Source organism: Monodon monoceros, unplaced genomic scaffold, assembly GCF_005190385.1.
Source record: "Monodon monoceros isolate NGI ecotype Baffin Bay Population unplaced genomic scaffold, NGI_Narwhal_1 Super_Scaffold_3, whole genome shotgun sequence".
Classification (NCBI taxonomy): domain Eukaryota; kingdom Metazoa; phylum Chordata; class Mammalia; order Artiodactyla; family Monodontidae; genus Monodon; species Monodon monoceros.
Genome location: NW_021703780.1, coordinates 48153451 through 48225539, shown reverse-complemented (window position 1 = coordinate 48225539; position 72089 = coordinate 48153451).

The window sequence follows — 72089 nt, the reverse complement described above, 5'->3', positions numbered from 1 at the left end:
TGGGTAAGGGAATTAATCTTCACTTTCCAAACTGAAGAGTTTATACAGAATGCTAAAAATTAAAAAAAGGAACAGCAATATAAGTGTGTCACTGAGTGAAGTTGAGGTAAAAACAAAGAACCCACTGAAGGAGTTGAGAGTTGTTGCCTCCAAGGAATAGGAAGTATGCATGACTGTTCAAGAAAGGATTCTTCTGTCCCTACTGCCACTTCTCGTTTTCAATTTTAGGGATTATCTACAGACTTTTAGCCCTTTTTTCTCTTTAAACTTACGTGCATATATATTTTTGACAAAAGTGATAATCATAGAGATGGTACCGGGATATGTCAAGACTCATAAATGCAGAACCTGCAGGACTGAAATGGGGAAGCACGAATAGCCTACAAAACAATCAGTTAGACTCGGGCTATAAGAGAGGAGCCATCTGCAGTGTTGTTGGCGCCTACTACATGGCTCCATAGGGGTGGTGGCATGTGAGATGAAGGGTATATGCCATCATGACAGGTGGAGATGGGTTTAGGCCTTTCCTTTTAGAGAAAATGGCAATCACAAAACAAAAACAGAAAAAATGTGGGAGGGGAGAGAAACAAAATAGAAGAGAGTCACAGATATGGAGAAAAGAGGGAAGGAAAGGGAAGACTGGAGCAGACGTGGGGTCTGTTTTGTAGGGGTTGAATATGGGTTGCCCAGAGGACTTCCAGATAGAGACATTCAGCAGAGTCAGGAGAACTGTGAAGAGAAGTCAGATCTGGTGACAAAAACTGAGAGTTATTCATGTAGGATATTACTCTACCCTACTTCCTTCCCTTCCTCCCTCCTTCTCTTCCTTTTTTTCCAACAAATATTTATTGAACACCTAGATAGAATAAGACAAATAAGATCTCTGCACTTGTCAAGCTTTCATTCTTCCAGGAGGTTGCTAATGAAATGCATGAGATCAAGAAGAGAACGTGTCAAGTAAAAGAGGAATGTGATTTTGATGGCAAGGGTGCCAGCACTTCCATGTGCCCGACTTGGTTTTAAGCCCTTTTCCTCCTTATTCCTCATATATGTAGTAAGACCAGCTGCACCCATGTCACCTGGAAACGTGTCAGAAATACAGACTCTCAGGCCCCACCCCTGAACTACTGAATCAGAATCTTCCTTTTATCAAGATTCTTCTTTGAGCTGTATGCAGGTTATAGTTTGAGCAAATCTGTTTTACACACTTGTACTCAGTAAATCTTCATATATCCAATGAGGTCAATACTATTATTAGCCCCATTTGAAAGGTGAAGAAACTGAGGCATATAGGGGTTAAGGGACCTGCCCAAGGTCATACAGCTAGTAAGTGGCTGAGCTGGGATTTGAATCCATGCCATCCAGCTCAAGTACCTATGCTTGGAATCACTAGGCAACCCTAACCCTAACCCTACTGAGAGACAATAGTCTCTCAATGGCATTGCACTGTGGCAAAAACTCTTTTATTAAAAGAATGGGAACAGTAGAGAAAGTCTTCTGAATTACAAAGTGAGGAAAGAAAGATTTAGTAAGAAAACAAGAAACAGAAGCACTTAGGAATCAAAGATTTGAGTTTGTAAAGGAAAATGTCACACGCCACATGGCCATCAAAAAAAGATGAATCCAGACCATTGGAGCTACCAGTTGGGAAGTTATTAGGGATGTTTGAAAGAGGAGTGCTGGCTGCAAAGCTGGGGTGGTGCCCCAGTGGAAGGGATGAGAACAGACCCCCTCATTCAAAGGCAGCACCAAAGAGAGCAGATGTCAATTGCAGTAGAAGCGACAGGGGAAGCGTGCAGAATCAGACCCACAGAAGGTGGACATTTCCTGCACTTGGAGGATTAACACTCTCCCCGTCTGGTACACTGCTCTCTCCAAGACAACTTCAGAGCTCAATTTTCTCTCCCTAGTTTGCATAGACAAATGTCAAGCTGGACATCTGAGTTAAAGGGATTTTGATTGGTGTTGAAGCATTGCATGGATTAAATGAAAGAGGGAAATAGAATCTGCTTCCATCACAAATCCACCTTAGTAAATGTGTGGGGAAATATGTTTTCAGCAATTTTCTGATCCATTTAAACTTCAAAATACTTTAGATTATACCTGCTCTCCACATTTATGCCTTTTTCCTGCCTCCAAATTTTAACAAGGTTTCCATTTAAGTGAAAACTCAGATGAAAATGTTGTGCTCTCCTCATCGACTGACTTACCAGGTATGGATGCAACATCACTACTCTGGTTCTCTAAGTTAAGTTTGGAGATTTTACCTTTCTTCTCCTTTACATGTAAACTTGCTAATTCTGAAAATTATTTCTGTTATCAGGGCGATATAAACCAGAAAATCCCTCTTTAAATTCTGCTTTCATGTTATGAAGAGCAAAGTCACAAAAAGGCCTGCTGGAAATTCATTCATTGGTGCAAGGAAATAGTAAAACAAAGTTGTTAATGGATAGCATGATGTGTTGTCAAACCTACATTTTCCCAATTAACGTATCTTTACCATCTATGGATGATGAGAAACTGAAAGTTCAAGCATTGAGTTAATCACATGAATGATTATGAAAGACAAATGCAACCCTCAGGATCCTCCATGTGAACCAGGGTGAACAAACTATGGTCTGCTGGCCAAACCCAGCCTGTCATTTATCCTTGTAAGTCAAGTTTCATTGGAATATAGCCATGCCTATTTCTTCATGTATTGCTGTGGTGGCTTCTGCCCTATAACAGCAGATTTGAGCAGTTGCAACAGAGCCCATAGTGCCAACAGAGCCTGAAACACTTGCTTTTGACCCTTTATAGAGAGTGTTTACCAATCCCTGATAGGCAATGTAGAGGGAAACATGGGGTAGAGGGCAGAGAGGGTAACTAGTTATGAGGTTTTGTTTGTTTTTCCTTTTTCTAAAACATGGACTAAACTTTGTAACAAAATAGATAACTCAATACTTCCATTTAACTCCAATTCCTTCCAAAGTTCCAATAAAATAATAAAGATATGTAAAATGTATCCACAATAACATAAAAACGGAAGAATGAAATCAGCAAACAAGAAATTTTGACAAATCTCTGTAAGATAATAGTTAGATGGGTCTTACTGATGCATAGGTCAGATCAGAGGAAATAGAAGAGGTTGCAATGGAGGTGGGCGTAGTGCTTCCTGTGGAGCCCCCCAAAGGCCCAGCAGGTACAGGAGTACAAGTAAACTGGGGGTGGGAATTAGGATAATTAGTTAAAGGGCATGCTGTGCACAGGTGGGGCTGGGCAGCCCCTTCAATTTCATATTCTGTTCAGTTGGCTACAGCAATGAATCCCATCTTGAGCCTCAGGTAGGGATCTCTAATAAGAAAGATTTATTTGTAAAGAGTCTGTTAGTGTGTATTTTAGGACAAGAGAAAGATATTAAACAAGTACAATGCCATGGGATCAGTGGGGTGAAAAAGGAAAGGCTATTGGACCAGGAGATAGAAATAAACTCAAGTGTGTTTCCCCACATGGAGGATCTAGGACATTTAAGACTGCTTTCTGAGTACTCACTCTGCTTTTGATGATCCACCACATTGTGAATACTGTTTCCTGAGGTATACTTTTTAAAGCCCTTATTTCCTACCCTCTGTTGCAACCAGAATGTAGACATATGACTAGCTCCCCCAGTCAGCTGTATCTATACAAGAGTTTGATTTGGCTACATGAAGTAGCCAGCAGACAGGGCATCTGTCCAGCTGCTGAAGTGGCAGCACAGGGACAGTGCTCTATGGCCCAGTAGCTCCCTAATAAGGCCAGTTCTTCAATGAGTTTCTGGAAAACGTTTTTTTGTTCATTTATTTTTTTTCCAACAGCAGTTTCTTCTAGAAACTGATTCTCCAACTCTCTCAACAACTGAATGAATTATTTAATGTTTCAATAAATCCCTCCTTGATTAAACTAACTGGAGTAGATTCTTTGTTCTGTACCTAAGAATTCTAACCAATAAAATCTCAAAATAAAATGTTCTTTAGCTTAGTAACAGTGGTAGCGCTAGGCCTGCCTATATACGTCCTGTCCACATATCCTAAAGGGAAATGTGTACAAGGACAGGGCCTTTATCCTTGTATACAATCAGCCTTCCCTTTCAAAGCATAAGACTTTTGGGACAACAGCTCCACAACTGTAAAAGAAATGCAGGCCACCTATCTACACAAATCAATGCAGTTCTTCATTGGTAAAGATGAATAGCTAATCAAAGTTCACTTGGTGTTTGAAGAAAATTCACAACTTCAAAGAGAAAGATCAAAATAGAGAATAAAAACACTGACCCAGAGGACACAGAAACAATGTACCTTCTAATTTTTAAAAAAACATTGTTTATTGTCCTCTGAGAAATTTGAGGAAAAAGTCATCCATAACAAGACAAGCAACTATAAAAAAAAAAAAGGATCAATTAAATAGCAAGAAAGGGATCTTGGAAATCAATAAAATGATTACAAAATAGAATGTTGACTAGAGAGACTAAATAACAGAATGGACACACATACAGGACATGTTAATAATATATAAAATAAATTCAAAGAAAACCCCAAGAACATAGTCCAAAAAGATAGAGATGGGAAATATTAAAAGAACATTAAGTGATATGGAAGATAGATTCAACAATGTCCAAACCGAATCTAAAAATTGTACAAAGATAAGAGAATAAAGACAATGGAGGGAGAATTTTTAAAAAAAATTGAAGAAAATTTATCTCCAGTCTTTGGAACCAATGAAAAAAGTTTCAAGTATACACATTTTGATGAGATTTCCACATTCCACTGGGAGTATACCCTAAATCTTCCCCAAAAGAAAAGCATGTCGTCTACAAAGGAATAAGGATCAAAATGGCATCAAAATCCTTTCTCATCATTAACATTTCAAGTAGAGGATTAAAAAGTATTGATTAAGGATGACATGGAAGAATTCTGGAAATTACTTTCCACCTCTTCTTTAAACAAAACAAAGCAAAAAACAAAACTAAAAAGCTTGAAAATCTATTCCAGCAAACTGAGAGAGGAATCCAAGAAAAAAAAATCATGGTAGCTCAGAAACAATAGATGACTTTGGGAGTGAAATAAAAAACAACAGTAAATAATCAAAGAACAGCAGTCAGTATGTGCAAAGAATGCCTTCGAGAAGAACACAGACTCCATTCCATGTACGTGGTAATAAGATGAAGGCATATGTTCTCTATCAACTACAATTCCACGACTATTAGAAACTAGACAAAAAGCTTGAAAGACAAGTCAAATTTTAAACAAAGATTAAGTTTTACTTTGAGTAACTGATGGAATGTAAGAATAAAGAATACATATTTGACACATTCTCTTAGAATCAGACATTCTATTTTCCACTTTGATTCTGAAGTAAATAATATTAATCAAAATGTTATAAACTATATTGATAAAATTTTCAAAGTATAATATCAACTTATGGGCAAAGCATTGAAGAATTTAATTATAATCATAGAACAAAAGGTAAAATACACAAGTCGTGAAATGTTAAGCCTGGAGGTAGGAGAAGGAAGAAGAGGAGAGAAACAATGTCAGGGAGGCATAATACAGGGCTATAAGTTTATAAAACAACATCCTTATATTACCTAGCAGGACTGTCCAAAGTTTAGGATCAAGAAATACAGAGCTAAGTATGTTAATTTAAATTGTTAAAACAATAATATCATTAACAAAATCAACCTCAAGAAGCAGAGAGAATATATCAGAATTGTAACTGTAAAGTTTCAAATATTTCATATCAGGAAATCAGCAGAAACTTTATAGTTTAGCTCAAGTCACTATAACAAAATATCATACACTGGGTGGTTTAAATACCACAAAATTCTTTCTCACAGTTATAGAGGCTGAGTTAAATATCAAGGTAGCAGCAGACTCAGTTCTTGGTGAGTGCCTTATTTCTGATTTTCAGATGGCCACCTTCTCAATGTACCCTCACTTGACAGAGAGAGGGAAGAAGCTGTGTCTCTTTCTCTTCTTATAAGGGCACTAATCCCATCATGGGGACTCCATCCTCATGACATCATCTAAACCTGATAACATTCCAAAGGCCCCACCTCCAAATACCATCACATTACAGATTAGAGCCTCAACATATAAATTTTGGGAGGAAACAAACATTCAGTCCATAACACTACAGAAAGATAAGTTTTTAAAAAATTACAAATTAGTACATTATTTTAAATGATTGACTTAACCACCAAGGAGTCCCTGGAAAGATTTAAAGACAATTGTCTCTAAGGAGTGCATTAAAAGTGGAAAAGTCAAGACAGGAAGACTTTTTGGCTTTTATTTTTATAACCTTCTGTTTTGTTGGAACTTTTTTATACTATATGCATACTTTATTTTATAATTTAAATAAAGCATTGAAGTAAGATAAAGGCCAAATTTATGAGGATAACCAGAACAAGACTTAGATGCTTCAAATTTTAAGAATTATCCAAAATAATATGATTAGAATGTGTATTACAAATCAAAAAAATTTTATTTTTCTTATGTTTGGGCCATAGACAAATACTTATTAATGTATATGATAACAAATTTCAAAATAATGTTTTATCCTCCAGGCTCAAGCTGTACTAACATGCACTGGAGTGTTTATTTGGATAACAACTATGTCCATTTCCTTCACAATAAGAGCTAAGATTCTTTTAGAAAAGATGGTAGCTTCCTATTTTCTAGACCATCTGCTCTAGCAACTCTACCTCATCAATATCCTTGATCCACTGGTACCACTTCCTTCTTCTTAACTATCAGGTCACTCGCCACTGTGTTTTACCTCCTTACTAAGCTTAGAGTACATTCATCATTTTTATATTCACTGTCTTGTAAATACTCCTGGTCCCCCTCTGCCTTTCTACCATCTGCATGGTTTCTCCCCTTCATTCGTCAAAGATCTGGGTTCTGAGTTCTCTTTCTTTCTTTATTCCTCGAAATCTGCCATTGATGGAAACCTCATAGTCCATGTGAATGACCCATCTCATGTGGTTTCCTTGATCCTTGGTTCCCTTGTCTCCAGTGACTTTTCCGCATGTCACTTCAGCTACCCCGCTTCCAGAGTCAGATTCTAGGTCTTCAGCACTGGAAACTGCTGTCTCTAAAGGCATCTGTTCAATCATCCACTCTCTGACAACAAACTTAAATGGGGAATGGATACTCTTTCTGTTCCTTTTCCCTTTCTGCTTGGAATGGAACACACTTTTGGACCATGAAATGGAAGTCACATGATGGAGAAAAACAGAGCACCAAACAGAGGGGTCCAGGCCCCTCTGTACCAGACTGGACATAATAACAAGTAATCTGAGAGATAAACTTTATGTAGGCTACTAACATTTTGTGTCTAGGTCCACTGAAATCTGATTCAAATTTGCTGACATCACTATAATTTCTTGGTTACCTGTTCAAACAGCCACTCGGCACTGCTTGGCATTCTTCACAGTATTTCTCTAATGAGATCTCTGTCCACCACCCTCACTACCTTCAGATACTTGGACTTTCTCCTCCCCACTTCCCACCCTATTTCTCTCAGCTCCACACCAATTTCTTGCTTCATAATTCTTAAAGAATATAATTAATATTGCTATAAAATCTATTAACTAAGTTAAATCTTTACTTTTCCCTTTTTCCTCCAGTAACCTTGGAGGAAGGGAGGCTTTCACTAGCAAAAGCCGGTCCCTCTATGGGTGCCCAGAGTCTTACCTTCCTGCTGCCTCGGTTATCCCCCAACTTGCATTTTTAGCCCTCTTGCCCTCCTGTGCTCTCTCTCATTCTCAGTTCTCTAAAATCAGCATTTTAACTTGCTCCAATTGGTGTCAACTTAAAAAAAAAAAAAAAGAGTTCCCTCCATGCCATCTCCTCTCTGGCTACTGTCCTCTCTTTGCAAGCTGCTCATGAGTGTTATCTTTGCACTCTGACCACTTTCTCACCTTCATAAATTAGACACTTCTTTACCCTAAACCTGAGGACATTGCTCTTGATAAGAAAACATGCACTTGAAATTAAAAAAAAAAAACATTTAAAACAACCCTTGTGCTAATGCTGATATCAAAAAATGAAAGGTCACCAACAGCCTCCAATCAGTGGACTTTTTTAAATCTTAAACTTACTTGACCTTATGTGATCATGCTTTCTTTTGACTTTAGGACAACAAAGTCTCCTGGCTTTCCTCCTATCTCTCAGGCCATTCATCTTCCCTTTCCATTACCAATTCAGCTCCTTTATATTAGAAAGATCCACACTCTTAGCCTTGTCAGTAACTTTGTTTTGTTGATCCCCTTCCCTGAAATACCCTCTCCTCTCCTGTCCTCTTCGCAAGGCAAACTCTTACTCATCCTTCAGGTGCCATTTAAATATTATTATCTCAGATAGGACTTCTATAAATCCCCAATCTAAAATTGTGTGCCACATTGTCTTTTTTAATTTATTTTTTATTAGAGTATAGTTGTTTTACAATGTTGTATTAGTTTCAGGTGTACGGCAAAGTGATTCAGTTATACAAGCATCAATATATATATCTATTCTTTTTCAAATTCTTTTCCCATATATGTTATTACAGATTATTGAGTAGTGTTCCATGTGCTATATGCTACATTGTCTTTTAAAGTCTCTGTCTTTTGTAATTTTATACTCATTTTTGATATTATTTGCATCAGGGCTTACATTCTACCATAACCTCTGTAAGGGCAGGGACCATGTCTGTCTATTCATTGCCATTTGAGCATCCTAACACATGAAGGAGGCTCTATAATTAATTGTTGGATAAATGAATGAATAACCTAGGACTAGGATAATTTTCGGTTAACGCTATTGTAACATGACTGCAGAGAAAGAGGGGGCATGCATTAGGTATACTCATATTTGATCCATTTTCTATTTTCTGCAACAAAGATCAACAAACGTGTGGGACAGTTGTATATTATATTGTAGCTCTCTGTACTTTCTGCTCAATTTTTCCTGAAACTTAAAACTGCTCTAAAAATAGGTTTATTAATTAAGAAAAAACTAGGAAGGACCACAGCTTGGTAGTGAAAAGCATGGGCTACAAGTCAGACTGGTAGTTTGAGTCCCAATTCTCTTACTTAAGAGCTGTGTGACTTCAGGCAATTTTCCTAAACTCTCCCCAAGGGTCGGATGGTTTTTGTTTGCTTTATTTTGTTTTGTTTTAATGTTTTGGTCACTGCTGTATCCATAGCCCCTAGAACAATGCCTGGCATGTAGTATGGACTCAATAAATAACTACTGAATAAATGAATACACTTTTTAAAAAGCCAACAAACAAGTCTCAAACTTTACAACACAATTTTGTGGCCAGATTGAGAGTTCTCTGTTTATAAAACCCACATCATTTCTTCATTTGCCAAATGAACAGCACAGCATAGCAGATCATAGCATTAGTACCAAATGCTTATACACTAAGATGTTCTCCAATTCATTTTTCTTGGTATTTCAAGTCTGTTTCTCCCTCTGGGGAAAGATGCAAGTTTCTCATCCACCTAGAATTTTCATCAAGAAAGCACTTCTTGTGAATAAAAATGGAAAGACATTCTTACGTCTTCATGGACAAATAAGCACTTCACTCTACTTGTTTGCTGCTATTGGGTGAAATGACAAACTTTTAAAAAACTCCAGCTGACAGTGGTCCACTTAGACCCAGTCTCCAGCTTGCAGAAGCACTTGGTACTAACCCAACTTAACATGTCTCAGGGAGACAATCTACTGATGTTGTCCAGTAATAATATCATGTGTATGACTCCCAGAAGTGCAGAGGAAAATAATTAATGTCTCTCTCTAGAAATAAGAAATAGAATAGCTAATACACAGGAGAGTGCCAAGACCAAAAGCATGTTCCACAAAACTTGGCAGAGGAATAAAAGTTGGCAAAGGAATCAAAACATTCTTACAATGCAGGTTGGGATCATGTTGAATTCATGTCAATAAATCATAGTTCTCAAAGGACTAGCTCAGCAAATTTATGTTGTTTAAGAAAGAAAAGCAATGTGCTCTGGACGGTACAGTTACGTTAAATGCCTTCAGCTCCATGCATTACATGAGGAACATTTGTCCTGGTATTTTGAAGTTGAACAGAGGTTTTTTTTCAAGATTATACTTCTAAAATGTACTGCCAGAGGGAGATACAATCCATCCTATTGAAAATGTTAACCCTTGTTGAAAGGAAAAGAAAAATCACTCAGTGCCATCATAGTTAGATCATGAACTGTGAGCCTTGTCTGTCTGTCATCAACCTCATCATCAACAAATATATATTGAGTATATACAATGTGCTGGACATTGTACTAATCTAAGAAGACAAGTTTTCTTATCTACACTCAAAGATGACAAAATATGGTTGAAAGAAAGCAAGTCAGTACTTGTCTGTTTATTTGTTCATTCATTCATTCCATAGTCCCTATTATTTGCCAAACACTGTGCCCAGTGTTTGGCATCTAGAAGTGAACAGAATAGATATGGTCTCAGCCTTCATGGAGCCAGATATTCTACTAGGTATTTTACAAATATTACCTCCCTTAATTTAAACCTCAAAGTTACAATTACCAAGAAACCAGTTTCCTCTGTGGCAAAGAAAATGTGCTGCTCAACAAATATCCACATTTTCCTGCATTTTCCAGCCCCCCTTGGAGGTGTGTTGGGCTGTGTGAAAATTTTAAATAATAGATGGAGATAAGAAGTAACAAGTGTCCCTTCCAGACCAAAACAATTAAAGCTGGTGTGCCTCTTCCATCTCTGATCACTTATTTACCTGTGCCCATGAGGGCCACGTGCTCAGATAGTTCTGCCACAAGATGGAAGCTGCCTGGAGCCCTGAGTCACTGACTGGAAGAGAGCATCCTTGGGGAAATCAATGGAACTGCATAGAAATTTGTATGAGCAAGAAAAAACATGCATTATGTTAAGTTGCTGAGATTTATGTTTGTTACCACAGAAAAGCCTGAATGATACACCTTCCCCCTTCTTAATCATGATTCCTAAGATTCTGAGTCATTGTAAATTAAGACAGAGGCTCTTTGGTTCATGAATCCTCTAGGATCACTGGTGCCAACTGAAGGTTGGCACTTGCCATCTGGCTCTACAGGAATTAAATCACAAGCTGCTGTAACCACTGACCTTCAACATCCCCAGAAAGGAGTTCAGTGTGGAGATCAGGAATGAGGCACTCTGTGCTCTGGAAAGAAACTGGCAGAACAGGAATTCAGATAGTTATATATTTTCAGGAGGAGATTTTATGAGCCCAATTCTTGCATCTCCTCATATTTAGGAAAGCACTAAAAACTTTCATGGTGACAACTACTCCTTGTGACTAGCAGTAACCTTCATGAGACTAGCAGTAACCTTGTGCACAAATGCGTGCTTCACTGCATGTGCTCCCCCTTCACCAAAATCACATATATACTGACCTTCCTCCCTGCCTCTTTGGAGCAGTTTCTGAGAGCTATGTGAAATGCTGTCTCCCGGCCTATATTCCTCATTTTGCTCCCAATAAAACTTAACTCCCAACTCTCACATTGTGCATATTTTTTTCAGTCAACACTAGTGATCTGTCATCTCTAATGTCAAAGAAGTCCAGTAATATCAGCTCGCCAACGTCTGGGCAGGGTTGAAAGAAAGTTTGTCAGGAGAAATGGCTGCTTATCTGAGGGGTTTCTGATTCTATCATGTCCCATAACTTTATCTCAAAATTTAGCATTCCAAATTGTCCATAACATAACTCTTGTCTCTTCATGCTGCATGTCAGACTGCTAAATTTACATACCAAATGGGGTAAAACAACCATTTTTCACTATTTCCATCTCTAAACTATTTTTGCAGAAAGTTAAAATAAGTTCAGGATCTAACGTCAAATTTGTTTATCAGGGATATTTTGACTCTAACTAGAAAGACACGAAATGAAAGCCAGTCTGTACCTGTTTGATCATCCAAAGCCATATTTCCTTATGTATCAAAATATTGGCAAGTAGAAAATTTACCTAAATCTCAGACATTATAAAGAATATCACTTCTCTACACAATTATTCATATTATAATTCAATATTCAAAATACATTTTTGAGGTATGAAGTAATGTTTCACATTTTACAGATAAGGAAACTGAGGCTTGGTTAGTATTACCTAACTGGTGAATAGATATGAATCCAGCTTTATCTGGTTCCTTTTCTAGGGTTTCACGTAATACTGAGAAGTTAAAACAGTGTGAGGAGAAAGGAAATATATCTGACACTGTTTGCTAGCTAATACAGCAGCCATTCCCAAGCCCATTTCTCTGCATCCACCGAAGGAGCTGAAGAGCCAAGTACTCACTTCCCAGCTTCCCTGGCAGCTCTCAGTAGCCACATGTCCCATTCCTGTAGCAGAAGTCTGGTAGGGATGTTGGAGAAGTTCTGCTTTCCTAAGGAGTAGAACTGGAGCAATTGGTGAAGCCATTTTCTCTTTTTCCTGCCCTGGGCACAGATGTGAGGCCTGAGGGTAGGGCGGCCCTCTTGCCATGGAAAGAAGCCAAGATGCTAAAGATACAAATATGCTTGATGACATCATCAGTCCAGCCCTTGACTGTGTGCCCCCAAATATACTGTCATACAAGATGTAAAACAGGAAAGAAAAAAAGAAAGGAAGGAAGGAAGAAGGAAGGGATGGGGGGAGTTAGCTTCTTAAAAATCCATGAGAATTCACTATATCAGTAATCTATTTTTGTGCAATAAATCATCCCCCAAACTAGTGGTTTCAGAGAGGTACCATCTATTGATGCAGGACCAGCAGTTTGGGCTGGGCGCAGCTGGTGGTCGTTCTGCTGGTCTTGCCTTGGTTCATGTGGCTGTCCTCAGCTGGCAGATCGACTGGGGCTAGGTGATATGAAGTGATCTTACCTACTTGTCTGGAGGTGGCTCAGCTCATGTGAGGGTGCAAGTGCCAATCAGAACAGCAAAGTCTTGGAATTTAGAGGGTTTTTCAAAAAGTAAGTTTGTTGATATGCGATTTTTTTTTGGCTTATTCACTAGCTTTAGGATTAGGATGTAATTCCAATATGAAAATGAGCTCTGAAAGGTAGTTACCACCAAGTGTACTAAAACTCCATTTGACTTCAGAATAAAAACTTTATTTTTCCTAAATATTCCACCTGATATGCTCTGAAGGGAGGGGCTAGCAGCCCAGATAGTGTTAGTGCTACTGCTTCCACTAATTTCACTGTGCAAACCAAAATATTTTATTTGGGGGAAGAAGTAGAAATGGAGATGTAAAGATGAACATAGAGAAAGTATGTTGCTGCTAAGTTTCTTCTCAGAGTTAGACTAAAACACTGAACATGCAGGGAAGGACTACATGCAAATGTTTCATCATATAAAAAAGTATCATCCAGTATTTGTCTGACACAAATGCTAATTTTTAGTCCCTGAAGCAGGTCTGTGATTGGCTCTATAAGTTTCCACAATCAGAGACAGAGCAAGATTCTTACAGTTTCACGTCTTCCATCCAGTTCATCTTCCTCCCAGTTGCTAGCTTTGCATCTTCTGAATTCTCTGATGTAGCCAAGGAGCAAGAATAAAAGGTTTCCCAAATGCTCGTTCCTTCTTTTTCTCTCTGAAATCAATGTCACTGTCAGCTTTCCAGACATTGTAGGGCAAGGAGGGACATTAAATTTGTTCTGAGACTATTTAAATTGGCTGAAAAGACATGTTTGAATGTGTGGCAGCTTTCAGATTGACTTTCTAAAGAACGTCCTTTCATAATTTGACAAGAGATACTAATGGTTGCCTCTCAGCCTTAAACTTCCAAGCTAATACTTTTGATGTGTAGGAATTTGTATGGAATCATAATAAACTCAACCAAAAATACCTAAGAAGCCAAACAACAGAAAATGTTTTTCAAAATGGCTGTAATTTTCATCAATAGGGTGTGACAATGGGATCAGATGAAAAATCACTTCCCAATACAAGATATTGGCAAATATTATTTTTTCAAAACAATCTGTTCTTCCAGAATAGTATACCAAAAAGCTATTGAAATTCAGACAGCTGCTTACTAAACATTATGGAAAAACCATCTTTTGTTTAATATTATTTGTAAACATGATATAGTTTCAACAATAAGAGATAAAGCAAAAGTCTCAAAAAATCTCTATCACAGGGATGACCTACTTCACCATTCTCAATTCATTTTACAAAGTATTTTAGGGGGCAAGTGGAAATGGCTGGAACTACTGCATTCTTTTTTTAGAAAAATATTAAAATAATGTAATATGGCTGTTCTCAAGGCAAGAAAATGATCCTCCAACGAGGAAAGAGAAAATAGTATTTTTATTTTACCTGATAGACCTTGGTTGAATTAACTCAAAACTTCAGACTGAGAGTTTAAATGCTCCTGCCTGAAAACTGAGTAGTTGGTAAATAAATCTAATGAAGAATACAGAGATGCTGTGCCTGAAATAAGATGCTCAGTTCACCTAGGACTTCACAGAAATACATTCTGTAAATGCTCAGCAAACTGAAACGACCTGAAGAGAGGGACAGCTTTCTGCTCCTACTCTTTGGAGGAAACACAAAAGCAAAGGAGGAAGAACCATCTACTCCCATGCAGTTTCAGACTCTGGGAATATAAGGACTTTCCTCTTAACCCATCTTTGAATTTCTCATAGAGTGATGAAAAGAGCAAAATGTTGCCTAGGTTTCGTGTGACAGTGAAATCACTGTGAAACATTCCCTGTGTTTAAATCCCATAAAAAAAGGTTATATAGCTCCTGACCATAAACCTGGGCAGGAACTGGCAGGGTCATTTTTTTTCATGGAGACAGAAAATGTTCCTTTACCTTTGCAAGAAAGACCATTTTAAAGAGCACTTCATAGCTACAAATGATAAATGTGGATAATGGAGAAAATAATCCACAGTCATTATTTCCTACAATTTACTCGTTGAATGTATTATAGGTTATGAAAATTCTATACCCAGTTATTTTTGTTTGCCTGTCTATAACCAACGAATATTTCTCTCTCCCTCAAATGCATATTAATAGATAAATACACACATGAACAAATATATATACACATACAAACATAAAAGAGACTTTTTTCTTCTTAGAACCTTGGAAGAATGTAAGCCTTCTTCTTGCCCAATTTCACTTGATTCCCCTATTGTAAGAATGCAAAATACGTGGTTGGCACAAAAGACCAACAGGTTTCATCTTGCCTGCCAACACTCGTCCACTGCTAGTGTCTGTCTGGAGCAAGGAGTTGAGAAGGATTCTGAGGCCAAATCTAAGTTCAGCCAAAAAGGGTATTATAATCAACTTCCCAGATGGCCTCTCTGGGAAGGGGCAGGGAGCTACATATTTGCTCTTCATTTTAGATCTCTCTCTAAGCGTTCTTTGCTTTAAGAGGCATGGCAATACAGACCTCAGAAGACAAACCAGCAGCTACCAAACCGACAGGTGTTGGGTCTGTGGGTATGTTGAGTGTACAAGGGTAGAAAGTAGAGGGATATGGAAAAGCAGGTACATCCTGCTGAGACAGTCAATCTGCAGCTGCATCATTCAGTTACATGTTTATTAGCTCAATTCATCACAAGTAAACCTTTTGGACAGGGCACAAGTACTTAGCACTGGCAAATTCATTGTGAGCACGGGACGCAAGTACACGTTAGAGGGTGAATACTTGGGAACAAGCTACACTTCCTTTTTCCACAGATGATGAATACAGGAACAATCTCTGAGCCTGACAGGCCTTTTAACATCCAAAAGGAGCAAGTCTGACGAGGGGTCAGGCATGGTTAGCAGGACTATTTACATTTCCTAAGGAACCTACACTCTCATTAAAAAGCACGATTTCAAGGTGGCAGCCTTTCACTATCTGGATGATTGTGTCCCACAGAAAGGAAGGAAAGGGCCCCTTAGTTGCCTTGTCTCTTTCCTCTAATGCTCCATAGGGTCCACCATGTAGAAGGGTGCCAACCTTTTATGGCTTCCTCTGGAGGCCACCCACGTCCAGAAACTCTTAAAGAAGTTTAGCTGTTTACACTAACCCTAACCCTATGCTGTTTCCTAACCCTACTCTGTTCCCTGCGAGGGAATGAATGACAGCTGAGGGGGAAGGTACATAAAATTTCAAATTTTGTAGCTTGATAACACCATACTTTAAAATCATCAGCTGTTAACAAGTTGCAAATTTGGTTATTAACATTCAGGAAAATCACAGACACGTAATAATTTTATTTTGAATCCTAAAACTATTGACTATTACCAAATCAAAAAACTAAGTATTTGATAAGAGCAGGGAGGGAATTCTTCAGGTACAACTCCAATCCTCATAATAAAGATCACCTGGACAGAGTAAAGGGCATTTGGTGTTTGAACTCTGTCATTCCTTACATTTTCTGCAGGATGGTTTCTGCAGTGGTGGCATGGCTCACTGTAATGAGATTTAAAACCAATAAAATATCATATGTTTTGAGAGGACATTGGTTATAAAGCAACCAACTTCAGCATTTGGCCTAGAGTAGGTATTAAGTAAATAGTAAGTCACTCTCATTTTATGAACTGTTGTGCAAGGGCAGAAGTTAAGCGGGTCTTTATAGAGCTGCCCGAGAGCTGCCTGAGACCTGCCCAATGAGCATCTATGTCTTTAACCAGATTTTGATTCATACAAATTCATGCAGAAATTAAGTCCAGTTCCTTTGTCATAATCTAATGTTGTGGTTTAATTATTTTTTTAAGATGGTATCATTCTTCTTCTTACCTCTGTGCCTAGAATAACTGTTCTTTCACTTGGTGAACTTCTACTTGTCCACCATTCAGGACTCAGCCTAGACCTTACTTCTTCCAGGAAGGCTTTCCCTTGCCATCCTCTTCCCATCACTCTGGACAGGTATCACTTTTTTCTCATAGCATCGTGGCCATACCACTATCACAATACCCATCACAGTTGTGTTATCATCCTTTGTTTTACTGTTTCTCTATATTCTGGGTTCCTTAAAGGCAGGGACATTTCATTTATATCCAAAGTACCAGACACGTTTAATAAATGTATACCAAGTAAGTGTCAATTCTGTTTTAAACAATATAACCATATTTCTATTTAAGGTGAAACTTCCCTGAACACTTGCTTAACATCTTTATCAAAATAAAGAATAAAAGGTGAAATCTACTGAGCATTTAATACCTGCCAAGCACTATGCTAAGGAATTTATTTGTGGAATCTCATTAAATCCTCTCAAAAACCCTATAGAAGAGGTTCTATCACGATCACTATTTTAAAGAAGGAGAAATTGGGCCTTGGAGAGAAAAGTAACTTGCCTAAGGAGACAAAATTAGTAAATGGGAAAGTCATAATTTACATGAATGTGTTATGACACCCAAATCCTACATTTAACCACTAAGTCATGCTGCATTCCATAGTATTTCCCAGTTTGCAATTAATATCCTGTTTAAGGTCAACTATAGTGTGCATTAAAGTACACACCCACACACACACAGGCACATGTAGGCAAATAAAATGCTAGAAAATAAATCAATACATAATGATAATACTACCAATTCCAGCATAAAAGGCAACCATGACTAGTTTCAGGACTTGTGAATTCTGCAGGCATCACAAAATCTGAAGTCAGGTGGCAGAACCTGGGAAGGTTTCTCATGATGCTAACTTGCCTTAGTATGATGGGAGGGGGAAACCCATACACAGATGACGTAAAGGAATGCCAGGTGGACTCCAATATTTGGGGTGAGGAGGCAGATTGATGGCAGGTGAAAATTAACTCCAGAAAGGGAGAAATAACACACATCAGATCAACTTTCAGTGCCACATCCTGGATTTCTTTTAACCTTAGTATAAAAAGTCAGCTCACAGATTTCCCTGTCACAGGAGCATAGCCTGTAAATGCAAAAGAGTAAGTATCACAGGATAACTTTTCCCGTGTAACTTGCATCGGTCAACAGCTGGGCTCTAAAGTGACCAAAGATTCTACAGTGAAGATAGTTTGGAGTTATTTTGGAGTTACTCTGATGATGTTCTTCACCGTGAAAAACAAATTTTCAGAAAGCAAACACGATGCTTGGCAGAATGTTAAAGGGAGAGTCCCTGACACACTGCCTGGGCCTTAGAACCGGAGGTAAGACTGCCCCAGAAAGCAAAGAGATCAACTCATTCAAATATAAAGAGCAATATTTGGACCAGAACCCAAGGGCCTTCAAAGCAGTGCAATGAGAGATGCAGCCACACATTTAGATTTTATGAAGTAACAAATATAATTAATATTTTCATTTTTGCTGATGGAAGACCCTGAGAAGTACTGTTTTAATACTACGATGAGTTGGGGAGAGGAAGGTCTGTTTTCTGTGCGATTGTCTTCTGCTTCCTTATGCAATTTTACAAAGCAAAAACTAGGGTCACAGGGAGGTGATGGCAAGTAAACAAAATATATGAAAGGAGATCTTTCTTCTGCACAGGACATAACTAGCTGTGGCATTCAAGGTCGCTGAAGCTCAGAGTGTCAAATGCTGTGGGTGGAGTTAAAAGAAGCTGGAAATTTTAAGATCCACAGTAATAATGACAATGGGGTAGCTGAAAGAGGTGTGATCAAACCCCAGGCCCAGATATGAACAAATAACCTTAGAAGTACTAAAAGGTTTGGATTAGCCTTGCACCAACCTTGAACCCAAAACCTGACTGGGCTGTGGGCATCAGAGGCCAAGCTCTGCTTTCCCTGCCTTTAGGAACAGCTTTGGAGGCAGAGAGCATCACCTTCAGCATCTGAGAAATGACAGAGCAGGGACATTCCCACCTTCCTACTGATCCAAGGATGTTCTTTGCTTATTGTTGACAGACTTCTACAAACAGTGGTCTTTCTTACTAGTAAAAATTTAATACTAGCTAACACCATTTAAAACATGAATTGTTCAGGAGTAACTTAGAACTCAAAGGAACTTCTTTAAGGAAATATATGGGGCTTTTCACTGTCTATCTATCTATCTATCTATCTGTCTATCATTTATCTACTTTTCAGTGTATATGATCAGATAAAATTTATCTTTCCTCTTTTAGAAACATAATTTTGATATACACATCCTATTTTTAGTACCCATGAAAGAGTACTATTTGCTGCATATTTGGGTTTTAATATTACAAGAAAACATCTAGAAAGGTGGATAGAATCATGCCCCATCCCCCCAAAAGGTGCCCATGTCCTAATTCTCAAAATTTGTGAGTATATTATTATCTCAAATAGCAAAGGGGACTTTGCAGATAGGATTAAGGGCATTGAGAGGGGAAGATTATCCTAGACGATCTAGGTGAGCCTGTGTAACCACAGGGGTCCTTATAAGAGGGAGGCAGGAGTGTCAGAGTCAGAGAAGGCAATGTGACAGAAGCAGAGGCAAGAGGGAGAGAGAGGATGAGATTTGGCGATGCTGAGTTCCTGGCCTTGAAGATAGAGGAAGGGGCCACGTGTCCGGGAAGGTACATAGCCTCTCTAGGCAAAGGCAAGGGAATGAATTCTCCCCTAGGGGCTCCAGGAGGAATACTGCCAACATTGTTGATTTTCTGTCCTCCAGAAATGTAAGATAATTTGTTGTTTTAAACCCCTAAATTTGTGGTAAGTAAGTTGTTACAGTGGCAATAGGAAACACACACAGACTTGGGCAATGGAAGTGGGCTGCTGCTATTAAAAACAACTGAAAAATGTGGAAGTGGCTTTGGAATTGGGCATGGGCAGAAGCTGGAAAACTGCTGATGACCAGGACAGGAAGAGCCTACATTGCCTTAAAAAGACTGTAGGTAAAAATGTGGATATTGATGACTCTGGTAGGGAGGACTTAGATAAAAATGAGGAGCACAGTGGAGAAAACTTACATTTTCTTATTTAAGAAGACTGCTGGTGGAAAAGTGGACTTTAAAGGCATTGTTAGCAAGGGCTCAGGACACGAGGAATATGTGGAAACTGGAGGAAAGGGGTCTCTTGTTTTGTACATAATGGCATAAAGCTTGGCTGACACGTGTCCCACAAATTTGTGGAAAGCGGCCCTTCTGGGCCATAACTTAGGGTAGTGAGCTGTGGAGATTTCCAAGCAAAGTGTTGAAAGTACATCCTGGTTTCCTTTTGCTGTCTGTAATAAAATGTAATAGGAAAGAGAAATTTTGAGGAAAGAAGTCTTAAACAGAACAAAACAAAAACCCAGCACCTGATTATCTTAGAAATCCTCAGCCAATCCAGATTTTTTAAAACCTGTGATTTTAAGATTCTCAACTCTAGAACTGTAAGATAATAAATATACATTGTGTTAAGCCACTAAGTCTGCAGCATTTTGTTACATCAGCAAAAAGAAACTAATATGGTAGCCAAAATGAGAAGCCCCGGGTAAATAAAGAACATGTTCATTTGTGGGGAGAGCTTCTGAGACGTGGAACTCAGCTGGTGACTCTCCTTGACACTGACGCTCACTGTTGCCCCCTTTCCCTCACTTCTGTGGGGCCCATAACGACTGCAGCATCAACTAACCACCCCAAAACTTGGTGACCTACACACCGCAATGTGTTATCTGTCATGAGTCTAAGGATCACTGGCGGGCTCACTCCTGGTCTGCAGTCAGCTTAGGAAGTCTGCTGGGTTCTGGCTGGTCTCGCATTGCCTCAGCTGGGATGACGTGGCTCATCTCCCCACCATGTCTCCCCCTCCAGCAGGCTGGCCAGGCTTGTTCTCACAGCGGCGGCAGGGCTCCAGAAGAGAACACAGAAGCATGCAAGGCCTCTTGAGGCCATGGCTCTGAACCAACATACCAACACTTTCTGCTGCCCAAAGCAAGCCTCACAGCCAGCCCAGAGTAAAGGGTGAAGAAACAGACTGACTCTACCTCTTAAATGGAGGCGCTGCAAAGCCCCACTGATACAGGTTACAGGGGCGGGTGAAAAAATGGCAATATTTGTGCATCAGTGCACCGCTATGTTTATGATAGAAACACTGATAATGACTCTCCAAATGGAAGTTTAGGCCCAGGAACCTAGATGTACCTGCAAAATATCTGTTTTTGAAATCATTCAACTAACAGCATGGCCCAGAGCCTGGACAGGGAGGGAAGGAGGCAGAAAGAGATCCAAGAACCAAAGATTGAGAAACCAAGAAAGAGATCCAAGAACCAAAGATTGATTCAATGGTATATTCTTTGATAGCAGAGCCAGAAAAGAGACTACAAAGTTTGGCCATCCCCGCTCCAGTGGGAATGAACCAATTATACATTGTTTACTGCTGGGATGGCTTTTCCTGTGATGTCACAAATACAGAATTGTCCTGATCATCAATAGACCTGAGATTTGCAGAAAACACCTTTCTAACATATTGATTATCATTCTTAGGTTTACTTTGAATCTATTAAAGAATTTTTCTTTTAAAAAAATAACCTACATAATCAACTCTTAAACAGAAAAAAATATGCAATTAGCCTGAAAGTCAGCTGAAATTGGACACAGATTTTAAATAAGGCCCATCACATCACACTTTTAATTCCCTAGAAACAATATTGCCCAGTAACCTTGAACAATAAACACCCAAGTGGTACTACAAAATGCTTAACAGGGAAATGTATGAAAGACTAGAAATATTTTTACCCAAAGGAAAAATTTGATAATTCATATCCACCCACTCCCACCATGATTTATAAAGAATAATTCAAGATGTGTTGGCTAGATCAACAGAAATAGACAATATTGTAAAGATGCTTAGGTCTATCATAGTTTGATAGCTGAGTTCTACCTAAATTGATTCCAATATTTTTTAGAATTGTCTAGTTGGAAAAAAAAGGTTTTTTTGGAAGCTGAATCTAAGCTATTTTAGCCTAATAATAAACATTTTCATTTGCCTGCATTGGACAAGCATGTCGTATATGTAAAGCATTTTCATAGAAGTTATCTAATTTAATCTTCATTAAAACCCATGAGGTGGGCACTACTGTCCCATTCCAAAGTGATTAAAGAATTTATGTATGGTTATACCACAACCAAGTTATAGGGTTGGGATTCTATCTGAAATCAAAGGAAGTAATCTCTTTGCTTCCCTTTCTGCCTCCTATGTAAAAGTGAAAGTGACAGGCTGAAAAGTAAACCTGGGATGTTAAAAGCAAAGAACAACAAAGACTTCCTTTGTCTTTGGACCACGGTCAGTAATGTTGAACGTCTGGGCGCCCCATCAGCCTGGGGTCCCAAGGACTCCAGAAGAGCAGTGAGAGAGCCCCGTTGCCCGTGACAGGCAGGCCCTGGGAGCCAGGAGTCAGTCTTTGCTGATCGAAGCCTCTGACATGTGGGGTTTGTTGGTTACAGCAGTATAATCTAGCACATCCTCACTGATACACATGAGGTTCTTCCCTCCCCAAGAGAAGATGCTTTGTGGGTTGCACCAAATCCATACACTAATCCACCTGGGAGGAGTAACCAACTAACCTTAACATCACAACAAAACACAAGGCGGCTCAACCAGATACGGCAGATATGAGCAGAACTGACCTACATATGAATGAAATAAGAAGGCATTTCCAGGTAATAATAAAAAAGTAAACATGATGTTGTTTCTCATATTATGAATGATGAAGTTTCAGTTATTATTTTTTTAAATCTCTAATTTGTCACAGACCAACATATGATCTCACCATGTGAGTTCATGTGATCCACTATTTTATAGCTAGTAACCCCCTTTGACTTGCCAAGTGAATTCGCAAATTGTTTGTTGAGATGTGCACTATTAAATTGCTCTAAAAGTTTCTAAAAGCTTACTTTCAGTTTCTCTAAGTCATTGCAGACCAGTAATCAAAAGGAAGACTTTTTTTTTTTTTTTTTTTTTTTTTTTGCTGTACGCGGGCCTCTCACTGTTGTGGCCTCTCCCGTTGCGGAGCACAGGCTCCAGATGCGCAGGCTCAGCCACTTTGAGGCATGTGGGATCTTCCCGGACCGGGGCACGAACCCGTGTCCCCTGGATCGGCAGGCAGACTCTCAACCACTGTGCCACCAGGGAAGCCCCCAGACCAGTAATCAAATGTCTGTGGTCCTTCAGCAGTTCAGGTAACCACACTATGCGTAGCACTGCTTAACATAACAAAGTTTCCTTGATTTGTCTTTAAAGTGAGCTTTGCATTTGCACAACCAGAAACTCATAATTTTCCATAATTGGTTAAAAAACTCAACATAAGGAAATTGGGCTGAAGAGTACTGGATAGAAACAAGATGGACAGTGTGGAGAGCATTAGCGGAACTCTGTTGATGAAATGAGCAATCTGGATTCTGCAGATCAGAAATATTCCTGTAGCCATACTTACTAAGCATTTTACCAATTCCTAACAGAAAAGAATTGTTAATATCAAAACATTTTGTATATTATTTATAGTTCATCGCACGGAAATCATTCTTAGAGACAGAGTAAACTATACATAGTTTCCACTCCCTAGGGTAGGTCTGGTGTTCTCAGGTAATCTTTTGTAGTTAAAAAAAAAAAAACAATCGCAGTTTGTTGTTTATAGGAGTGCTTAAACAACTTGTATAGATAAATCTGACCCAAGATTGACAACTATTATGAGAATTCTAGTTCCCAGTCTGAGCAGATGGAGCAAAACCAACTTAGATGAAAAGGTGCCTTCACATAGTTTACTCCTATCTGAGAATGCTATGCATTAGGATTTTTGTTAAAAATTGGTGTGTATGTATACACATATACAGCACACACATATTACATCTCTGTATATACAACATGGTTTCTCAACCTTGGTATTTCATTACCTAATGATTTGGGCCAGTAATCCTTGTTGTGGGAGCTGTTCTGTGCACTATAGGATGTCTAGAAGCATTTCTGGACTCTACCCCGCTGGATGCTAGGAACACGGCCCCAGTCATGACAATCAAAAATATCTTCAGATATTGCCAAGTGCCTCATGGGGGAAAATTGTCCCTGGTTGAGAACTAGTGATATGTACTGTGTACAATATATATCTATCCTAGGCCATTCAGGCTGCTATAACAAAATATCACAGATGGAATAGCTTATAAACAACAGAAATTTATTTGTCATAGTTCTGGAGGCCAGAAATCCAAGATCAAGGTGCCAGCAAGGTCACATTTTCCGTGAGGGCCCTGGTTCATGGCTAGGACCTTCTCACTGTGTCCTCACGTGGGGGCGGGGCAGAGGGAATTGCTCTGCAGCATCCTTTATAAGGGCACTAATCCCACTCAGGACTCCACCCTCATGAGCTAATCACCTCCCAAAGGACCACCTCCTAACACCATCACCTTTGGGGGTTAGGATCTGAATACACAAATTGGGGATGGGGGTTGGGCACAAACATTCAGTTCATAGCAATATCTTTCAACAAATATTTTTCTTAATTTCTTGGGAAAACTCACATGAATCCTTTGAAACACATTAAAAAGCAAACAAATGTATTGCTTTTCAAAAAAGCAGTATGGGACAAAATATTAAAAGCATCACTTGGTCAACTTTTTATGCAAGTGATTTAAAGGTACTTAAATAGTGTCCTGATTGCATTTTCAACACACTGTATCAGGCACTGGTCTCTGTAAAGCCAAAGGTCCAAATATCATCTCAGAGTAAATGTTAGACATAAAATACTTCAATTATTTCAAGTGGATGGGAATGAAAAAGTAATGTCAAGATGTGTGTTCTGCATCTCATTCCAGTATATGGGAAGACCGGTCAGAAGACATTCGTGCACTTTTCTCCCAGGACTGGAGGAGCCAGCTGGAGTAACCTGCATTGCCCTCAAGGGATGCGGAGGTTTCTGTCTAGTCAGGCCTTTGGCAGGACCCTGGCAGCTTTGTTTGTGGGCAGGCGACCCCCTCACAATTCTGTTACTTTATCCTTAAGAAAGTTGCCATGGAGACAGGCAAGAAGATGGCGGTCAGCCAGGCGCAGAGAGAGAGAGTTTTAGGTTGAAAGAAGCACACACACTCACACACACTCATGCTCTCAAAATACAACCTTGTGTGTACATAATCAACTTAAAAAGAACACACTTAGGAGTCATCGTGTATTTGGGTAAATGGTTAAACCATTGTTTCTAACTTGCCCAAAGAAACACCACCAGCTAAAGAGCAGTTAATGAAGTAGGAAAACAGCACCTATTAAAAGTAATCCATCACAGCTCGTGAACACCCAGCTAGTGGGCATCTGATGGCAAAATCTGTTTGCTTGGGAAAAACAGTCATAAGAAAGAAAAGTGAAATGATACAGTAAATGAAGACTGTATTCTTCGTTTGGTGAAAACAAATGATTTGGTCACATTAAATATTATGAAAAAGTCCAACATTTTAGTTTATTTGCACACAAAAAAAGTAAAAAGAACATAAGGCTTTGCAGATTTAGTTTTTAAGTTTGGAAGAACAGCTGAATGGGGATTATCATTAGCATTCTGCACGGCCTCAGATTTTATCCAGTATTTGGTGTCTGGAGCACTTTGCACTACAACCTTCGATTTCAAATTATCTTGTCAAAAGTGATGAGAAAATCCTGAAGGACATCTGAGTTGGTGAGTAGTACATGCAGGAAAGTCATAAATCCTTCAGAATACTCTAAAACAGCATTAGAGACTTGTATACTGTGGATGCGTAAATCACTTAGTGTTTTTTTGGAAAGTAAATCTCTTTATGCAGCATGCACACAACGAAATCAGAGTTTCTATATGTTTTTATTCCCAGCATTGGGATATGCATATAAACAATATGCAGGAAAGCATCTCTGTAATTCAGGTTATTGGGGTGAGGACAGTGCGAACAAGCCGTCAAACAGGAAGAAAAATAAATGAGACGGCTTCTCTGGTGGTTCAGTGGTTAAGAATCTGCCTGCCAATTCAGCGGACATGGGTTCGAGCCCTGGTCCGGGAAGATCCCACATGCCGCAGAGCAACTAAGCCCGTGAGCCACAATTACTCAGCCTACGTGCCACAACTACTGAAGCCCACGCACCTAGAGCCTGTGCTCCACAACAAGAGAAGCCATCGCAATAAGAAGCCAGCAAACCACAACGAAGAATAGCCCCTGCTCGCCACAACTAGAGAGAGCCCGCACACAGCAACAAAGGCCCAATGCGACCAAAAATAAAAATAATAAATAAAAATAGATAAATTTTAAAAATCATATAAAGAAAAATTCCGCAAGATGAAACTTTCCTTTCTGCTTCTTATGAAAGTGGTGTGGACTCTCCAAAGACTGGTGACTTCTATGCATGACCAACTAACTCAATCAGATAACAACAACTGTGAAGTCTTTTCCTCTATCCCCTAAGGACATATTCTCTTGGACATATTCCTATGTGGGCTTCTGTGTGGCCCCAATAAGCTGACCCAAAGGCACTTCACCTAAGGTTTAAGTTGAAGCTTTGTTTTCCAAGTTTGGGGAACACTGCACAGTCTCACTCCAGAATCACTGCATAGGTATCAGAACTTAGTGTTTTGTAGTCCTCCCGATGATCAAGTATGTCTGGATTTTACATGGTCCTTTTGTCACTAGATAAACAAGACCTGCTGAAATTGCAAAGGAACTATACAATTATTAGAGTTGGATGGGCACCACGCTGCCATCAGGCTGATACTATTTAAATCAGCTTGTGGTCCACAGGTCAGCAACATCAGAATCCCTCATCTCCACTCGATTCCCTGCTCTCCTTGCCCAGTGAGCAACACAGCAAAAGTCAGAAGTCTGACTAGACAGACGTAATTTATCCAAACTGTCTCCTTCTGTAACCCACAGAAAGAGATACCTGCAATTCCCCTGACCATGGAAACTGACAGTAATTAACATGAAATTTCACCATCACATTAATGGCGACCCAAATGACTGAAAGAAAATCACTTAAAACCATTTTTATTTTAAGGCAAAGGGCATGCTTTGCAATAAGGGAGAGTTGGTTTTTTATTAGAGAATAAAAAGGTGAGTCCTCATTCTGTGATGCAATTCTGATTGTATTCAATTATAACATATTTACAGTACATCAATCTTAGTGTAATTTTTACAAAGAAATTTCAAACACATCTTGGTAAACTTGTTTAAAAGTTGAATCAAAACCTCCCCCACCCTCTCCCACCCCCTATACACACTCCTGCAACGCTTTGGTATTATTTTCAGCAGAAATGAAGGTAAGAATGTTCGTTGAGAGCTATGACTTTTTTAAAATATTTATTTATTTACTTAGCTGTGCCGGGTCTTAGTTGCAGCACGCAGGATCTTCATTGCCTTGTGGGATCTTTAGTTGTGGCATGTGGGATCTAGTTCCCTGACCAGGGATCGAACCCAGGTTCCCTGCACTGGAACCGTGGAATCTTAGCCACTGGACCACCAGGGAAGTTTCAAGAGCTATGACTTTTAACTTTTCACAATGAGAGGAGCAGTGTGCTTTCCAGTTTCCACTGACACATCAGGCTTCCACATTCCTTCAATTAAAAGATTTGAAAGTATTTGCAAATACAGCACAGGGAACTCTACTCAGTGCTCTGTGGTGACCTAAATGGGAAGGAAATCCAAAAAAGAGGAGATATATGTATATGTATAGCTGATTCACTTTGCTGTACAGTAGAAAGGTATGCTGGGGAAAATAAAAAAGGTAAAAATAGTGATTTTCTTTCAGAGCTGCAATTGCATAGAGGATAACTTTCCTCCATTGAGAGAAGGCAAAAAGCAAACAGGTAGATACTTTACCACAAATTATTTTGTTTATATAAATAAAAGCAATTTCTCCCCTAAGCGCTATTAAGTCTGGAGTCATTTCCAACACGTATGATTCTGTTGATAACCTTGGAGGTGACTGAGATCAGGATTCTGGTTTTGTGTTTATTCATTCTACTCACCCTCCCATCTGCACCATTTTCAAACATTTCTCCAGATTCTTGGGACCTCCCTCCTTCTGCCATTTCCATCCCATCTCTTGAAACCAGATGGAAGTCTTCTCTCACCAGGCAGTATCCTACCATCTTTCTTTGTCTATGAAAACTTGCCTGTCCTGCGTTCCATTCCTCCATTAGTTGGGTGTCTCCTTGTGTGACAACCTGATCTAAATGCATCCTAACTGATGCATTTAGTGATGGGTGACTTGCTGCTGGGGCCCATATCCTCACCAGGCACAGTAGATACAGTGCCCAGGGCCCGCAGTGCTTTCAGAGATCTGTGAAAATGCTTTTTTTTTTTAATTAGAAGAAAAAAAGTATGAACTTTGAAGTCACAAAAATGTTTTATTATATAATATTAGTATATTTGTCTTTTCACCAACAGATTCCTAAAATATAATTTTAAATATGTTTTTATAGAGGAAGGGGCCATGAAAGTCCTAATGCGGATATGTTGCAGTCCAGTGACTTATGCTCTGGGTGGATTAGCAATTCCCATTTATTAATTCCTCTATTTTCTGCTACCCATTTCTAATTCTTTTTGGATAACTTTTATGTGATGTGAACTTCTTTCAAAAAGGAAAAAAAACATGAAGCAAAGATCTATGAGCTTCTTTCTAATAACAATCTGAGAATAATCAAACTAAAAAATTTAATCCTCATAGAAACTGAGGGATGATTACAGGTCTAAGATAGGACCCTTATTCGTGATGACAATGATGATATGATGAGTCACATTTGTAGTACAAAGTATTTTCATAACCTTTATTTCATGTATAATGAGAAAATGTATCCTTTTAAAGTATCTCCCCAGATAAGAGTGGTGTAGCTCTTGCACCCTTATGATCAGTTTCCTGTACTTACCCTTATAAACTCTAGGATTATTATAATATTTTAGTACTATTTTTGGATGGAGAGTAATGAGGCTGCATGAGAATGATCTCATGTTTAAAGATTTTTGTAAACCGTGTTATGTAAAAATGCTAAAGGAACTTAGAAATTCAGCTTGTCAATCTTTCCTCTTATGTGACAAACCATACACAGTCCTGAAATACAAAGAAAAATAATAATTAAAAGGCAAAAGGGAAATTGGGGACATGGTCAAATATGAATGTATACTTTCATCCATAAGCATAACTCATATGAGTCATTGTAAGCAGCAAAACCCAACCTGTACTACAGAAAGGACAGGAGAATTATTGGCTCATGGACTCCAAGGGGGGCACAATAACCAAACCCCATATAAATGACTTTGAGAACCATCAAAATCAAGGACATGAATGCCTCCAGGGTTTATTATTTGTTTATTTTCTCTACTTCTCTATGTGTAAGAGGAGCTCAAATTTACAAAGAAAGTAAATGGTGGACCAGGGATTTTAAAGTTCTTTTAATCATTCTGCTATACAGGATATTTCTTACAGTGGAAATGGTGAGTGAAATCAGGGAATCACATTAAAAAAAAAAAAAAAAAACGGGCATTCCAGAAAATACATATCCCACTAGTTTTCTGGTCCCAAAGTGAAATACGTAATTGAAAACAGTCAACGGAGCATCAGGTGTTACGAATTCTGAGACAAAGGCACATGTCCCCTCTTTGCAATGTAGCTTCTTGGAGCTGTGATTACATGGTCAACACTCAGTGTTTGCCACCAGTGAGGACCTGTCATCAAAGGATGGGAGCTCAGATAAGAAAGTTATCGGGAAACCTATGTTTACATGAATAGGAAATTAAAGGTACAAAGATCAAGAGTGTTACATCCCCGAAGTCATCACTTTGGCATGCGTGTTTTCTAGAATTGGCCCTTCCCTGAGCTCCTGGATTTAGGTCTATATTTGTTGATAACACAGAGCGGTTAGTAATGAATTGGTTAATCAAATAAATATCATTATTTGGGACTAAAATAGCATTTATTATTAATTTAATTTTTCTTGGCATTTTTGGTAACAATAAGGATATGTCAACTAAATGCATGGGTTTCAGTTTAAAGAAATTTTTGAAGTTGTGTTTATTTTTAAAGGTAAGTAACCAATCATTTAAAAAATAATTAAGAATTTTAATGTTCAAAATTACATTCTGTTAACACAACCTAGTGTAAGCTTCTTGTCTGTCAGTTTCCAGACACTGGCAGAGTCTCATTGCATCAGAGTGAAGAGAACCGCCATGTGCTTTGCCAGACAGAGCAAAGCCACAGGCTCCTAGTTACTGTACATACATTTCTGAGGGTCTTCTATGTATGTTCGCTTAGTTAACTGGTTGGTTTAGTTTTTGTAGTGAAATCTAAAAACATTTTAAGGCAAGACAGCTCAGTGAACAGCATGGGGGGAAGAGTGTTTCTCACTGGTTAGTAGCAAAGATTCAAAGAATTAGACGGAAACTCTGATTTTGTTTGACATCCTTAATACCACACTATATTTTTTTATTCATCAGAGTAAAACACAATGACCTCCACGTTGGATCTGTTATCATATACTATAGAAGTATTTTTATGCAGAAGGGTTGAATTTTTTAAATCAGTTTTCCAAGGTAGCAAGGCTATAATTTAGATTATGAAAGTAATGATTTTGTTTGACGTTAAATTACTGAGCATAAACCAAGACTTTTTTTTCCCCTGAATTAATATATTTGGGCAGGAAAGCTTCCTTTTTGCTTTTTTTCTTTGGCCAAGATGGGAGGGGTTAAAAGTTCATAGCTGCAAAGAAGTGGAGATTATAGTGAAGTTTCTATTGAATAGGGATCATTTTAAAAACTACTGTAGACCACTCTCAAAACACATTGATTCTAGAAGCAGACCCTGATGCTAATTCTCCTTCACTTCAATGTGGATAGGTCTGGAATGCATTGTGTATTCAGAGGTAGCCCAAAGGCAGAACAACCTGGGGCAAACAAGAGGATCATAGTCACAAGAGCCAGAAATCAAAGCAAGTACGAGAGCAGGAGAAAGGCACTGGGGCCTTGCTTGGGGCCAGAGCAGGGTAAGCTTGACTTATTTCAACTCAAGGAAAACTGTAGATTCAACAGCTTTATTTACAAAATAGAGAGTAACCAGAGCAGAAGGAATGACATTATGGGATACGGGAACGGGGAACAGGCAGGTGGTCAGAAAGTAATTGCCACAGTGCCCAGGACATTGCCTCTGCTGGGGTGGGGGCCGCACAGGACCAACAGTCAAGAGGAAGCCCTGAATGCAGGCACTTCCTTCACACATCTGAGCTGCTTTGAGCCACAAGGCTAATAGCAAAGCTAGTATTCTGCAGGACCATCCAGAGCTCCTAGAGATGTGAGACGTGAAATCAAAAGACAGTCAATTTCATGAACATTTGAAAAAGGGATTAATCTCCTGAGTCATCGGGAAAAGGCAAATTCAAATCACAATAATATACCTAAACACATCAACTAAGTTGCTAAAATTAAAAAGACAGACAACACCAAGTGCTGTCAAGGATCTTGAAGAAATGGAACTCTCATACACTGCTACTGAAAACCAATTGTAAACAGTGCTTGGCAACACTCATCATAGCTGAATGTATGCATCCCAATAAACCCAACAATCCACTCCTAGATTTATAACCAACTGAACTGCATTCGTATGTGTATCAAGAAACTTGTTCAAAAATGCAAAGAGCAGCATTATTTGTAATAGCCAAAAACTGGAAAAAGAACAAATGTCCATCAAAAGTAAAATATATATATAGTATACAATGAAATATTATACAGTAGTGAAAATGACTGGATTGATGCTTAAGGGAAAAACCTGTGTGACTTTCATGAACAAAATGTAGAACAAAAGCCAGGCACAAAGGAGTACATCCCTTATGATTCTACTTATCTAAAAAGCAAACATTAGCAAAACTATGTTGTTAGAAGTCAAGACAGGGATTTCCTTTGGGGTTACTTACTGGAAATGGGCCTGAGGAAGGCTTCAGGTGCTAATGATGTCCTAGTTCTTGATCTTGGGTGTGACCTGATATGGGTATGTCTATTTTGTGAAAATGTACCAGCTATACAATTGTCATTCGTGCACTTTCCTGTATTTAAGTTATCCTTCACTAAATAAAAAATTTTTGCAAAAAAGCTATCAATAAATGTCATAAGCAGATGGAGGAGAGTGGACAGTAAAAATGAGAGACAGTAGCAGGGAGATTCCTATAAAAGAAGGGGCCTGAATAGGCAAGCAGAAGTGCTGTCTGCACCAGTTCTGGAAATTTGGCCAAGGGCACACTTCCCACCAGAAAATGGGTAGCCTTGTGTGCTCAACTTTTCCCTATTTCTCACTATCTGTGTTCCTGGACTCTCTAATACCTGATTATCTCATCCTATAACTTGGAAATATCTTGTAGCTTTATTTAGAAAGAGAAAATGAAAGAGGAAAAATGTCTGGTAAAGTACCTAGAGCAATTCTTGGTACATAGTTGATAAATGACAAATACAGGTCCCTCTGTGACTTTCCTCCCTTATTCAGTTAGCTCACATGAGAAACCATCTGAGAATAGAAAGAATAAAAATCTAATTTTCTTTGTTTATTAACATCAAACGAAATTATTTTTCACATCCATGTCTATGAACAAGGAGACCTCAGTTACTACAAGAGAGGAAGAAACATGGTGTGGGCTTGGCCTCATTTCTTTTTTTTCTTTCTTTCATTTTTGTATTGGAGTATAGATGATGTGCAATATTATATAAGTTACAGTTGTAAAATGTAGTTGGCCTCATTTCTTAAATTAACTTGACTATAAAGAGAAATGGCCAAACTACCAAACACAATGTCCAAAGACAGATGTGAAAATAAGGAATTGTATCTCAGGTATTGGTCAAACAGTACCAACTTCCAGTTATAGAATTAACAAATTTGGGGATCTAATGTACAGCATAGTGATTATAGCTAATAATATAGTCATATACTTGAATGTTGCTAAGAGAGTAGATCTTAAGTGTTCTCACCACACAATAAAAATGGTACCTATGGGACAGGATGTTAGACAGGCTGGGTCCTGGGACCTGGGACCCTTTGCTGCAGTGCTTGCACCTGGACAAACATCTCCTGGAGGAACAAAATACAAAGAAACTATAAGGGAATAAAAATAACTGTGTGCATGAGCAGCTGGGGCAAATTATAGACAATAAGATACAAAAAGCCTAAAAGCCCAACTGCGTTTCTGAAGAGCTGGGAGCAAAAGCAGGTACTGCGCATGCCCCCTGCACTCAATACCACCAAAGCGGGGGGGTAGGCAAAACACCTAAGCGACCCCTGGACCTGCCCCTACCCTCACCCCATATAAGGAACTATCTCCCCCCCCCCCCCCCCCCCCCCCCCGGCCTCAGGGAGTGAGCAAGGGAACCTGTTGCTTATTTTCACTCCCCCCATCCCCCACTGCAGCAGGGGCCACAATAAAGTCTTGCCTGAATTTCTTGTCTTGTCTGAATTTCTCTTATCAATTTCTATTGATTACAGAGGCCAAAAACCCTGGTCAGTAACAGATAGAAGTGGTAGGTAACACTATGGTGGAAATCACTTTGCAATTTATAAATGTATCAAATCAACATGTTGTATATGTTAAAATTATACAATGTTATGTATCAATTATATCTCAATAAAACTAGAAAAAACGTATCTTAGTGTTGGGAAGGTAGGATTGGATTCAGAATGACAGGTTACAGCAATGAAGAACAGGCAATAATTAGTTTTTTCCCTATCACAATCTTCTTAACTATAACCAGAGAGAAGATCTGTTTGCCGACATGGATAACAGATCAGTGGTTCATTTTGAAAGGAAAAAAATTAAAAAGAAAAGTTTATAATGCTAAACTCATTTTGGAAAAGCATATCATTGATCAGACAAAAGAATTTATAGCTTCCAAGACGGATTTTATTTTGAAACAGGCTGCTCTAAAACATGGTGGGAGATCACCATTGTTCTGTTCACAATTCTCTGTTTTAACATACAGCAAAAGTTTTTGATAGAAAGAAAATGTTGATATATAGTGGTCTGACTTGCAGGAAGGTGGCTAACTAGAAATGGAACGAATGGAAAGTCAGCTCCTTGGAAGGAGAGTGAGAGGACACCCGGCATATCAGGGGAACCAGTGGGTTGCCAAGTCTCCTCTACCCAGAAAGACTGAAAAGGAATAAAACAAAACCATGAAACTGCCAGTACGCTCCCATACAGCCCCACAGTTCAACACTCTGAGAGACAGTACTTCTATGGAATAACAAAAGACAATGGAACAATTCTTAGCTCCTCTGAAATTAGAAGAAAGGTGAGGTAATCCAGGGTTCAAAATCTAGTGCCTGGCAAACAAGGACCCTGCATGTGAGAAAGTGGCCCTGGAATCTAGAGGGACACAAATGAAAGTGACCATGATGATAGCCACCAGGATCCAGCAGTCCAGGTGCAGCTTCACAGGCACCTGGCTTTGGTGAGGACAGCTAGACCATAAGACTGCATGGTGTGTCAAAGGTGGTAGTAGATTATAAGATTCACCTACAGAGTAACAATTCCTTGCCTTGCAACATTCCAGTGACACACAGTTTTGATTCCTTGCTTTCTGGTTTCACTCACTGTTCAAGTAATGAATCAATAATTTCCATAGTTGATTTCACTGATTTTTCACTACTTGTTCTCCTTGGGTTGAACTCTAAGTACAGAAAGACATAGCTGTGTGTTTCCAGCTCATGGGCCATATATGTTATATCTACTTCTTTCTCTTCACTTACTAACTCACTGATTCAATTGGAAAAGCGTGACCAAGCTTGTCTAGCCCAATTTGTACTTTATAAAACCAAGTTCATTATTGCTAATGTTCTGTTACTCCATTGGATATGTACAGCTTTTTCCTCCCTATTTTGGTCCCATTACTTTAATAGAATTTGAAACTAGATTTAGTGGTTGGTAATTGACAAGACCACAGGTGTGGCTTTTTGTTTTTATTGGTGTTTGTTTTCTTCTTATTTCTCTGTATAAACAGGGAGGGGGGAAAATGTTATAAAGCTTTTTCAGGTAGATGTTCATTTCTGATTGAATGTTGACAAACATAAGGACATTTATATGTCAATTAGTAAAATAGAGACAATATATCAATGACACAGGAAATCACGAACAGCCAATCTCTTAATGAAACATGACTTCTTCCTGCCTCCATACATCTATCTCTTTCTCCCTCCCTTCCTTTCTCTCTTTCTTTCCGTCTCTTCCTCTGATATACTGAACAAGCAACTTGCATCACTCTAGAAATTAGAGGTATTGATAGAAAAAATATAATCCACAGATGTCCTCCCAAGTCTTATTTTCATTAGCACTTACTTGCACAGTGGTCCTGTGGTATGATAGAAAAGACACAGAATTTGAAGCCAGAGAACTTATGTATTTACCCCAGGCCAAGTTTACTTAGCCTCTGTGAATTGTTGTACCCTCTTTGATAATATTAGATAAGAGGTCATGGAACAAGGTGGCTGAGAAAGAGAGCTCTTGAACTCAGATTGCCTGAGTTACAAGCCCTTTACCACCATGTACTATCAATGCGACCTTGAGAAATTACTGGTGTTCATTTCATCCTCCGGAAAATAGGGATGATAACAGTCCAACCTTATGGAGTTACAAACATTAAATGAGTCGGATTATACAAAGCACAGCACCTCATGTCGAGGAAAAGCTCAATCAATGGTATTATTAGTAGTAGAGAGCTCATAAAATAATTCATAAAATAAAAGCATTATCACAGTTTTAGGTTTTTTTTAGATTTTATGGGAGATGTGAAATAACCAAAGCCTGGACATATAAAGAGATAAAAGACATAGCCTTGTCCCTGCCCTAAAAATAATGCTTAAACTGATGATGAGACCGGATATAGTAAAATAAATATCAAGACCCAAGTACAGACCACAGGTCAAATCTGTCCCTCTAACAAATCCATGTTGCAGAAGGTAAGATGAGGGTGAGGTGGGAATACACTTGGCAAGTTCTGAGGCTTGTAGACTGGATGGATGAAAGGAAACATTATTACAGTGCAACAGCAGAAAGTGGGTTTCAGGAAGTTATAAGGCAGCAGATTTTAAGTTCAGAGGCTCAGGAGGACAGAAAGAAGGAAGAAAATAGGATTCAGTGTGGTGTGCTAGAAACTTTAACTGGGCAGGGCTGTACAGAGGATAGACAGGTCCCAGGCCAGGGGAACAATTATGAAACAACCCGAGTGCTCCAACTTGCTTGGGTTCCATGCCTTGTCCCCTGCAAATATGATCTAAGCCAACTGATGTGTGTGTGTGAATATATGTGTGTGTGCACACACTCATGTCCCCACGAATGCTTGTGCTGTACACTAAAATCCCTTCCACCAAAGAATATAGAGTTAATACACAGTAGCCTATATCTGCATGGCTGGAAAGAGATATTAACCTGGCAACTGACTTCACGTACACAAGTCATATTTCCATACCACATGAATTCGCATGAAAGTGAAAATATCAAAGAGGAAAAAAAATCAGTAAAAGTTCTCTTATTGGGCTTCCCTAGTGGCGCAGTGGTTGAGAGTCCGCCTGCCGATGCAGGGGGCACGGGTTCGTGCCCCGGTCCGGGAAGATCCCACATGCTGCGGAGCAGCTGGGCCCGTGAGCCATGGCCATTGAGCCTGCGCGTCCGGAGCCTGTGCTCCGCAACGGGAGAGGCCACAACAGTGAGAGGCCCGCGTACCGCAAAAAACAAAAACAAAAACAAAAGTTCTCTTATTTTAGGTATTATGTTCATACTACACATTTTAAATAAAAATAGCTAACATTTATCAACTGTTATGTAGGTGTTAGTCACCTTTTATGAATAGATAAAAGGTACTTTTATCCATTCACTTATTTAATTTTCAAAATGATCTTCAGACATTTATCCTATTATCCTATTCTATAGGTAAGGAAATTGAGGCAACCAGTGAATAAAAGTGACACAGCTAGGAAGTGGTAGAGCTAGAATGGGCAATGATGCTCTAGAGAACAAAGAATTCTCACCCCCTTTGCCAAAGGCACATAATAACCATCTGTGTATCCCAGGAATTGTTTAAAACACAGACTCCTGAGCCCCGCCTCCAGAAATTTTGATTCATTAAGTTGAGGGTAGGGGCCCAAGAATTTGCATGTCTAACAAGTTCCCTGGTGATGCTGACGCTGTGGCTTATGGGTCACACTTTGAGTGGCATCACCCTATGTTATAATATTTCAATTGCTGGCTAAAAGGAGGTAAAATTATAATATGAAAAAATGATCTCTCATTTTCAAAATGTTTAACGTGAACTTAATTTCAAGGCAACATTCCAAAGCATTGATATGAATATTATAGATTTAGACCAAAAGCATAAGCTTGTTCATTAAGCATGGTGATAGAACCAGATGAACCTACACCAATATTTAGGACTCAAGCTGTGTTTGTACATTTATTTTCTAAATGGTCTCAGTATTTCTTGTCTATATCTTTTCTGTATTTAATTAACAACTTATAGCTCAGTATACTAATTGAAACTTGTCAATACTGTAAAGTGTTTCTTAATTTAAATTACAGGAGACAATCCACTTGGAAACATATTGAACAGCCTCTTTTAATGTTTTATTACAACAAACAGAATCCGACATGATAAAAAATTTGACACAAATCAGAACCATCTTTAGTGTCAGTGGAAAGAGGAAAAAAGGAATGACAGTGAACCTAGTAGAAAACAAATCTGTTCAGTTCCCTCATGAGAGAACTTTTAAATGCTGATAAAAATGGAGACATTTTTCCCTTTCTGGGAGGATACAGTCAACATGTTTCCCTATTCTTCCCACTAGGTATAACCAAAAACCTTAACATCATATAAAAACCAAACATCATAAGATTGCAAACCAACCAGGGACCTGGGGACCTAAGGAATGACACAGCAGTGAGTTCTCTAAGTTTACTTTCTGCTTATATATCCCAGAATTAGGACTGAAGAAGTCAGAAACTCAGACACACAGGAAAAGAGGAAAAGTAAAACTGAGAAAGAAAAAACAGTGCGAACAAGCAGAAAAAAAATGGCGGAGGCAGGATCGGTCAGAGTAGGAAGACCCTGAGCTCACCTCCCCAATGAACGCATCAAAACTGCCACTACAGAGGCAAAGTCAGAACACATCTCGCAATTTGCACTTTCCCTTTCTTCTCCTTCCCACAATGTGAGAGGTGGGCATGTCTCTCCCTCTTCCTACAGGAAACTTTACTCCATGGTCCAGTTAGTCCAGTCTAGACTTTGATTTCCTAAAAGGGGAGACAAAGGGATGCAGACTACCCTTTCTCAGTAGCCTCACAATGGCTTATAAGGCTCTTGTTTTGCGAAATAATCCTATTTCATGTGTTGGAAATGAAAAGAAAAAACAAACTGTCACAACATATAGAGCAACTCTCACTGAGAATGACCGAAGGACAAGCAAAACAGCTCTTCTACAACCAAGGCTGTAAAGAAAGAACCACAAGGAGTCAGGTAGGAGGGGAAGAGAAGCAATCTAGTTGGGTCCCAAACCCCTAGCAGGGACACAGGAGAGGAGGGGACATCACAGGCTCAGGGATCCTCCCTGTGGAGTGAGGGATTCCAGCGCCACATTGGACAACTCAGCCCTGGGATCCGACAACAGGAAGACAAGCCCCTTAGCTGGTTTGAAACCCAGTGGGGCTTACCAAAGGGCTGTAAGAAACTGGGCCTCTGCTCTTGAAGAGCACACAGACTTGCTTGTTCCCAAAGTATGGAGGCAACACATTGAAAACTGCCAGGGGCTCTGGCCACACTGATCTCCTGCTCCAACCCTCCTGCTCCAGCACTGCTCCCTACTAAGGCAGAGACTGCCTTTGACAAGGTGCACACATGTGCCCCGGCATAGAAGCACCTGGGGCCCCAGTCCAGCCTCTACCCAGGGCAGAGACCACTGCCAGGTAAGTAGCAGAGCCAGTTCAGAAGTGCAGCCCCAAGCCCTCGAGCTCTGGCCTCACCCCCAACCGAGACAGAGACTCTCATCACTCCTAGAAGCCCAGCTCTCTCAGGGTTCCTGCTCCAGACTTTTGGGCCCTGGTGCAGTCCCAGTGGGGTGCTGACCACCTGTGAACTTAAGAGAAGCCCTGGCTTGCACCTGCTCTGGCTCTAGCCCCTCTAACTTCAGCCCTACCTCTCACCAAGGCAGTGGCTGCCAGCCCACACTCGGGGAAGACATGGTTCATGCTCACTTCAGATCCAGCTCTCCCACCACATGCAGACCGTAAAGGGAGACTCCCACCCAAGATACCCCTTCAAGACTGGATAAGGCAACTGTTTTACCTAATTTCATAAATGAAGAAAGTTGAACAAAATGAAAAGACAGAGGAATATGTCTCAAACAAAAGAACAGGATAAAACCCCAGAAAAGAAAACCATAATGAAACAAAGATAAATAATTCACCTGATAAAGATTTCAAAGCAATAGTAACAACAATGTTAACTGAACTCAGGGGAAAGAATAGATGAACTCAGCAAGAACTTCACAAACAATTAGGAAATATTAAAAACGAACCAGAGTGAGGAATATAATAACTGAAATGAATAATACACTAGAAGGAATTAACAGCAGATAAGGTGATACAGAAGAAGACATAAGCAAACTAGAACACAGAACAGTGGAAATCAGCCAATCAGACAGCAAAAAGAAAAAAAAAATGAGACTAGTTTAAGGGACCTCTAGGACATCATGCATACTAACATTCACATTACATGGGTCCCAGAAGGAGAAGAGAGAGAGAAAAGGGGGTTTAAAATTGAACTTAATGAAATATGGCTGAAAACTTCCCAAGGCTGAAGAAAGAAAGATATCCAGGTACAGGAAGCACAGAGAATCCCAATCAACATGAACCCAAACAGACCCACACCAGGACATATCATAACTAAATGGCAAAAGTTAGATAAAGAGAGAATTTTAAAGGTAACAAGAGAAAAACAAAGAGTCACATACAAAGGAACCCCCATAAGGCTATCAGATGATTTTTCAGCAGAAATTTTGCAGGCCGGACGAGAGTGGCATGAAATATTTAAAGTGCTGAAAGGAAAAAAAAAGTCCCCTACAACCTAGGATATTCTATCCAGCAAGGCTATCATTCAGAATTGAAGGAAAGATAAAGCGTTTCCCAGACAAGCAAAAACAAAAAGAGTTCATCACCACTAAATGCACCTTACAAGAAAAGTTAAAGAGTTTGTTTGTTTGGTTTTTGGCCACACTGCACAGCTTGTGGGACCTTAGTTCCCCAATCAGGGATCAAACCCATGCCCCCTGCAGTGGAAGTACAGAGTCCTAACCACTGGACTGCCAGGGAATTCCCAAAAGGTCTTCTTAATGTGAAAAAGAAAAGGCTATAACAAGAAATAAGAAAATATAGGATGGGAAAATCTCATTAGTTAAGGAAAATATATAGTAAAGGCAATGGATCAACCAGTTAAATAAGGTAGTACAAAGATTAAAAGACAAAAATTGTAAAAATCAACTATAACTACAATAAACAGTTAAGAGATAGGCATGAACATGAAGATGTAAAATATGACATCAAAAACACAAAATCTGGTAGGGGGAGTAAAAAATGTAGATTGTTCAGAATGTGTCTGAACTTAACCTACTATCACTTTAAAACAAGTAGATAGAGTTTAGGTTGACACTGTAACCACAAATCAAAAAACCCGCAATACATAAAATTTAAAGAGAAAGGAAACCAAACAAGTGATTGGTGGAGCCAGGATTCACACTCAGGCCATCAGGCTCCACAGTCCATGGTCTCATCCGTGTCTGAACCTCATTATGGTTCCATTTTAGATCTGCCTCTAATAACTAATTTTCCTTCGCTTATTTTTTTGATCTCAAGCCATGTATAACCATTATAATCACAAAACATAAAGTGATATGGAATATATCAGCTAATTTTTATTCCTCACTTGGTCATTAATTAACATTTAGTCACTCTATCTCTAATTAGAAATATGGCAAGTGAGGTCTCAGGACTGGGATTGGATTTATTTAGATGAAAAAGTTCTAGAATATCAACTTGGCCACTATCTCTAAGTTGGCAGCAGTAGTTGGGCCCTGAATTGTATCCCTTGAAAGTTTCTAATAATGTTTCTTGTGTTCCAACTGTACAACTGAATGCATATCAACATAAGGTCACTGCCTCTCTTTGCAGTATCTTCATACTCATTATGGTTCCCTTCATTTGTGGTGTCTTAGATGCTAACGGAATTTAGTTAGGCAATGATAATAAAAAGACACTAATTGCCAACATGTTTATAGCAAAGAAGTAACAATTCCAGGTTTCTATTTTCCTGATCTGATAAAGAATATGTCCTGGTGTTGGGAGTAATTTGTTTCACTACCAGAAGAAAAAAGTAAGACCAGCATTTAGTAACCATTTTCTTGAAAAAAATAACAAATTAGGATTAATTCATGGTTGTCCCAATGTCATTTTCCCTTACATGTTGTTATTATGCCTTCTGGAGTGGGAAGGAAGGATTAAGTTGGACCTCCTACATAACCAACATTCTATCCCATCTATGCTACAGTCCACAGGGAGCACATTGTTAATAGTTATGAAAATTACGATTCATTGGAGTGCTCACAAGTTGCGATTCTATAGTTAGTTCTGCTTTCTTTTTAATTTTCCACATGGGTAATTTTTTAATAAGCAAGAGGCAGGATGGATGAAGAAAGCCAAAGTGTGTATCCACATCTTCATTTACATCTGAGATGTAAGGATGGTGTGAAAATGTGTCAGTAATGACACAACCACTATGGTTATCAAGCCAAAGGCAGACAAAGATGATGATATAAACTTGGCATTTACTTGGACTGGGGAGTAAGACAGGGTTTTTTGTGGAAGGTTACCCTGTAGAATTAATTCAGTTGTCCTCAAACAGATCTTTAGCATTAGGTGATTGTATTAAGAAGTAACCCACTTTGAAAACAATAATGGTTCCTTACATTAATAAACTTTCGTATTGATGTCAACCAGTTCTAATAATTTAATCATTCCCAATTTATTGATTGGGTTTAAAACATCTTCTAAAGAAACATTTAGCCTAGTCATTTTTTATTTACCTATTTGAAAGGAGAAATATCCATTTGAGTAGTTACTCATATACTGCTTATTCAAAACGTTATTCCATAAACACCTATTAAGTACCCACTCTGCACACCAGATATCTGGTTCAGGATGAGCCCCGACGGGTGGAAGACAGAAAAGGGGAAGGTATAGTAGAAGAGAGTGAATTTTAAAAAATACTCTCCAGGAATTAAAATTCTAAGCATGGAGAGTAAAATAACAAAAGTAGGCAGTGTATGATTAAGTGTCAGATGAACTGCAGACAGTGAGTCAGATAATAATTACCACAGAAGCAGAGGTTAACTTACCATTAAAAAAAAAACTTAGACTTCAGGGCCCCTCACTTGTACAGGACCCTCTAAATAAATATTCACTCCTTTAACTAATTTTGTATATGTAATTTTAAAATATTTTTTTCTGTAAAAGGGCCCCTCAAATGGTATAAGCTCCAGTCCCCACAACCTGCCTATGAATAGGGATTCAGAAATGCAGAGCAAGAATTTTCTCAAGATCTATTCCCAGACAAAGTTGGGATCTTTCCAACTTTTGTGGATGTTTCTTTCCAACTCTGCATTTCCTACTCTGGCTATGGCTAGTGGTTCTCTTCATTCTCTACCCAGTATCTAGTCTTTACAATATTTAAAGAACTACTTTGATAAACACACATACACACACACACACACACACCCCTCTAATTTTTTTGTAGAAGAAACATAGGGCTGTCCTTCATCTCTGAACATTAAGGGTGACCCCAAGGCACAGCTGTTTCAGAAAAAATAAAAAGTACTTATGAAAGAACAGATGTTGATAACAAAATCCAGAGCCCAACTCCTCCTGGAACCAGCAAGTCTCGTTGGTCATGAGCCAACAGCAAATCTTGCTTGGACATAAGGTGTAGAGTTGTACCTCTACAATTCTATTAAATGCCCTCAAATTAGTCAGGAGTAGTCCCAGAGCTGATGTCAGGACTGAAGCAGACAGATGGCATTTCATGGTCCCTATTTCAAAGGTGACAGGGATATAGGGACAAAGAACCTAACAGATCATTTATAAGTTGTTAATGTAAATTTCACATGTAAATATAAATATATGAGTATATTTAAATAATTCTAGTGAATTTATTCTTTCGTTTTATGGCTTCTTGACTTTGTATCTTTCTTAGAAAGACTTCACCTACACTATGGTAACCTAACTTTTTTCTTGAATTTCATTTTTTTTAAGTTAATTAATTTATATTTTATTATTGGCTGCGTTTGGTCTTCATTGCTGCACTTGGGCTTTCTCTAGTTGCGGCAAACTGGGGCTACTCTTCCCTGCAGTGCACGGGTTTCTCATTGTGGTGGCTTCTCTTGTCACGGCAGACGGGCTCTAGGCACGTGGGCTTCAGTAGTTGCGGCACGCAGACTCAGTAGTTGTGTCTCGTGGTCTCTAGAGCACAGGCTCAGTAGTTGTGGTGCATGGGCTTAGTTGCTCTGTAGCATGCGGGATCTTCCCGGACCAGGGCTGGAACCCATGTCCCCTGCATTGGCAGATGGATTTTTAGCCACTGCGCCACCAGGGAAGTCCAGTAACCTAACTTTTTGATTCTAAAATTTTAATTTAATTTATACATAACATGGTGATCTCAAAATGATTTTAGCATAGAGTTTTAAGTCCGTGTTCAGCTTTATTCCTTCTCTAGACATCCGGTAGATTTTACCAAAATAGTTTATTTAAAAATTTGTTTCCCATTGAGCTAAAATGCAACCTTAATATATACTAAATTTTCATAAATATTTGGATCTTTCCTAGAAAATCTGTTTTATTCCATCCATTTACATTGGATCATCTATCCATGCCTGGGTATAAATTATTTTAAATACTGTAGTTTTAAAATATGTCTGAACATTTGTTAGGGTTCTTCACTCACTATGCTACTTTTCATAATTTTTTCATAAATTTTCTTGACTATTCTTTTATGCTTCCATTTTATTTGAAGTTCTGATACGTGATGTATGCTTAATTTTCATAGAACTAAATTTACAGATACATATTTCTGTTTTTTAATCATTAATTTAAAAAATATACTTGCTTTCAAAACCTATTACCTATCTCTGACTTTTCTTTCAGGCTTAAAAAAAAGTCATCTGTCTAAATTGCTTAGAAAAGCTTTATGATACATGTTACTATAATGTAGGTTTGGTTATAAAGTACCTGCTCATTGAATCCATCTCCCATGACGAAGAGAGGCTCTCCCTTCTGGAATGCAGAAAGCTTAAAACGAAGGTGTCATCCTTGCCCCTCAAAGGCAGTTTAATAACGTTCTCCTACTGTCACAGAACACCACCAGCTTTGGAGTAAAGTAAGCTGTCTCCTTGAGAGTTTCATTACCTTTGGCTGTTTTCCTTCACACACGTTATTAAACAACAAGCAAACACAAAATTCTCTGAATTCAACAAAAGCAAACCTTTACATAAATCTAAAAGAAGTGTTATGTTTTACAAATAAAAAGGACTGCATATATTTATTTTTTATGGGATATAAAAACTAAATTGCCACTAGTTATATCTTACATTTGCTTAGGAAAAAAATGATTAATATTAATAAGGTATCGTGATGTTTTTGCCTGATCTTACAAAACAAACATTTTTGCTTAGCTATTAATATTAATTATTTTTATCTCTATTCTTGACCCAAAACAGGATTTGATGCAAATGTATTTTTACTTAAGGTTACTTTAAAAAGTAAAATTAATGAAACAAAGGAGAAGTTTTGTATTATTTGCTGAGACGCTTTCTTCTTATTTTTTGTTCAAATCTGGGCCATATACGAAAATAAAATTTCCTAGCTCTCTTGAGCTATAGCAGAATCAAAAAGCAGTATGCATATACACACACACACACACACACACACACACACACATATATATATATATTTACACCAGAAAATATACAACATTGTAAATCAACTATACTTCAATATAAAAAAAAGCAGTATGCTCAGCACAGGGTTAAAATATGCTATTTGTTTATCCTTCTCATTAATTTCTTAACTAACTCTCCCACAAACATCAAGAAGATCCATTTGAAAACTGTGACTTGACATATAATAAACCCAATTAAAACACACATACACACACAGATTCATACACATACACTCACACATTTGTGCAGCTCCTAATGGTGCCAATAAATCAGCTCAAAACTATAAAAAAGTAATTAGGGACAAAGAAATGGCCTGTCTTGATGTTGCTTTTTTCTTAATATGCTTCTAACGCGATTATACATGCATATCTAATTACTACAACTGATGACCTATGGTCATAGCTTGATTTCTGTATTACAAATGGCCTGACATTTAATTAGCTTGTGTGATTAAATTATGGAATATCTACATGGTGACCAAATGATTAAAACTTTTTTGTGCCTCTAGTTTTCTCAGCATTCAAGTTAATTATATCTGCCCACATATAGAGTATGTGAACAGACTCACACAGAAATCTTTCCAAGTGAAAAGAGAGTTATAGTTCTGCAAATTAAGATTGAAAGAATCATCACTGAGTACATCTCACAAGAGGTGCAGTGGGATGGGGTAGGACTTCAATTACTGTAAGAGCTTCAACCCTAAATTATAATAAGGATGGAGCTGGTAAGCCAGGGTTCCCACTTCTCATTCATTCTCATTTCATTCCCTAAGGAATGGCCCCTGATGTATGTATGGGGTTTTTTTTATAAGAACTGATCAATTTATATAAATTTTAGATAAGTTTGGTTATTACTGTCACAATGTCAACGTTTTTTCTTTTTTTCTTTTATTTTTGCAGCCCAAGTCAACCAGGGATTCTTCACAGCTTGTCACCTGAGTTGCAACAGCTCTACTCTCACAAGTACAAGTGTCAGTGAATTCAGGAGTTTTGAGTTGCCACAAAATGTGGGCTTGTTTTAAGTTCCAAGCAGACCTGAAGAATGGCCATGAGAAAAGGATCCCTACTCCCATTTATATAAGCAAGTTGAATGAAGCAGGAAACAAAGTTAGAATGCTTCTTAAGACACATCTGCATTAACAAAGGACATCCTTTTGACATCCTGAACTCCTGTCTCGTTCATCTTTACCCCACCCCTATGATGTGAAGGTAGTGAGTACAAAGGCTACTAATTACCGCAGCGCTAGTATTGAGAGACAAAGAGGGAACACTGAAATCTACCAATGATCCCGAAACCTTATTAGGTCAATGCATTCAATAACTGCACCATGAGAGGTTTTTATTCATAACAGATAACAGAGAACAAAGTTGGCTGATGTAGGAATCTCACACATACAAAACTAGCTGGTTAGAAAAAGAAACTTTACTAATTTGACATTATTCCAATAGTAAGTTACTTCCTAAACAGCTAGCTATGATTGCTTAGTAGGATTACATGATTTATCTTAAAAACAGTAAGTTACTTGATGAAACCTCCATGTCCTCCAGAAGGTAAAGGCAGATATAAAAGTATAAGCTTTATACCCTTTCCTTTTCTCTTAATTTACAGTAAAAGTTGTTAGAATAGTTCAAATGGCCAGTATGTGAAAACAATGGATGTACAATCTAGAAACTAATCTAAACTAAAAAAGGAAAACAATAAAAATATTATTGAAGTTCCAGGTTAACTTGCGAGTATGCAAAAGACACATCATTCTTTTTCGTCAATACCAACAAAAACCAAAGGCAATTAGAAATTCTGGAAAAAAGAAAGGAAAAGAAAAAGATACGAAAGTTATAACACAAATATGAGGTGACTTTTAAAAATTTTCAAACACGTGGATTCCCCTGTAATTTTTATACTTCTTGATTTCTAGCAAAATGTCATTGCCATCAGAGAAAATACTCTGAATGACTGTAGTCATTTGCTATCTGATGAGACTTGTGCTTGGATCAATTTATGGTCAATTTTCATAAAAGTCCCATGCGTGCTTAAAAAGAATGATTACTCTGCACTTGGAACGTGGAAAATCTCCCCACTGACTTTAATCAAATACCCAAATTCCAAGAACAAGAAGGTGGTATAAAGAATCCAGAAACCTCATACTGGTTTACAACCAAGTATAGCCCAAGAAAGCAGTAAGTCCCACCTTAAACACAAAGGCAAAATGCACTGACAAAGAGGTAGAGTAGAAATGTGCTGGTAATGAGTGTAGGCAATAGCCTGAAACAGCCTCCTGGAGTTCCCAAGTGACCAAGTTTTGTGACCTTGGCAGTTAGATGAGGTCCCTATATCCTCATATTCTAAAGAGGTGGTAAAAGACTTTGGACAGCCCTAATCAGTTGCCTATAACCTGAAGTGAACTGAAAAAAATGATTTAGTCCCAGCAACCCAGAGAGTGAAGAAAGTTGCTGGCAGAGATCTGGACTTGCAGAGACCTTGACAGAATAAGAAACAATAATGCAGTGGTCTGTAGGGATTGATGACCAAGAACCAGAGGAAATCATGTTCACTTCAGCCATGGCCAAAATGGACAGATGTTAACCTAAAATAAGATTCACTCCTTCCTCCAGGTCTCCAACATACTAAGACATCCCTTGAAAACCGGAAACTCAGTGGTTTTGTCAAAATGTAAAATGATGATATTTTAAAATTGTAGAGAACTGTGCATGTCAACATACATCCTTGGCTCCTATACATTATCTTTGACCTCTCTCGTCCCACACTCCTGGGCTGTATTAGTTTCCTATGGCTGCTGTGACAAAGAACCACAAACGGAGTGGCTTAAAAAGCAGACATGTATTGTCACCCAGGTCTGTAGGATAGAAGCTCACAATCCAGATGGGGTCAGATGTTGGTGTTCTTTCTGAGGGCTGTGAGGGGGTCACCTAGCTTCTGTTGCTTTGCTGGCAATGTTTGGCATTCCCTGGCCTGTAGATTCATCATCCTGATCTGACCTCTGCCTTCATCATCATATGGTTTTCACCCTGTGTGTATGTCTGTCTTTCTGTCTCTGGGTCCATATTTCCCCTTTTTATAAGGAAGGCCACCAGTCATATTGGATTAGAGCCCACCCTGATGCCCTCATTTTAACTTGATTACTTCAGTAAAGGCCCTTTCCCAGATAAGGCTGTATGCTGAGGTCCTGAGAGTTAGGACTTCAACGCGTCATTTTTAGGGTACAAAACTCAACCCATAACACATACCAGGCCTCATTGTCACCCCCACACCACTACCGCCTCATTGATGGTCTCCACACCAGAAGTGGGGTGAAGACATCAATTCAGCATGCTCTGTGATAACAAAAAAAAGCTGAAATTTTATATCTGAAGTTTAAAAATTTTTTTTAAAGTCCTGTGTGATGGCTTCAAGACAAAGGACTATAATCCTTCCATGATACCATTTTCTTTTCTTTATTTTTTAAAATTGAAGTATAGCCGATTTACAATGTTCTATTAGTTTCAGGTGTACAGCAAGGTATACACCTATTCTTTTTCAGATTTTTTTTCCCTTATAGGTTATTACAAAATTTTGAGTATAGCTCTCTGTGCTATACAGTAGGTCTTTGTTGCTTATCTATTTTATTTTATTTTTAATTTGATTAAACTATAGTTGATGTACAATGTTGTGTTAATTCCTGCTGTACTGCAAAGTGACTCAGTTGCTGTACATATATATATCATTTTTCATATTCTTTCCCATTCTGGTTCATCACAGGATATTGAATATAGTTCCCTGTGCTATACAACAGGACCTTGTTGTTTATCCATCCTATATATACCAGTTTGCACATGATACCATTTTCTGTCTCCTGACAATTATTTTAAAGTGAAAAATAGGTAGATTTGGAGTCCTCATATAGTTAAGGTTGCCAATTTTCTACGTAAGTTGAATAGTATCAATAGACTACTCCACCTTCCCCCATCAAAGACATATAAAATGCTATAGAAGATCAACAAATTTCTTTTGGTCTTGATTTCCACTGCTGTTGTTCCATTGGGGAAAAATGGAAAAATAAATAATTAAGAAGACTGAGGGTCTTGGTACAATATTCACCACCAGGTTTCACTAGGATTAAAAAAGTAGCTCACCTCTGAGCTACTTGCTGAAAAATGAAGCTTGGTCAAATTATTTTAGGCTAAACTCCCCTAGGCCAACAGCCAAATGACCAATATTTATATAAATAGAAACTAACTCTTCCAAATATTGTGTTACATCTATCAGTTTCATCTATAAGGGATGCAATTTTGTCTGTGTTCCCTGTCAAAGGAGAGAATCCTGACGTATTTTTATTCTTTGTATGCCCTTTACAGTGCTTATCTCGAAGTCTAGCACACAGTAAGGCTTTAATAAATCATTTAAATGAATGTACATGTGCATGAGTAAATTTTCTATCATTTAAAATTTTGACACTCCCACATTCTAACTCTTCTTCATTGAATCACTTAATTAGTTCTACTTTTGAGACAATTTATTTCCTTTCTTTCCCAATTCAATTTTCACTGTTTATTTTTTATGAAGAGGAAAAATTAATAAAATACATTTTAGAATTTGAAAGCAGAAAAGGACAAGACGTAAGTAAGGGAGGTGTTATTTTTAATGCACTGTTTCTCAAAAATACATATCTGTGCATAGTGAGAAATTTGTATACCATTCAATACATTAGTTTTCAAAAGTACAGGGCTGGATAAAGCATTTGCAGAACTGTATTTGTGTAGAAGCATGCTAGTAGATAGATCAGTTAATATTCTTTTTTATACACATTAATTCAACTAACAGCTTATACTTCCCCAGCTTCTGAATCTTTTTCATAGCATCCCTGGTAAATTGTTTCTAGAACAATAATCTTGGGCCAACATCCCAGGCTCCAAGATATTCTAGGCCAGATGTCAGCAAACTATGATCTGTGGGCCAAATCTGGCAGCTGTTCTTTTTTGTCAATAAACTTAGACTGGAAAGCAGCCACACCTATCCCTTTATGGGTTTTCTATGGCTGCCTTTATGCTACAACAGCAGAGTTAGTAGTTGTGACATAGACCTTGCGGTCTGCAAAGCCCAAAATATATACTATCTGGCCATTTGCAGAAAAAGTTTGCCAACCTCTGCTATAGACAATGGCAGATGCACTGAACTGATTTTCTTTTTTCTTTTTTTTGTCTTTGTAGACAAGTCCAATCACCAAATGATTTTGTTTAAATATTTGTTTTTGCTTGACCATACATACACCTGCAAAAGATTAGTTTTGATGAAACTGATCACTGTGAAGCGATGCCTCTGTTGGCTGCAGCTTGTCTTAGCTGCCTTCTGGAAAATGGAGTAAGTTTCTACCAAGGCAAAAGTACAACTTTATTAAAGGCCTGCAATTCCACTCTAAAGAATCCTTCTTATAAACATGCTTGCCTTTGACAGTCACGTCTGTACTCTCATTGCAAACAGGAGTATCAATATTCAAGAAAGTCTTATGACGATGGATTTATTTCACCCCAGGTCAAGTTGAAAATCAGAGTGGTGATCTCAGGCCTACATCTTCCTCTTCTCTCTGTTCTTTCAGCTTCCTCTTTATCACTTTCCACGTGTCAATACCAAACATCCTCATTTTTCTTATAAAGTGCTCTCATCTATCCACTTCAGAATTAAAATTAACTTAATCTCTCACTCCTTTATTAATGAGGATGGCTTTCTTCTAGCCTGTCTTTCCTCCTACACATTCAGAGAAAAAGATTTGTTTTTACCTTTTTTAAAACCATAAGGTTAACAATCAATCCAGTCAAATGCCCTCAAATAATCTTTCATTTCAGGCTTCATGTTTAAGTTTGTGATTTGTTCGTCCATGGATCACTGCAAAACTGGTTGTTTTCTTTTTAATAGAACTGTAACCAGTTGGGGGGAGAGATTAAATTAGCAGTTTTGGATTAACAGATACACACTACTATGTATAAAATAGATAATCAACAAGGACCTGCTGCAAAGCACAGAGAACTATACTCAATATCTTATAACAACCTGTAATGAAAAAGAACCTGAAAAAGAATATATATATGTACATATATAATACTGAATCACTTTGTTGTACACTTGAAACTAACACGACATTCTAAATCAACTATACTACAATTAAAAAAAATAAAAAATAAACATTTTTGCACAAACAATAAAAGAATCTTTCATACAACACAAATGTGTGGAAGACTATATAACCTCAATTAAAAAAATTTTTTTAATTGAAAAGGAAAAAAAAAATAACTGTAACCAGTTCTACTAGTGCTGTGGAGGGTTTCAGACAGCTACCGTGGCAGTATACTTCCTTCACTCTCTTAAACTTTGGTTTGGAAAATTATTTTTGTAATTGTATTAAGGAAAAAAAAGTTTCTGGAATTTCCTCTCTTCACTTTGACTCCAAAAGAGAGAGACTCGACAAGGCCCACTGGGTGAGATTGTGCTGGCAGAAAAGGGGGGAGGGGGAGGTAGGAGCAGCTCCATAGGGCATCAGGGCTTTGGGTGGTGGGGGGAGTGGGCCACGTGTCTCCTCGCACTAAGGACAGAGATGGAGGGTGTGGAACTGGACCCCAAACTGCAGACTTGGAGAGTGAGAGGGGTCTCTGGGGTCCCTGGAGCTGCAGGACTAAGGAGACAGGTGACAGGAGCTGTCAAACTCCAAAGCACAAGACTTCTGGGACAAATCTGACTAAAGACCTAGTCCCTCCCCAACTTTTCCAGCACCCAGGAGACCAGAATCTTTTTTTCTTAATTGAAGTATAGCTGATTTGCAATGTTATGCCAATCTCTATAACAGCAAATTTATACATACATACATTCTTTTTTATTCTTTTTCATTATGGTTTACCCCAGGAGATTGGATACAGTTCCCTGTGCTATACAGTAGGACCTTGTTGTTTATCCATTCTAAATGTAATAGTTTGCATCTGTTAATCCCAACTCCCAATCCATCCCTCCCTCTCCCCACTCCCCCTTGGCGACCACAATCAGAAGACAAAATCTTGAAGAGCTTGGGAGGGAAGCCCCCAAATGGCTGAGGCTGACTTTCCTATCAGATTGGCAGGGGGCACCGTGGAGCAGAGTAAGTATGATTTAGGGAAGGAAAAAGAGAGGGAATATTCTGAGCTAGAACTATAACTTTGTACAGTTTGAACCCTAAATGAGTTAAGTTTCAAGCATAACTTGTACCAACAACGCAGTAATCTAATCTCATTTGGCAACAAATAAAAGCTGTGCAATCTCCATCCAGAGACTTAGATCCAAATACAGTATTCAATAAAAGTAACTACTTTTTTCAGATTTGTGGTGCTTCTTGTACTTAATCTCTTTGTTTCCCTTACACATTTATTTGCTTTTTATCCTGAATTGTTCTTTTTTGTTCCATTTATAGTTTGCCTCAAACCCTGCTAGAAAGCTGAATGCGCACGCTAAATGAGGGATTGATTCAAGTTTGATTCAAGTGCCTTAACTTCACATTTCTTTAGAATCAGTTTTCTTCTAACTATTCTAATCCCATTATAATATAGAAAAAAAATGTCATACCCCCAAGAGGCTTCACATAGCTCTCATTGCCATGCTTTTTCAATGCAGTGAAATTTGTTTTTAAACTAAAGTCACTTTTTAAAAAACAGAATGGTTCAATTATGTAGACTGTCTAACCAAAGTAACAATAACACTATAATTTATCAAATTTATTCATTTGTGTCCCTTGAAAGCATTTTTAATTTTTAAATGTTTCTGAGGAAAAAAATATAACATAGGACATGCATGAGAACAAACAATATTTTGCTATATTTTGTCTCAACATTACTTTTTGTACAAGAAAAAAATATAAATACAACTAAGGCTTCATTATATCCTTCTATTTCTATTCTTTCCTTAAAAGTAGGCATTATACCCAAACTGGTGTGTTATCATATAAATATATACATCTCTATACTTTTACTACTTACACCTCTATCCATAATATATGACATTAATTTCTTTAGACATAAGTGGCATCTTAATGTGCATTAAAACTTCCTTTTACTAATAATTTTAAAATTCTTGAAAACTATTAAGCATTATTTTACGAATTAGATTCTGGGTATTTTCTCAAGGGTTGGGTGTGTTACACATTTTTTTTAAATTCAACTTTTAACTTTGAGATAACCATAAGTTCACTTATAACAAATAATACAGATAGATCTTGTTCTATCACCATAAGGATCCCTTGCATTGCCCTTTTATAACCACACCCTCCTCTCTCCACACTCATATTCCAGTCTCTAAGCCCTGGAACTACTCAGCTGTTCTCTGTTGCTATATTTTCATCATTTCAAGAATGTCATATAAATGGAATCATACAGTATGTAACCTCTGGGATTGGATTTTTTTTTTTTTTCACTCAACTTGCCTTCCTATGGGTTTCTTGGACATTTTCTAAGCCCTTATTTATTTGTTTATTGTGTTGTTGAATGTGTTATTTGGTGTAGTCTCTTAATGGTTTCTCTGGGATATATATACATAATCACAACCTACTGGTATCAACATTTTACTACTGGAAACCGTCCATGTAGATTCCCTTACCTGCCCCACTTTTAAATATCATACTGTCTTCAGTAGCAGGTGGTACCATCGTTTTTGCTTCAATAATCAAATATGATTTAGAAAATTCATGAGGAAAAAATGATTGTTTTTACCCATATTTCTGCTCTTTTCATTATTCCTTCTTCCCTCCTAATGCTCCAAGATTTCTTCTTCTACCTTTTCCTTTCTTTCTGAAAAACTTCCTTGAGTCATTCTCTAAGGGTAGGTCTGCTAGTGGAGACTGCTCTTACTTTTCCTTCATTTTGGTGTCTCTGTCTCCCCTTCCTTACTGAAGGACAGTTTCACCAGATACAGAATTTGCAGTGGACAGCTCCTCACTTCCAGCACTTGGACATGTTGTGTCGTGTCCTCTGTTCTCTACGGCCTCAAGAGAAACTCGCTGTCATTTGAACTGGTGTTTCCCGTAGGGTACATGCTGCTTCTCTCTCATTGTTTTCAAGGCTTTTTTCCCTTAGTTTTTAGAAGTTTAGTGATCATGTGTCTTGGCATGAATTTCTCCAGGTTTATCTTATTGGATTTGCTCTCAACTTTTTGAATCCGTAGGCTGATGTCTTTTGTCAAGTCTGGAAAGTTTTCAGCTGTTATTTCATCTACTCTTTCAGCCCCACTTTCTCTCTCCTCTCCTTCTGGGGCATCATTCTGCAGGTTGGATCCACTTTTATTATCCCACAGGTCCTTGAGGCTCTGTTTATTGCTTTTTAGTCTGTTTCTCTCTGTTGTTCAGATTGAGTAAATTTTGTTGATTTGTCCTCAAGTTCAGTTACTCCTTTGTCATCTCCACTCTCCTAGTGAGCCCATATTTTAAGATCTTAATCTCTGTTATTAGCTTTTTCAATTCTTTAATTTCAATTTGGTTTTTCTTTATAACTTCTGTTTCTTGCTGTGATTTTTCTATGTTTTTAGTATTTTTCTATCATTTGTTTTAAGAACATTTGAATTCTTGGTTGAAGCATTTTTGTGATGCTGCTTTAAAATCCTTGTTGGATAATTCCAACATATAATTCATCTTGGTACTGCCATCAGTTGAGTGTCTTTTCTCATTCATGTTGAAATCACTATATGTCAGGCTATTTTCTATTATACCCTGAATATTTTGGCTATTAGGCAGAGAGACTCAGAGTCCTACTTAAATCTTTTATTTTAGCAGGCAGTTACTTTGTTTAGGCTTTGGCCTATTTTTGTGGGCTGTGAATCCAATGACAATTTCATTTTCTGAGCCTTTGTGATGCTCTCTTGGTCTGACTGGGTACTTCTGGGGCTCTCGATGATTCCTTCTGTTACATCCTGAGAGGCCAGAAGGTGCTTCCTCAGGCCAGCAATCCTGGTGCCTATAGGTGGTAAATAGGAGTACAGAGCACATCCCAGGCTGGGTATTGTGGTGGGATCCCCATCAGCTAGCTATCCCATGTCTCCAGGCATGGGGAGGGATTCTCCCCCCCCAGAAAGGACTGAGAATGATGCCCAGGCCAGGTGCTGGCTGGCAGGTTCCCCACACGTATGGCACCAGGCTGCCCTGTGTCTCTAGGTGGGGAAAGGCCCAGTGGGGAAAGAAAGGACTCCCTCTGGCTGCTTATTGTCAGAGGGACTCCCAACAGACCCTGAGCTTGCCTGTGCTGTCACTGGGGCTCCCTTGTAATCCGGGACAGGGGTAGGGGGAAGTTAGACAACTGGACCACCTTCTGTTGCTCGACTGGGGATGGGGAGATGCAAGGCCTGGGCTTTGTGCTGTTGGGTGGAGGGTGATAACATGTCCTATGTGCTCTGTTATTCCCCTAACCATAGAGTCCCTGATCAGTTTGCCTTCTTTCCACTTTTCAGACTTCTTTGGTTGCCTCTTGCATTACTTCCAGAGTTTACAGTTAACTTCATGAAGAGGATCAGGAGCCATGCAGGTTTGGTTTTTACACTGTCAAAGTTAATCTACAAATTGTTCTTTATCAAGGGAAGTGTTTTGAGAATTTTATTTTTTAAGTGGCAACTATTTCATAAAGATATGATAAAGGCTAAAATTTATAAAATATTTCCTACTAACACATTGTTTCAAAATAGGTATTGCCATAATTTTCTAGGTGAAATCTATGAAAACTTTTCAATAGGGGAAGGTTAGTGTCCTTGCTGACATACTCATAGAAATGCCACCTTTAGGCTCTGGTCCAACAGCATTGTTCTGTTAACAGTGCCTTTCGTGTGGTAATTGTTAGGATCCAACTAGACCCATAGCAACCCAGTACTCCAGTGATTTCTACTGTGTGTATACTCGTTTATCATAAAAAGTAATTAAAAGGAAAACCTCTACTAAATTTATATAATATATTGCCAGTATCATGTCTACTTTGTAAAAAGATTAGATATTCAATCTTAGAACCATAGAAAAGCATTAAAAAAGTTGTGTGCCTAAAACTATCTAACACAATCCCTATTTAACTCCTTATATATCAAAATAAATACTTGATGGATCAAAATTTCATATAAAATATAAAACCACAAAAGTGCTAAAAATATTAACTTCTAAAAACACATGGAAAATATTATGGTTAAGGGGAAATGAGCAAAATATTTTAAGGATAATACAAAAACCAAATAAAATATTTATAAACCTGACTAGGTAAATAACAAAAAAATTTACATGGCAAATAAAAGTTCTGTATAGCATAAGAAAGTCAAAATCAAATCACAGACCAGAAAATTAAGTAAATAATAATTTTTAAAAATAATTTTTAAAAGATTATTTTCTTAGTATATAATTGCTCATAAAAATCAGTATGGAAATGACTAGAAATCAAAGATAATAGGTAAAAAAATTAATAGTCAATTCAAAGATAAATACATACAACTTTAAACATGTGACAAGATGCTTAAATCAATTATATTTAGAGAATTTCAATTAAAGTATACAAGTGAATTATTAAAAAAAAAAAAATAGGGAATTCCCTGGCAGTCCAGTGGTTAGGACTCCAGTTTCACTGCCAAGGGATGGGGTTCAATCCCTGGTGGGGGAACTTAGATCCCACAAGCCGTGCGGCACAGCAAAAATAAAAAATAAAAAAGTAGTTTTGTAGCAATAAATCCTTGTTTAAAAATAATAATAATAAAATAGAACTATTCTAAAATTAAAATTTTATTTTAAAAAAATTTGCCTTTGGCTATAACAATGAACCTGCATGATTTTGGAATTTAGCAGCTGCCTGTCCCTTTGGTCAGAGCCAACAGAAGGACTCAAGCTAATGTAAAGCTTTTTCTCAATTAGAATTGAGAACTCAAGGTTGACACTTTTTTTTGTTAAGGAAACAAAGGGCAGTTACCCTAGTTTGTGTTCTTTTGAAGATATGGATAATGAAAGATAAAAACTGAATTTTTTTTTTACCACTAAGGCAGAATAAATGTATATGAGAAATTCTGAATCTTAAATGGTTAAATGTAACTTGAATACATACTTGTAATAGAGATGACACCAGCACACACCCAAAAAAATCACCAGGAAATAGAGGAAACTAAAATGTCTGGTTTAATGAAAACACCTGGCAAGAAAGTTCTTTTCTTTTTGTTAAGCTTAATGATAAAGGAATTCCATTATAATGGCCTCACTCACAGGAAAAAAAATAAAATGAAAATTACTGATAAAGAAAAAATAACTTCTCCTGGTAGCTAGGTGACAAGTATTAGGTCAAGACAAGCATTGAAAACTGGCTACAAGGACCCAATATTTACAGTCAATCAAGGTACAAATCAGGCCTATCCATAAGTTCAAGTTCATAAACTGTGCCACAACCAGCCATCTACACTAGTGAATACATTCTTCTTGCTAGAATATTCAGGAGCCCACGATGCAGGAAGAGCCCCTTAAGACATAAGCCACAGCCTAGACAGGTCCCAAGGGCCAATGTTCACAGTGTGCTTAGCCATCAACCCCTATCTATTGCTCTGATTTATCAACCAACCAGTGAGTTCCCTTTGGAACACTCTTGAATGCCAAGACAAAGTACTATATGTTTATTTTCACCTGTGTTTACATTAAGAGCAGTAATTTTATTTTTTCTCACTAATGTAGCAACAGTGGCTCTTGATGCACAAAGGATGACAACAGAAGTTGCTGAGCTGAAATCTACCATGAGAACCATTGGAGTGATCCAATGGACAGTGATGTCCTGCTCTGTGAACAAGTTGGTTCAAAGCTGGACAATCCTTAGAGCTTTCTGGGGAATCAACTGACTTCCCATGTGTTTCTACAAACTTTACAAACCATCTTTTTTTTTTTTTTCTTAACCAGGCTGAACCTGAAGTGTAAGGATGTAATACTTGGACATAATTAATATACAGCTTACCGGGGTGCCTGATACATGGGGCTGGTCACTTACTAAATTGTAAAGCTGAACTTCATCTCTGGGATGCATCAATGAAGTGACAGTGTTAAACATAACAATAGGATCTGAGGGTCCAGACATTTCTTCAAAGCTTTGAAAACTTATTTCATGTTGTATGTAACGCAATATACATTTTCTTTCTTTCCATGTTCCCTTTCTTCCTTCTTTTTGTCCTTCCCTTCCTTCCTTCCTTCTTTCTTTCCTTCCTTCCCTCCTCCCCTTCTTCCCCGCCCCCCTTCCTCTCTCTCTCTCTCTCTCTCTCTCTCTCTCTCTTTCTTTCTATGTTTCCTTAAGGAATGTTTTTGTGGCTTCCCTAGGTATGCTTTAGAAAATGCATTTTGCTCAGAATTCCTCTAATTATACTACATATAGGCTACTAATTTATCCTTCCAAAAGTAATGTTAAAAAATAACAATACACTAAAAGGTTCTAATATATTATGATGAAAATGATAAGAGGGTAAACAGGAAAATCTCAGCCATGAATGATTAAACAGATCACAGGGCTCAGGATAGAGATTTTTATTGTGCTATAATAAAAAGACACATGATTTGAGAATTCACCAGAACCAACCCATTTGCAATGTTAACATTTACTTTATAAGGATTAATCATTCTTGCATCCATATTCTAAGGCCCTTTTACACATTTAGTCAGCAAATTAGAATGTTCTTACCCTTGGTTCTCTGTCACAGGATAGCCTTAATCTGTGCAGAGCACTACCATGTATACTTGAATGGAGGAAAAAAGCCCTGCTTTCCATCTCTGCTTTCCTAAAGATAGGAAATAAAAAATCTATGGGCATTTTCCAATGCCTGAAGGTGGTAAGCTAGTTGCTTTAAGTCAGACTTCCAAACACCAGTTGGGTTGTTAGGAAAACAAAGCTGCATTTCAGTGCCGGAAAACCATCTGTTGCTCCTCTGGGTAATATACTCCCTGCCCTCTAACTTCGGAAAAGAAGCTTTTTTCTCTTCCTGAAGCCTTCTTCCAGCCAAACAATTAACTCTGAGGCTCTGGAACAGACACAATATCCAGTATTATTAGCATAGAATACTGTATTACACAGAACACAACTCAGCATTTGCCTTTCAATATGCTCTATCTTACTAGGTTCAGGGCAGTGGAGAACACTCAGCTTTTGTGACCTTTGTGGAAGTGTTGGATGTGCATTAGTGTGGGTACAATGTGTTTATTAGCTTCTTGAGAACTCAGTGAGTTTCCTAACAAAGAGAGCAAAAAAGAACGTCCTTGAAAGTCACCCATGAGAACTGACTTCCAAAACTAAATGTTTGGTGGAAAGATACATCCAGACCTCACTTGTTCAACTTTTTATCCCTGTGGCAAAGAAAAATGAAAAAAAATTATGAATCATCTATAAAGGCAGATCAACCCTAGAGAATGAACTGAGAATTAGATGCCTGGACCCTGCTCCCATTCAATATGACAAAACTCCAGAAATGCTCACAGTCGCCATGGTTTGTTAATTGCAACACAAGAGGTATCACATTAATGCAACTCAGATGCCAAGAAGGGTTTAAAGGAAGTTAAATGAGTAAAGCACACAAAATGCTTTTCATTGTTCAGGCTTATGGGTAGTCAATGAGTTGTATAATTGGGATCTCTCATGTTTCCAGCTCATTTAGTCTTTTACTGTATTGTGTGAACTCAACAAACATCTGTCAAAAAAAAAAAAAAAAAAAAAGCTCAACAGCTTAAAATCAAAGATCCCCAATGCAAAAATAAAAAAACATAATTTTCCTCCCATGCAAAGTTTACTTCCTCAGAAACTAGGTTTTTAAAAAATATATTTGTTTGCCTTTCTGCTTTTATTTTTAACCAACTGCCACAACTGCTAAAACTTTGCTAGTCAAAATATAGTCCATAGGCCATTAGCCTCACCTGGGAGCTTGTAGAAATGCAGACTCTTAGGCCCTCCCCATAGCTACAGAATCAGAATCTGAACTTAACAAGATCCCTAGATAATCTGTATGCACATTAAAGTGTGAAAAGCTCTAACTACACAAAACCCACATGAAATCAGTGAAGAAAAAAACACATACATTTTTTACTTTGGCGTACGTAACATGAGTCTTTTAGTTCTTTGAGAAACACTCATCCTGAGTTTATAAGCTCCTAGAAGCTCTCCTGCTCTACTGTCTCTTAGGGTTGCTAACTAAATGTGAACACACTTGACTACAGACATATTTGACGTTAAATTCTTGCAAAATTGTAATAATATAGTAGAAAATAGGTAACTCATGTGCAAAGGTTCTTCGGCCACTTTTTGTTGTTAAACATAAGCTTTTATTGAGAGGGTGCCTGAAACTCTGTCCAGTGGTATCCTGGTATATGGTTAACAACTGGCTGTCCAGGAGAGGGGATGGCTCTGATTTAAAGCATTCGGTGATTTCTGGTGTGAGCAGTCCAGTTATGGCCAACTTAAAGCCACTAATATGAGGTCATGGAACCCAGATTTGGGAAGAAATGTGCACAATTGGCTCTCACTAGCCAGTAGGAGGCAGCTCTGGCTTTCTGCTACACAGACACACAGAATTGGCCCCTTAGCTCTCCCTAGAACCTCAAGGCTTTGGAACCCAGGTGAAAAACTGCTTCAATACAACAGGAGGAAAATCAAAGCAACCAAGCATAAAATAGCTTTTGTTTAATACTTTTAATTCCTTTCCTTGGTTCTAACACCTGTTCTTCCTGCCCTGCCTAGCTTGTCCTGGGATCCTCTGTCTTGATCCCCATCCTGACAATGGCATCTTTCCGATGTCCTCAATTCTATACCAGTGGCTTTGAACTACTGACTATGATCAGAATCTGAAGTGTTACGGCTCATAATTTTTAAACTAATGATAAAGCGTACAAGTTTGCAAATCACTTCCTTTTCTTTATATATTAAAGTAATTCAAAGTTCTATTCCAAATCCATTCTACAAATATTCAGTAACCTTCTATTGCTAGCATGGTAATGATTTCTTAAAAAGGAGGAAAAAAGAGGCTGAAAAACAGGTGGGATGATGAAGGCTCAGGTGTGTTTGGCTGGTGAGTTTCACTCATGCAGGGATGCACAGGGAGGAAGCCAGGGCTCTCAGCTCTGCATCATGAGTGTCCTGCTCTCCATTCTACATGAAGGAAAGAGGTTCCCCACCTCAGCCCCCTCCCTCAAGCCTGGGAACCATCCAGGGGATAAAGTTCCTGAAGCAGATGTGCAATCTTAGTTTCTTTAGGAATCCCTCCTTTACAGTGATGGAGCTAATCAAAGAGAAACCAGCCCTGGGCTTTGTGATAACTTTTTAGGGTGGCTAGTGGCAGGCAGATGTGGTCTGGAAGGGCAGACCCTGACAATGGGGCTCACTCAGGGTGCCTGACTTTATTACTACACTTGCCTCCCACAAATGCTTTCTAAAAGTAACACATTCTCACAACAAGCAACCTCTGGAATTCAAGTGTTCAAGACATAGATGTGAACAGCCGCTGGCTACAGGAGAAGATGCAATTGGATACAAGACAGGGAAACCTATGCAGGGCTGTTGGCACCACCCTCAAATCAAAGGTTCCATGTATTTGAGCAGCATAGCCTAAAGTCAGTTTTCACTTTGCTTTATCCTCCTCAGTTTCCTTTCTGAGAATGTCTATTCTACACAGCAATGGCAACTACAGTAACAGCAACCACAACCGCACTCATGCTTTACTGCATACTGATATTGTCTTCTGCTTAGAGTTTCTGTTAGTTTATGAAAAAGAAAAAGAAAACGTTGATGTTAGAATCTTTAAAATTCAGCAATTTTGTTTATTTTGTAAAAATAAAAACACGCAACTAGCAAATTTGTGTGTTATCTGAGTAAAACATACTTTCAACTCCCATATACCAATTATATACTCTAATATAGGAAAAAGACATTCTCTAAACACCCATTAATATTCAAAAGTAATTTGTTTGAGGGTATAAACTTCAAGACATTCCTACAGATTCAAAAGTCCTGTAAAACGACAATTATACAATTGTACTTGTGATCCATACACAGAATATGAAAAAATTATTTTAATAACATAATCATGCACATAGAGATAGCTCAAAACGTGTGCTGAATAAACAAAGTGACCAGAGCATTTATAATAAGAAGATCACCGTTTGCTAGTAGTGACTAATAAACAATCAGCACAGGTTAATGGCGTGGTCCAGTATGCTATTCTATTTGTACACTCTTCTGTATTAGTAATTTAAATCTACCTTAGTGGAAATTAGGGATAAAAAGTACGTACAACACTTCCACCTTGAATCTTACCTCTCAGAATCTTAAATATTCTCTAATGCTGTCATTTTCTCATCTCATCATATTTACTGCTGAATCTTTATGACACAATTTAAATAATGTGTAGATTTGTAAATATTTGGTTAATATATCCTGAAGAACACTTGGGCTAAGGTCCAGATAGGCACTTAAATTTCAGTGCTTAAAATTATCCTTAGAACTAAAAGATACATTTTCCCTTTAAAATAAGAGGTTTAATATCATAATTATTGGACAAAACCCAAAAGAGACATCCACAAAAATACACCCAGCTGTAAATTATGTTTTTACATATGTCTAATTTATTTTGAAGAATTAAAAAACAAAACTCATTCACTTATTTTAATTTGAATGCCTAAAGTTAATCTCAGGAGAAAAGAATATATATAAATATGAAGAAGAATGAACATTGTAACTCTTAGAGTAACAGCAAGTTAGAGGTCTACAGAAAGTATAAGAAACCATTCATTGTGGTCTTGGGACTTCCCTGGTGGTCCAGTGGTAAAGAATCTGCCTTCCAATGGAGGGGATGAGGGATTGATCCCTGGTCGGAGAACTAAGATCCCACATGCCGCAGGGCAACTAAGCCCTCATGCCACAGCTACTAAGCTTGCGCGCCTCAAACTACAGAGCCCATGCACCCTGGAGCCCGTGCACCACAACTAGAGAGAGAAAACCCTCACACCACAACTAGAGAGAAGTCCGCGCGCCACAACGAAGAGCCCGCACCGCAACGAATGATCCTGCACGCATCAACAAAGATCCCGTGTGCCACAACTAAGACCCTACACAGCCAAAATAAATAAATAAATAAATTAATTAATTAATTAAAATAAAAAAGAAACCATTCATTGTGGTCTCAAACAATGTGATGTCATTTCATTTACCTAAATGTTTTCTATTTTAGATTTGTGCTCTGGGGAGATATTTAACATAAAAACAGTAATTTTATGAAAAGCAGAAGAAAGTGGGGTGGTACTCACAAAAAGCATTAAAGTAGCATTCTTTAACAAAGAATTCATTATCATGATTTGTGGTGGCAGAATTTTAAAACCATGTGCTCCCCCATAGCTTTGTAAACCTCAGTCTTGTGTGACAAACTTACAGGGAGTGAGCTTGAGCCAAACAGCACTGATGGAGGATGAGGGGCACCATCCACTAACCACATGACAATTCACGATACTAAACTAGAGGAGAAATTGTATTATTTATTCTAGAAACCCTCTTCATTTATCTTAAACCATCTACATATAAACAAAGAATGAATATCACTAGTAGACATGGAGAAACAAAGGCCCTTGCATCATATCTGACAATCATCCCTGCTCTGTCTTCCATCAGCACCTACGTTCTCCAGGGGCGGCAGGGTCCCAGCAGCCCCTGGAGCCCTCAGAGACGCAGAGAAGCCTTCAGTACCAAACCCCAGCTTCTCTCCGTCCCTGCAGCGCTGTTTTCATACTGGAAGCAAGTTAAATAGTGGCAGCTTCTCATAAATTCTGAAAAATGTTCCCTTTGTCCAGGCACAGTGAAAAGAAGCTGCAGGTTAAGTATGACGCTGGGATAAAGCAATGAGACAGCAAACCTAGCATTACAGAAACCAGAGTTCCACCAATATCAGAAGAAAGGCCTGGTCTCTAGGGCCAATAACACCATGTAGAGATGTGTTTATATTCCCTTCCTTTCCCAGTTTGAAGGAAAATATATAGGAAACTTCGAAGGTATGCTGTTTCTTACACTTTAAAATATTCCCTTCCTTTGTCTCAATTTCTATACTTTTTGCACATTTTATTATACAATTTTTCTTTATTTATATCTAGGGCTCAGGCCTCAGAAACACTTTACATTTTTCAAAATCACTGAGGATCTCAAAGAGCTAATGTCGACGTGGGTTATGTGTATCAGCATTTACCATATTCAAAATTAAAACTGAGAATTTTTTTAAAGCACAAGTATGCATAAGCACACATTTTTCTAGTCACTAGAGCAATGACATAACACGTTATATAGCCTCAGAAAGCTCCACTGCACACTTGTGAGATAATGAAGAAACCAAAATTGTCTGGGGGTTATCATGAAAAGAGTGTTGACCTTGTGGACCAGGGGACTTCCAGGGGCACCTGGACAGTTAATGAAAAACTACTGCTCTAAATAAATAGCAAGCAAAAAATTAGACTTATTTTTATCTTTTTCTTATAAATTTCTACTCTTCCTCTAAATGTTAAAAAAAAGAAGAACAAAGTTGAACTTACAATATTTGACTTCATGAATTATAGTGCACTGGTGCTTCAGACCATGTAGTGTTTAGACCTATTAGAAGACTAAAATGAAGAGGACGATCATAACAACTGTTGGTGAAGATGTGGAGGAACTGGAATACTCATATTGCTGGTAACAAGGTAACACAATCAACAGGAAAACAGTTGGCAGTTTCCTTAAAAAATTAAACACACGCCTACCATGTGATGTCGCTATTCTGCTCTTACGCCTTTACACAAGAAAAATGAAAGCAAATGTCCACACAGAAACTTGTACATCACCACTATGGCACCTTCAGCTGTAACAGTCAAAAACTGGAAACACCCAAATACCCATCAATAGGCAAGGTGATAAGCAAATTATGGTACATCCATACAATGGCATGCTACTCAATAAAAATTAATGAACTATTGACATATGCAACAACTCAGTTGAGTCTCAGATTTGCTTAGTGAAAGAAGCCAGTCCAAAACAGTACCAATATTAACGGAATGAAAAAACAACTCACAGAACTCAAGAAAATCTTTGCAAAACACATTTTTAGATAAAGGATTTGTATCCAAAATATACAAAAAAGTTCTTAAAGTTCAATAAGTAAAAAATACAACTCCATTAAAAAGTAGGCAAAAGATATGAACAGATACCTTACAAAAGATATACATATGGAAAATAAGCATATGAAAACATGCTCAACTTCATATATTATTAAGAAATCAAAATTAAAACAATGAGATAACCACTATATATTTATCAGAATGGCCAAAATCCAAAACACTGACAGCACCATATACTGGAGAAGATGTGCAGCAACACGAACTCTCATAAATTGTTGGTGGGAATGCTAAATGCTACACAGTCAGTTTGGAAGACAGTTTAGCAGTTTCTTACAAAACTACACATACTCTTACCATATGACCCAATAATCATGCTCCTTGGTATCTACCCAAAGGAGATGAAAGCTTGTGTCTACATAAACATCTACACATGGTGTTTATAGCAGCTTTATTGATAACCGATGAAACTTGGAAGCAATCAACATGATCTTCAGTAGGTGAATGAATAATCAAACTGTGGTACATCTGTACACGGTAATAAAAAGAAATGAGTTCTAAAGCCATGAAAAGACATGGAGGAACCTTAAATACATATTGCTAAGTGACAGAAGCCAACCTAAAAAGCCTGCAGACTATATAATTCTAACTATAGGACATTCTGGAAAAGGCAAAACCACGGAGACAGTAAAGAGATCAGTGCTTGTCAGGGAGAAGGCAGGAAGGGAAGGAGGTGGAGCACAGGGGTTTTTTAAGGGCAGTAAAACTGTGATGATGATACTGTAATGGTGGACACACGTCACTATATATATGTCAAAATCCATATAATGTACTACACAGAGAGCAAGCCCTAATGTAAACTATGGAATTTAATTAATAATCATGTCTCACTATTGGCTCACTCACTGTAACAAATGTACCACAATAGTGCTAGTTGACAAAGACAGGGGAAACTGGGTGAGGCCAGGTGGGGGTGACTCTCTGTACTTTTTGCTCAATTTTTTCTATAAACCTAAAACTGCTCAAAAAAATCTATTAAGTAAAAAAAATAAAATCTATTTTAAAATACACTTTGTATGATTCCATTCATATAAAATTCTAGAACATGAAAAGTAATCTATATGACAGAAGTGGATCAGTGGTTGCTGGCGATGAGGAAGAAGAGGAAGAGCAGTGGGGTGGAGGGAAAACTTTGGGAGTAACTGGCATGTTCATTATTTTGATTGCGATGATGATGTATGGGGGGCATATGTATACCCAAATGTATCAGTTTTTATACACTGTATATGCATGGCTTATTTATGTTGATTTGCATTTCTAACCATTTCCTGGGTTTGTGAGTGAAGGAAGAAAACTATGACCTCTACTGTCCATGTCACCCTCAAGAACCTCTCTTGCACATAACCCATTTTTAGTCCCTTAAGGATTATTCCTAATTTGATGTTCTGAAAAGTAACTCAGGCCACATCTTATAAAGAGGACCCTCAGATCTTCCTCCAGTGGCCTGAACATAGCGATGGGACTTCCCTGGAAAACATCTGGTTGGCTTATAAAACTCTGTTGAGTATATCAAAAGCTATATTATCAGCCATCTGAATTCTAATTATTTGTGGTTTCAACTAAACAAGAGCTATTGTTGTACCTAGCTAAATTCCTCAATCAATGCAACACAGGCCTTTTTTAAAGTCAAGCCTAAAGGCAAAGGTAATTTTATAAAATAATATATGTATAATTGATTAAATATGTCACTAGTCCAACAAACAACAGGAAGTTCAGTCTAAGAGTATTTCAAGGCATTTGCTATTTTAGTGTGATTTTAAATTTAGCTGCAAAAATGCAATTATATTGTATTCATATCAGCATTTGTATTCTGATGTCAAGGAGCTGTATTATTTTGTATAAACAATTTACTGGAATCAATTATCAACGAAAACACAAAGTTCCTTTCATGACCACTGAATTGATGTCTTTATTAAAAACTGAATTTTAATGGTCCCAACAGCCAGCTTTGGCAATCTGAGAACTACATGCTCAATTCCCAGTGAGGCTCTAACTCATCCATTGCACTTTTTAAACTCGTTCCAGCTAAATGCCACAGGGGTGAGGAAGACAGTGTTTGGAAGGGGCCTGCACAAACAGAAGCCGAAATTATCCCCAGAACCAGTCCTGTGAATGTATTCTTGATCTCACCTCCTCAAGAGTGAGGCAGGTTTTTCTATCAGAGAGCTCTGCTCCTACTTCTCCTCCACCCCACACAGTTCAGATTTAATCTGTACAGCAGGGCCCACACCCCCACCCCAGGGCTGCAGAGTGACTGGGTTCAGATGAGCTGTGTTCTACGGTCAAGCTGCATGGCACACACGTGGTAGAGAAGAGAAGGTTGTAAAGAACCCGGGTTCTGGTCTAGTCCTACCCTTTGAAACTGATTTCACTTCATGGTCAACAAAGATGATAATCTGACCTGAGTTCACTTCTTGGGTGTGATACTCTCACCTTTCGGGAAATAGACATTCAATAGACATTTGACATAAATATCTGACATTTATAACATTTGACATTATGACATAAATAGACATTTATCACATCACTGTGATAAACCATAATGGAAACGAATATGAAAAAGAATATATATACAACTGGATCACTTTGCTGTGCAGCAGAAATTAACACAAGGTCGTAAATCAACTATACTTCAAAACAACTTTTTTTTAAAGAATAAAAACGAATAAACAAGATAAAAGCTCAAATTGGTCAGAGAAGTAATGAAGAAAATATGCAACTAAAAAAAAAAAGGTGTTACTTCTACTTCTGTTGAGGAAAGGAAGTCACGAGATAAATTTGCTCCCAGTTTTAACAAAATGAGAAGCCAAAAAATACACAAAAACAAATTTGTTTCCAAAGTCTATGAGAAAACTGAAGAAATAATAATAACACCCTTGAACTAAAGCCCAAAGTGTGATAAGCCTCTCTTAGAAGAGAAGGGAATCATGGCTGCTTTTCTTCCCCAGCCGAGAGGTAGAAGAAAAAGCCACCTTAGATACAGGTAGACAAAAACTGCTAAACTTTCAGCAAATGTTAAGACTGTGTGTGGGCTGGCATGACTGGCCTGGGAACCCCACATTACAGAGGCGTCTCTTTGCTTACAGGCTCTCCTGAGTATTGGTTACAAAGCCTGGGCAGGAGGACCAACTGGGAGTGCCAGGGATGCCCCAGGGCAGCCCAGAAGAAGTGGGGGAAACGCCCCAGGTAAGTTGGGCTCACACCTGAGTGCCACAGCCATCTACCGCTAAAACAGAAATGGAAGAACTGCATAAAGATACAGACGATTTTCAAAATGAAAGGAAGGAAAAAGATATACTACACAATGACCAAACAAATAATAGCTTATATGAATAGTAGACAAAATAGACTTCAATAAGTAGAATAATATCCATACAGATATTTCTTGAAAAGGTAAAGATGTACACATCTATAGTTGTATGGAACGGGGCTTAGGGATCCCATTCCTAGGTATATATTCAAGATAAATGAGAACCTATGTTCATAAAAAAGGCTCATATACAAATATGTTTCAAAGACTTATTCATCATAAACCAAATCTGGAAAAGTGAAAGTATTAACAGGGAAAATAGACAATTACTAGTACATTCATTTCCTGGAATACTACTTAGTACTAACATGGAATAAACTACTGATATATACAGCAACATGAAAGAATCTCAACATTATCCTGAGAGAAAGACTCCAGAAACAAATAGTATATACTATATAATGATGTTTACATAAAGCTGTAGAATAGACCAAACTAATGTGTTATGATAGCAGTAAGACTAGTGTTAGTTTCTGGGTGGGGGGCACTTGACTGAAGGGGCCCCAAGAAATATCCTGGGGATGTAAATATTCTCTACTAGAGAGAGAATGGGTAATATGAGTGTATTCATTTGTCAAAAATTGATCAGTCTGCATACTCAGTATCTGTGCATACACTATATACCTCCATAAACTTAACATTTGGTTGTGAAAAGCCTTTATACATGACTATGAAAATCAGTAGGCATTCATGTAAATTGACCGTACTAATATAAATACTTGTTTGCTAATTAAACTGTGTTTTGGTCCAAGCCAAGAAGAATATTTGCTAATTAGATTCTTCTGCTGCTAAGATATCAAACACCCTCGGATAGTTCATTACCTGAAAATAAGGGTAAAATATATATAAAAACGTAGCATATAATAAATATTCAACATAACGCTTTTCTTCTTTTTCGCTTAAAGGGGATCTAAAGGGAAAATTTCTCATCCAAAATTTCACATCAGTGTAAATACAGTCCCTTCCATGTTTGAGACACCTATGACCCACTAGCTATAGCACTTTTCCAACAACCATGGCAGCCACTTCCAATGGATTTGAGTTGGCATACAGCTTGAAACTTGTGTGCCACCTGCTCCAGAGTATGAAATGCAGCTCTCAAAAGCTTTGCTACTGGTACAAACTGGGCTGTGGCAGAATAAGATAGTTCTGGTTAAAGTCAGAACTTGAATGTAGACGAGGACAGGTAGCAGAGTAATATGGGGGGAATCCAGTGATAAGTTAAAGCTATATATCCTAACCTGGCCAGTTAGCCTGGCAAAAGTGGAGACGATGAGGGGAGAGTAGAGATTAGGGACAAGGAGTTCAGAGGAATTAGAGGGAGACAGGCTTGTGCTGGTGAACTCAGGTACAAAGTACATTCTGTATATAAAAGAAGGCATCTGGGGGTCAAGCAAAGTGACGTGACTTACCCTGGATGCCAGCTTTAGTTTCCAGTAAAGCTGGCATTAGAAAAGTGTTTCCATTATATATTACACTGTGCTCTTTTCATAGTTATTATTGGGCTGATGGCCCAGGGAGAGAGGGGAGTTTCCTATTTATATTTCAAAGTGTATAATTTAGGGGTTTCAGTGAGGAAAAGAACAGGATGTGATGCTTGTGACTGAAATTAAATTGTAATAAAACTCCACGTCTCTCAGTTCTGCTTAAAATGTTAACTTGAAACTCCTGCTTCTGATGAAGTCCAGTGAAGCAGAAAATTCCCAGGGAGAACTAGCAAAGGCAGATAACTAAACAAAACATCTGGATGAAGTTAGCAGGACCTGCCAAGGAGAGGCAGGACTGCAGAGGCCAAGGTAATAGAAAGAAAGATCCTTGAGCCGAGCCCAGCTCTCTGCGCACTGCTTCCCCGAGTCATTCGCGTTCCTGGTACAGAAGGAGAAGCTAAGAAGCCTGGCAGATGCCTGCCATGACCTGGCAGAGGAGCCAGCAGGGCTTTGCCACTCATGATGCTGCTGAGACAAAAATGGTATGAGGAGCTGCCAAATGAGAAGGCGCTGAAGGTCCAAGTATCTAAAGGGAAGTGATCCCAACTCTCGGCACAAGTTTTGCCCTTGAGGTATGTACCGATTCTTAAGTTACACTGGACAAAATACCAAGAAGCTGCTTAGAAAGGAAGAAAAGAATTGAAAAGCACAAGGCGTTATTAATATTCACATGGTACAAGGAAGATAAAAACTGACTTTTAAAATTGCAGCAGGGAAAAGCCCTCCTAAATATCCTAGGTGCTCAGGTGGAATACTCGAAGAGCTAAAAGATGGGAGGGTCTGAAGCAAAGGTAGGTTGAACTGAAAAAATCTGCAACCCAGCTTTGAGTCAGCTCAGTCCCTGGCTGAGGTGATGTCCCTCTGCCCACATTCAAGCATCACCTCAGGAAAAGGATAATATCATCCTGAGTCCCCACTCTGTTGCAAACATGTGTTAAATATCAAGAAACCATTGCTAAAGATTAAAACAATAGGAGCAGGAGAAAAACAAAAAGACATCAGACAGATATGAATGCCAGGAAACAGATATGATGCCAAATTAACTTATGAAAATGTCAAGAAAATCAACATTTGGGTCAAAAATTTCACTAGAGAATGGGAATCTGTGAAAAAGAAAGAAACAGAAATTCTAAACATGGAAAATAAAATAGTAAGGCATCTACCAGTCAAGGAATGCCAAGGATTCCCAACAATCACCACCAGCTAGGAGACATCCTTCTGTACAAGCCTTCAGAGTCTGATGTGTATTTTACATTTACAGCACATCTCAATTCAATTAAAAATGCAGTTTCTCAGCTGTACTAGCCATATTTCAAGCACTAAATAACCACACATGGCTTTAGACTACCATATAACATATTGGACAGTATAACTCTCTCTCTCTCGATGGATAGTAGATAGATAGATAGATAAAAGAAAGAGAGAAAGGCACAGGTACATATAGAAACATGCATGACTCTTGTAGACATACATTGCTGAACAAAAGAAATCAGATTAAAAAGAGATTACGCTGATGATTCCTTACACAAATTTCAAGAAAAGGCAAAACTAACTGATGATCACAGAAGTCAAAATAGTGATTACCTCCTGTGGGAATGGCTTTGACAGGAAGGGGCATGAAGGACATTTTTGGAGTAATACTCAATATCTTTACCCAGGTAGTGGTGTATACATAAGTAAAAATCATCAAGTTGTATATTTCATTGTGCCCTGTGCCATTTAGTGCAATGTGTACTAATATCCTGTACAGTGCTGGTAAGCTGGCATTCCAGGGAGGGAAGGGAAGGATTCCTGGTCTGTAGAATCTGCCCATTTCCACTGTGAACTGCATATTCGAACAACGGCCAATTTCAAACTAGCAACAGGACGTCACGGAATATAAACTTGGAAGAGATACGCAAAATCAGCCCTTAGATGCTGGTGCCAGCCAGCTCCAGCACACACACCTTCATAGGAAAGGAACAGAAATAAATGTTTGCAGAAGTTGTGGCTTGCACATAAGCCTTCTGCATATGGAACCTACTCTTTTGATGATACCCTGTATACTGTAGAACTAATCAAGATGAGGAGAAAGGGAGAAGGATATCTTTTTCCCAAGACTTCTGTGATGTTCAAAGCAAACACTGGTAAAGATGCTACTGAGTGAGATATGGCATAAGTAGGCATGCACCCTCCTACTCAGCGGAGCTTACTCTCGCACACCCAAATGGAGCTGATGGATGACAACCCAGGCATGCAGAATGCGCTTTCTGCTCTTACATGCTGTACGGTGCCAAATAT